A 67,235-nucleotide genomic window follows, 5' to 3' on the forward strand; every position below is an offset into this window, starting at 1 on the left:
AATTGGCCCAAAACCATCAATAGTTTTCCTATTTTTTTTTTTTTGTTGTTGTTCCCTCTCCCCAATTTCCAACTCAGGACCAACCAGAGAAAGCCAAATATGCTCCCCAAACTAATCTCATAAGATGCCCTGCTTCTAGTTTGTCTACCTCCAGCTTCTCTGTGCCAAAGATCTCCAGTCAAAGCACACCTTAAGCCTTCTATTTTTTTCACCATAAGGCTTTCCTACTCCCCAGACAGACTTTGGATCTCTGCCAAAAGCATGTGATGCTGGTGACTCCTTTGCTCAGTAAGCTCTGAGTCCTCATTTGAATAGGTCTTTATTTCCACACTGCATGTATTGCAAATTCTTTTCACATTTGGTTGTTTACCTTTAATTTTTTAATGATGTTATGATTTTAAGATCCTTTTAACATATATGATTTAAATTTTTATGTAATCGGGTCTGTTCAACTCTTCAGCGGTGAGACTTTCCATTGCTCTTTTGCTTGGCAAATTCCACGCAGACGAGGGACCCATTGTTTCCTTGGCTTCTTGTAGAACCTGCAGCCTACTAGCAGTGGGGGTGAGGGCAATCAGAGTCCCAGTATTCTTAGCTTGCTGCCCTGAGTTAGAGCCTCCAACCCTGTGAGTAGGGGCTGGGTGTAAGAAGAGAATCCCCAACCTTTTGTCCACGCTCCTCTGCCCAGAGTTTATCCTTTTCAGCACATTGCTGGGAAGGATAAGAAATGCTGATGACCTGCCCTTCCTGGGGAAATGCTGTAGTTCTTGCCTAGGAGCTGGAAGGGAGAGGAGCTTCCATCCCTCTGAGCTGGTCAGGGGAAGGAGTGGGTTGTGACTCAAGTACCACACACTTGCTGATCTTACCAACATTTAGTAGGTGTTCTTGGATAAATGTTTCTTCATTTGCTGTATGGTCTTAGGATGATTTTCAGAGAATTTAAATGTGTTTGTTTGTTTTTGCTAGTTTTTACCAGTTATGATTGTTTCGTAGGGAGTAGGTCCTCAGAGGTCCTCAAGCTGCCATTCTAAAAGTGTTTCTCAATAAATGCTCCTTTGCATTTTGCTTATTTCATTTAATGAAATATCCTGGAAATCACTTCATATCAGTTCTTCCTCATTCCTTTTTCTTTCTATCTTTCTTTTTTTTGTGTGTGGTACGCAGGCGTCTCACTGTTGTGGCCTCTCCCGTTGCAGAGCACAGGCTCCGGACGCGCAGGCTCAGCGGCCATGGCTCACGGGCCCAGCCGCTCTGTGGCATGTGGGATCTTCCCGGACTGGGGCACGAACCCGTGTCCCCTGCATCGGCAGGCGGACTCTCAACCACTGCGCCACCAGGGAAGCCCATTCCTCATTCTTTTTACAATGGTAAAGTACTTCACTGTGTGGATGTATCATAGTTTATTCAAACACTCATACATAGGGGAATTTAGGTTGTTTCCAATATCTTGCAATTACAAACAATACTGCAGCAAACAACCTTAACCACATATTGGTAGAGGCATAAATTCAGGGAGATTCCTAGAGTGGCATTGCTGGGACAAAAGGTAAGCACATATGTATTTTGTCAGATATTGGCAAATTCCCCTATAAAAGGACTGTACTCATTTTGATTTCTATCAGTGATGTATGAGAGTACCAGTTTCCCTGCAGCCTTGCCAAAAGAATGTGCTATCATTTTCTTTTTTTTTCCAATTTTTCCCAATCTAATAGGTGACAAATTGTATATCAGTGTAGCTTCAATTTGCATTTCTCTAATTATAAGTGAGATTGAACATCTTCACATATTTTAAGGCAATTTTTATATCTTTTTGTGAACTGTCTGTCCATATCTTTTTCCATCCATTTTTTTCTATTAGTTTTTGCTCCTTTATTCCTCAATTTTAGAGTTTTAAAAAATATTGGTGATATTAGCCCTTTGTCTGTAATGTATGTTGCAAACATTTTCTCCCAGTTCGTCAGTTATCTTTTTACTTGTTTATGGGTTTTGTTTTTTTAACCATTCAAAAGTTTATTTTTATGTAGTCAAATTTATCAATCTTTTCTTTTATTACTCGAATCTTGAATCAGAGTTTGACAGCTTTCCCATATACTCAGGTTAAAAGGGAATTTAACTATATTTTTTCTAATAGTTAAAGGTTTTCTTTTTCTTTTTTTCATTTAGATCTCTGACCAGGTTGGAGTTTCTTCTTGTGCATCGAATGAGGTATGGATATAATTTTATTTTTCCAAAGGATGCTGGGTTGCCTCAGTATCATTTATTTAACCCAGTGATTTCAGATGCCACTTTTGTTGTATACAAATAAGTTTCCATATCTACTAGAGTCTCTTTCTGGAATTTCTATTCAATTCTGCTGTCAGTCTATTTATGCATCAGTACTAATCGCTTTAATTATAGAGTCTTTATTGCATGTTTTAATATCTGGTAGGTTTAGGTCCCCACTGTATTTCTTTTGCAGGGTTTTTTTGGGGGGTGATATTTTTGTATGCTTGTTTTTCTGTATGAATTTTAGTATCAACTGTTGGTATTTTTATTTGGATTATCTTAACTTTACAAATTAACTTAGGGAGAATTGACATCTTTATGATGAGTTGTCCTATCCAAAAATAGAAGATGCCTTCATCTGATTGAGTCTATTTTGTATCTTTTAAAAATATTTTATAGGGATATATGTATATGTATGGCTTATTCACTTTGTTATAAAGCAGAAACTAACACACCATTGTAAAGCAATTATACTCCAATAAAGATGTTTAGGGCTTCCCTGGTGGCGCAGTGGTTGGGAGTCCGCCTGCCGATGCAGGGGACACGGGTTCGTGCCCCGGTCTGGGAAGATCCCACATGCCGCGGAGCGGCTGGGCCCGTGAGCCATGGCCGCTGAGCCTGCGCGTCCGGAGCCTGTCCTCCGCAGCGGGAGAGGCCACAACAGTGAGAGGCCCGCGTAACGCATAAAAAAAAAAAAAAAAAAAAAAAAAAAAAAAAAAAAAGATGTTTAAAAAATAAAAATATTTTAGAGTTTTACTCATATTTGTTTCTTACATTTCTTGTTAAATTTACCTCTACATACTTAATCTTATTTGTTGCTATTGTCAGTGGGATTTTCTTTACCATTATATCCTCTAACTGGCTATTGTTAATGCATATGAAGGCTAATGATTTCTGAGTGTTAATTTTATATCTTGCTATCTTTCAGAATTCTTTTCTTGTTTAAGTTAGTTTTATCATTGATTCTCAAGGGATTACCCATATACTATCATGTTATCTGCATATATATGTATATAAATATGTACACATATATATATCTTTTCTTTACCAATTCTTATGTCTCTAATTAACGTTTTGGTTAATACCTCTAACACAATGTTGACTGTAGTAGAAATAGTAGGCATTATTGCTTTGTTCCAAATCTTAGTGGAAATGCCTCTGGTGTTTATCCATTAAGTATGATGCTGCCTTTAGGACTATTAAAAGAAATCCATCAGTTCTATTTTCTTGGCTTTCTTTTTATCAGGAATAGATGTTGAAATTTGTCCAGTTTGTAGCATCTATGGAAATAATCATATGACCTTTCTTTCTTAGATTTGTTAATATGGTAAATGATATTAATGGATTTATTGATACTGAGCTTTTCTTTCATTCCAGGAATAAACCCCCATTTGGTCATGATGCATTATTTTCTTAATGTAGTGATGGATTCTGTTTCCTAGTATTTTATTTAGCACTTTTGCGTCAGTATTCATAAGTTATACTTGTCTGTACCTTTCTGTTTTTGTACCTTAAGTATCAGGTTTAGGTATCAGGGTTATACTTACACCATAATAGGAATTAGGAGATTTTCCTTATTTTCTGTGCTCTGAAAAAATTTACAGAATGTTGAGTTTGGTGCGTTCTGTGGGGCTGGTTCCTGAATACTTGCCTCTATTTCTATGGAAATGGATCACTTTAAGCTTTATACTTCTAGAGTCAATTTTTTACTTCTCTAGGAATGTGTACATTTTTTTAAAATTTATTTTTGGCTGTGTTGGGTCTTCGTTGCTGTGCATGGGCTTTCTCTAGTTGTGGCAAGCGGGGACTACTTTTCGTTGCAGTGCAAGGGCTTCTCATTGCGGTGGCTTCTCTTATTACAGAGTACGGGCCCTAGGCTTGCAGGCTCAGTAGTCGTGGCACACGGGCTTAGTTACTCCGCTGCATGTGGGATCTTCCTGGACCAGGGCTTGAACCCGTGTCCCCTGCAATGGCAGGCGGATTCTAAACCACTGCGCCACCAGGGAAGTCCCAGGAAGTGTACATTTAAATCTGTATTTAATCTGTATTTCCTAGGAAAGTGTACATTTAACCTAGGTTTCCAAACTTATTTGCATAGAGTTGTGCAAATTAATCTCTTGATTTATAAAATTTCTTTTGTTTCCATGGTTGTGTCTCTCATCATTTTTTATTTTGTATATTTGTGCTTTCTCCTTTGTTTGGTGAATAATTTATTGAGTGCTTTGTTTTGTTAATTTATTCAGGAAACCAGGATTATGATTTATTAATTAGATTTTCTCCTTTTGTATTTATAATTTTCCACATATCTCTATTATTCCTACCTTCGGCTTTCTTTTTGTTTACTTTGTTGTTCTTTTCCTCTTTTTTTTTCTCTAGCATTTTTGAGCTAGGAATTTAATTAATTTATTTTCATTTTTTTGTTTTTAACTGATAAAAGTATTTTATATTATGAATTTTTCTTTGATTATTGTTTTCGTGTATCCCATTGATTCTGACATGCAGTGTTTTAATCATGTTTTAGAAATTCTGTAATTTAAGTTTGCATTTCTTCTTTTTTAAAATTGAAATATAATTGACATATAACATTGTATTAGTTTTAGGTGTATTTCATAATGAGTTGATATATGTATATACTGCAAAATGATCAGCATAATAAGTTTTGTTAACAACCATCACCACATACAGATACAAACAAATTTTTTTCTTGTTGCATTTCCTCAGAAACTGAAAAGATATTTAATATAAAGTTTCAAAATTTCCAGGTGTAAGAATCCTTTACAATTTTTTCAATTAATAATTTCTAGTTTGATTACATTGTAATCAGAGAGTATTATTTGTAAAATGTCCACCTGATAGAACTTACTAAAGTTTTTCTAAGGACCTAATATATGACCAATTTTTAAGAATGTTTTTGAATGCATGAGAAGGTGTATTCAGGATGGAAAGTTTGGCATATATCTGTAAGAGCATCAGTTTTAATGGCATCCTTTTACCTCCTACCTGTTTCCTATGCAATAAGTCAACTTTTTCTACTTTCCTTTTCTCCTTTCCTTTTTTCTCCCATTTTTTAGTTGCATTATTTCTACTTTGTCACAACATATTGTATTTGTACATTGGTATTCTACTCTCATTCTCAGCTTTGGTTTAGTCTTTGATCTACAATTATCTATATTAAAATACCTATAATCATCCTTTTGCTAATATTTTCCTAGTCATCTCTTGGTTGGATGCAGCTTTACCTCTAAGAGATTCTTTAAGAAAGGCCCTAAGTTCCTATAAGCTGAAAAAATGTTTTTCTTGATACTGAAAAACACTTTGGCTGGTTTGTATCACGCTTTTTTTTCATTCATTTTCTAGAAAATGCTGCTCCATCTTTGCCTTGCTTGGTATGTTGAGAAGTCTGATGCTAATCTCATTCTTATGCTCTTGCAAATTATATGTCCTTTCTTGCCTGGAGGCTTTGAGGACTTTTTTCTTTATCTTTAAAATCTAATAGTTTTTCCAAGATATGTCTCAGAGTTAATCATTCTAGGTTAATTTCCTCAGGTACTTGGTATTTTTCAGTATATAGATTGAGGTCTTCTTTGTTTCTGAAGATTTTTCTTGGATTATAGTTTTTTTTTTTTTTTTTTTTTTTTTTTTTTTTTTTTTTTTTTTTTTTTTTTGCGGTACGCGGGCCTCTCACTGTTGTGGCCTCTCCCGTTGCAGAGCACAGGCTCCGGACGCGCAGGCTCAGCGGCCATGGCTCACAGGCCCAGCCGCTTCGCGGCATGTGGGATCTTCCCGGACCGGGGCACGAACCCGTGTCCCCCGCATCAGCAGGCGGACTATCAACCACTGAGCCACCAGGGAAGCCCTGGATTATAGTTTTAAATGTTAGTTCTGTTCCATCGCTTTGTTTTCTTCGTTGAGACTCCAATTATATAAATGACTGTTCTTTGAACTTCTTCTGTTTCTACCCCTCCCCTTTTTTTTCTTCTTTCTTTATCTTATTTTCATTTTCATAGTTGTTTTCTGGCCTTCCTTTCCAGCTGGGCTCTCATCTCAGGTGTTTACTTTTCTTTCCTTCTTTTCTTAACTGTAGTACCCGACGAACTTTTTATACACATGCACCCATGTAACCATCACCCAGGTCATATTCCAGCATCCCAGGCACTCTATTAGTCAATACTCTCCCTTCAAAGGTAACCACTTTTCTGACTTGTATCCTTGATAATTTTGCCCTTTCTGGGTATTCATATAGATAATGTCACGGAGTATGTGATCTTTTGTATCTGGCTTTCACGCAATATCACGTACATGAGGTTCAATGTATATAGCACTGTATATATAAAATGCTTTATTGCTGACCACAAATATTCCCTGAGTGTGCTGGGCTTTACAACAATAACAACAATCTTGAACAAGGATGGCTGTGGCTAATTGTGTGTTCTATCTGATGCCCAGGGTGAGTGGCATGCTATAAACAGAAAGAAAATGAAACCAGACAATGAGTATTCTTTTAAGCATCATCCCCACAGGCTAGACAGATAGCCTCTAGGATGGTGCCTGGGATGGAGATGAGACTGCCTTTAATAAAGCATTGTGTAAAGCAGTGTTGCAAAACTTTTGTATCAGAATCACCTGAAAGACTTGTTAAAACAGTTTATGGGGGGCCCCAATCCCAAGAGTTTCTCATTCAGCAGGTTTTGGGTAGGGCCTGACAATTTGTAACATTTCTTACAAGTTCTCAGGGGATGCTGACGTTGAAGGTCTAGAGATCACATCTTGGAAAACCCTGCTTCAAGGTTCCAGATTTATAGAACATGATGTGGTTCTCTCACCAGACCCCTCACACCACCATCTTTATCTGTGGCAGCCAATGGCTCCTACATCTCCTCTGTGAAAGCCTGTGGCCAGCTCAGGGAACTTCTGCCTGAGCCCGGCACCTGTGCTCAGGATCTCTCATCAGATGTCTCTGGGTTCTAAAGTGGCACACAGGAAGCTAGGCTCAGGAGAGCAATGTAGTTGTCTATGCTGCTTTCTTGTGTTCTCAACCACGCAGTTGTCTTCAAAATTGTTAAGGATGGACATTTGGCCCGGGTCAATATTTAGCTTCCAGAAGCCCTTGGTGACCACACCTAGCTGAAGGTCCAGGATGACCTGAGGTGAGGCTGGCCTCTGCTATTAGGGGTGGAGGGCAGCAAAACTTCCCAGTGACTTCACATTCTGGAATTTTGCAGACAGGTTGCACAACAGGCTGCTAAAGGACATGCCAGAGAATCTGACTTCAGAGACATGGGAGTGTGTGCCAAGGGGTAGGATGCTCTCTGGTGCATCACAGTGCAGCTTGCCTTCTCCACCAGGTCCCAGATCTACCTTTCCTGCTTCTGCCCAAAGAACCTCCTCTCCAAGAGGTAATTCTCCTGGTGAACAGACGGCCTCCTCAACGTGGTTTCCAGGTCGTGGAACCCAGGTATGCCTGGGGTTCTCAGCTTGTAATTCTGGTCCTCAATTCCCAGATAGGAAGGCTTGTTTTCAGGATGCTACCATTGTCAGTGACAACATTGCCGTGGCCACTCCCACGGAAGTTGGATGGGAGGTGATGGTGCTGATAATCAGCTGGACATGACAGGACTCTGAGCTGAGGGCTGCTTGGCGTCTGGGAGGTTCAGGATTAAGGGGTCAGGGCCTGCTGCTTGATGACTTAGTTGATGTTTCTTACAGTCTCAAAGACTTACCTCTGGTGGGTTATGTCTGGAGATTCTAATTCTTCTGACTGCAGTTCCTTGCTCCATTGCCAAGTTTTTCATGAGAGACAGGTTTAGCAAAGGTTGAGGTGTTTGACATGGTTTGTTCTGGAGGCTTTCATTTTTTCTTAGGTCTCGAAGCATTTCAATGCACTATACACTCTCCATACTTCTTCTGCAGCTCAATTCATAGCTCACCTCTTGCTCGGCTCCTCGAGAAGTCCCCAGAGGCTGGACAAGTTTTACATTAACAAATTAGCAAAGGACTTATTCCAAGAAATATTTAAAGAGGAAGGCGCCTCCACATCACAAACCAAAATTCTTTCTTTTCTGATAAAAATGAGATGGTTATTAAAATTGACTGAGTTTATGTATTTTGAAGAAGAATTATGATTTAGCAGGCCTGAGAAGGACCTGTCCATAGAAACTGAAGCCCTGTCTGGAGCTGGGCTGGGGATAGTTTACCAGAACTAGCCCAGCAGTGCACAGTGCCACCTAGTGGTCAGCCTTCACCAGAAGGGTCTTCCTTCTGCAAGGTCTGTGACCACAGAGAAGGGGCTGGACCACAAGAGGATAAAAACCTCTTTGGAATGATCTAGAACAAAGTCCAGTGGCAACTGCTACACATCTATCTCCTCTCTGTCTTTTGAGGTCTTGCCTCCCTTAGCTTAACACTCTCCTCTTCTATACAACAAGGGCAACCAGGTGAATATAACTGTGTTCCCCTTCTGGACTGCGTTTCTTTATGTGGATCAAAATCCCCTCCTAAAGCTTCCCCTGATATTTCCTCTTTTTCTGCTTGCAAGTAAAGAAGAAAATAAAATGAAATGCTTTATTTTGAAATGAGAATTTTGTTCATGCTATTAGAGAGTGCTTCCGTATAAGATCCATTTGGCAGAAGTGAAAGGTGTACAGATTGCATAATGAGGTTCCAAAACAGCACACTTAGAAAGAATATGAGACCATTATTTTTTTTTCTTGCTAGTATTTGTTCTTGGGTTGTGAAAACCACATTAACAATTTGCAAAGTGGAAGGAGGAGCTTCACTTCTGTCACTCAGCACCGTGAGCAGGCTTCTACGTGCTACAGCTTTTTTTTTTTTTAACATCTTTATTGGAGTATAATTGCTTTACAATGATGTGTTAGCTTCTGCTTTATAACAAAGTGAATCAGCTATACATATACATATATCCCCATATCCCCTCCCTCTTGCGTCTCCCACCCACCCTCACTACCCCACCCCTCTAGGTGGTCACAAAACACTGAGCTGATCTCCCTGTGCTATGCGGCTGCTTCCCACTAGCTATCTATTTTACATTTGGTAGTGTATTTTGATTCATGTTGTTTCACACCTCATTCAGGTGTTACCTGCGGCAGCTGGTGATATAATACCATTTGCTAGGAGATATTGTCAATCAAGCAAAAAAAAAAAAGTAAGGTGTGAAAGTGCAATTGCCTAATTGATTACTTAAAATGGTTTCTTTGTCAGAGTGACCAAGAGTGCCTATTACTCAACAGCATTAGATATTAGCAATATTTTCCATTTTGCTCATCTCACAGGCAATAATAACTAGTGTTTGAGTGTGCCTTTCTTGTACTACCTCTGAGGATGAACATTTCATAAGCTAACTATTTTTTTAATTAATTAATTAATTTACTAATTTATTTATTTTTGGCTGCGTTGGGTCTTCGTTGCTGCGTGTGGTCTTTCTCTAGTTGTGGCAAGCAGGGGCTACTCTTTGTTGCGGTGCATGGACTTCCCATTGCGGTGGCTTCTCTTTGTTGTGAGGCACAGGTTCTAGGTGCACGGGCTTCAGTGGTTGTGGCACGCAGGCTTCAGTAGTTGTGGCACGTGGGCTCTAGAGTGCAGGCTCAGTAGTTGTGGCGTACGGGCTTAGTTGCTCCGCGCATGTGGGATCTTCCTGGACCAGGGATCGAATCCATCTCCCCTGCATTGGCAGGTGGAATCTTAACCACTGAGCCACCAGGGGAGTCCCTAATTGACTATTTATAGTTCTCTTTCTATGAATGTTTGTTCTTATCCTTTGCCAATTTTTCACTTAGCTTGTTTACATATTTTGTTCTTATTAATTTGAAGGAGTTATTTATATGTTAGTAATATTTACACTCTTTCATATCTTGCAAATTTCTCTCCCAGTCTCTTCATTTATCTTTTGGCTTTGTTTATGGTATTTTAAACGTTTATGTGGTTGAATCCATCAATTTTCCTTTTATGGCATCTAAGTTTTCAGTCTTTCTTAAAAGGACCAACTCCATCCTGAGGTTAAACAAATGTTATCTTTTATTTTCTCCTATTTTAATAGTTCTTTTTTGTATCTGTGTCTTTAATTTCTATGGAATTTATTGTTATTTATAGTGTGAGGCAAAGTTCTAACTTAATTTTCTTCCAGATGAAGAACCATCTTATCCCTCACCTTTTCCAGAGAGAGTATAAATTGCCACAACCCTCCTGGAAAACAATCTGGCCAGAGCTACTGAAGTTTAAAATGCACATACCTCTTTAGGAAAAAAAAAAATCAACAAAACTAAGAGGTTGTTTTTTTTTTTTTTTTAAGGGAAATCAAAAATTTCAAACCCTTAGCTAGGCTAAGAAGGAAAGAGAGAAGATTCAAATAAATAAAATAAGAACTGAAAGAGATGTTACAACTGATGCCACAGAAATAAAAGGATCATGACAGACTACTATGAACAATATATACCAATAGAGTGGATCACCTAGAAACAATGGATACATTCCTAGAAACATGCAAGACTGAATCATGAAGAAATAAAAAGTCTGAACAGGTCTATAACAAGTATGGAGATTGAGTTAGTAATCAAAATTCTCCTGAAACAAAGAAAAGTCCAGTACCAGGTGACTTTACTGATGAATCCTACCAAATGTTTAAAGAAGAATTAACTCCAGTTCTTCTCAATCTCTTCCAGAAAATAGAAGAGGAGGGAACACTTCTAAACTCATTTTATGAAGCCAGCTTTACCCTGATACCAAAGCCGTACAAAGATACCAAAAGAAAAGAAAACTATAGGCCAATAGCCCTGATGAATATAGATGTAAAAATCCTCAACAAAATATTAGCAAAGTGAATCTAACATTAAAAGGATCATATACTATGACCAAGTGGGATTTATCCCTGAGATGCAAGGATGGTTCAACATCTGAAAATAAATTAATATGATACACCACATTAATATAATAAAGGATAAAAATCACATGGTCATCTCAATAGATGCAGAAAAAGCATTTGATGAAATTCAATGCTGTTTCATGATAAGAAAAACTCTCAACAAACTAGGAATGTAGGAATGGAAGGAAAGTACTTCAACATAAAGGCTATATTTGAAAAATCCACAGCTAACATCATACTTAACTGTGAAAAATGGGAAACAACAGTTTGCAAGACATCAGGCAATGAAGGACAGTGATCCCTGAAAAACAGAAAACAAATGAGATGAACCTTACCAGTGCCCCAGCTTATAGCTTTGAGAGAATTTCCATATTGTGCACGGGGAGGGGAATACAAGTGGAACAAACCTTCTGAGTTGAGGAGATGATATTGAGAGTCTGGGTAGACCAAGGCAACTAGAGTCCACTGAACAGAGTACTGGGGAGGAAAGAGCTACAAACAGAGGGGACTCTGAGCAAATGCAGGCTCTGGGCCCTTTGAATATTCAGTTGATACTGATCAGTGCATACAGTTGAGGAAACTACCTTCCTCTCTGAGACAGGAAAAGAACAACCTGAAACAGAGTTATGAGTGCCAGCTGATCTCACAGGCCAGGAATAGTGCCTGTTCCTACCAGACAGTCTGGAAAACATCAAGATTTACAGTGCCTTGGGTAGTGTACATAGAAGTCTTACCTCAGTAGTGGGGATACTACTGTGCTCTAGACTGAGCACTGTTCCAGACATGCCTAACAGATATTAAAAGCAAAATTGGAAAGGACCGAAGTATTTCCAGGTAGCTCAGGTGTGCCTAAGAACAAAACTCAAGATTGTTTACAGGAATAGAAAAATACTCAGCCCCCAACAAGGTAAAATATACAATGTCTGGCATCCAGAAACGTTGCCAGGCATGCAAAAAACATGGAAAATACAACCTATAATGAGGAGATAAATCAATCAGTCAAAACTGACCCAAACTGAAACAGATGTTAGAATTAATAGGAAGGACATAAAGGCAGTTACTATAACTGTATTCAATATGTTCACAAAATTAAATGTATATATATGTACATATGTACATATAGGCCAATAGCCCTGATGAATATAGATGTAAAAATCCTCAACAAAATATTAGCAAAGTGAATCTAACATTAAAAGGATCATATACTATGACCAAGTGGGATTTATATATGTACATATATATATTTTTCCCAGATACTAGACCATTATCAGTTGTATGATTTGCAAATGTTTTTTCTCATTATGTGGGTTGTCTTTTTACTTTCATGATGATTTCCTTTGAAGCACAAACCTTTTCAATTTTGATGATGAATTTATTTTTTCTTTGATTGCTTATGCTTTTGGTATCATATCTAAGAAATCATCACCTAATCCAAAGTCATGAAAATTTATATTTTCTTCTAAGAGTTTTATAACTTTACATTTACATCTTTGATCCACCTTGAGTTAATTTTTGTATATGGTGTGAGGTAGGGATCTAACTGTGTTCTTTTGCTGATGGATGTCCAGTTGTCTCAGCACCATTTGTTGAAAAGACTGTTCTCCTCAGTTGGGTTTCCCTAGTGGCGCAGTGGTTCAGAGTCCACCTGCTGATGCAGGGGACGTGGGTTCGTGCCCCGGTCCGGGAGGATCCCACATGCCGCGTAGCGGCTGGGCCCGTGAGCCATGACCGCTGAGCCTGCACATCCAGAGCCTGTGCTCCGCAATGGGAGAGGCCACAACAGTGAGAGGCCTGCATACCGCAAAAAAAAAAAAAAAAAAAAGACTGTTCTCCTCAGTGAATGGTCTTGGCACCCTTGTTGAAAATCAGCTGTTCCTAGATGTGAGGGTCCTTTTTCTGGGCTCCCAATTTTATTCCCTTGATTTATATGTCTATCCTTATGCCTGTACCACACTGTCTTGATTATTGTAGCTTTGTAGTAAGGTTTGAAATTAGGAAGTATGAGTCTGCCCAGTTTGTTCTTTGGTTTTTCAATACTGAAAAAAAAAGAGGGGGGAACTCTTGAAATTTCATAAGGATTTTAGGATCAGCTTCTTAATTTCTGCAAAGAAGCCATTTGGGACTTGGATAGGGAGTGTGTTAGATCTACAGATCAATTTGGAGATTATTGCCATCTTCACAATATTAAGTGTTCTAACTGATCCATGAGCATGTGATTCCTTTCCATTTATTTAGGTCTTTAATTTCTTTCAGCAATATTTTGTAGTTTTCATAGTAAGTTTTATACTTCTTTTGTTAATTTTTTTCCTAAGTATCTATTCTTTATCTGTGGCTTATTTTTCCATTCAATCTTTTAATTTAAGTAGTCATAAATATTTTTATGGATTTTTTGATATCCTGCCTTAAGACAATTTCCATCTTACTCCAATGTTATACAAATGGTCTCCTAAATTTTCTTCTAATAGTTTATTTTTTTGAACTTTTGCATCTTTGGTACATTTGGAATTCATTTTTGTACAGAGCATGAAGTAAGGAGTCTCCCTTTGTTTTCTTCCAGATGAAGAGCCAATTATGCCAGCCATGTAAACCATACTTTCTCTACTTCATTAAATTACCAACTTTTCATCAATTTTAGAATATATGCTTATATTTGTTTTTCATGTTGCTGAACCATTCATTCCTTGCTTTGGGGGGATATACTAGAGGGATCTAGATTAAATCATTCAGAAATCTGTATGGAAGAAACAAAGTCTGAGAAATCAGAGAATAGCCAATAAATTTATGAAAAAAAATTGTAAATGGAGCTATACTAGATGCTAAAAATTTCTGTGAAGCTGTTCTAATCAACAGAGTGTGGTATGGTCCCAGGAACAGATGAATAAATAGATACAACTTGAATTTGAAAGCTCTTTTCAGTCATGTTCCACTCCTCTATCATAGCAGCTATTTTATTTTCTTTATTATCTTCTAGCCTTTACCTGTTTAACACAAAAGTCAGCCTTCTGGAAATACCAAATTTACCAATTTTCTGGGCACAGTTTTGTTTTGTTTTGTTTTTCCTTTCTTGTCTTTGCCTAGCTCCCTCCTGCACTTCTGCCTCATGGTTGTTCCTAGAACATTTTCATGGGCCATTTCTTCTCCTGAAGTCTCCACCCTCCCATCGTTTTCCCTGTCTTTCTTTCTCTGATCTCAGTCTTCATCTCCATCAGCTTCTCCCCAATCCTCCCCTTCCCCCTTCACTTGACCCAGAAATTTAAAAATTCATATTTCTTTATTTTGAAGAGCAATACTGTTATTACTTTTCTCACTCTAACCCAGGCCACCCCTAAGTTCTAGACGGACACAACCACGAGGGCCTGTTAAAGTATTCGGCAAAGCAAAGAGAGCTCACATTCTGAGGATTTCTGTCTTCAGCTTGTTAAAGGAACAGCTTTTTTCTCCCTGCTCCTTATGCATGGTTCTCACAGAGCTGTAATCACAGTTTATGTGCATACAAATTTGTATTCTACTTTCGTTTGACGTTATTTCGTCAAATGTTTATACATATAAATTTGTGTTCTACTTTTTATTTGATGTTTCATAAGTAGTTTTGTCATTCAGTCTTATCTTTAAAAACTGTATAATTTCATCATGCAGAGATGACATAATTGACACTCATTCTCTAGTGTTGAACACTGAAGACATTTCTACTTTTTTGCTGAGTAGAATTTGTTATAAACCAGTTTTAGACAATTAAAGTTCTTTTTCTACCAAATTATTTTCTGAAAGTAAACCCCTGGGAAGAGGCAGAATGGGGGAAGAGGAGTTTACATTTTTATCACTCTTGATATTACCCTTTTTTCCATTTTGGCTGGGGAAAAGTTAAAATAAATACAGTTATTTTTCTTGCAAATTATTTTCCTGAAAATAAACTCCCCAAAATGTGCAGAATGGGGGGAGGAGGAGTTTACATTTTTATTGCCCTTGATATTGTTAAATTTTATACAATGTGATTCTAGTAACACTATCTGATTTTAAGACTTACTATCAAGTTACAGTAATAAAGACAATGTGACATTGGCTTAAAGATAGACAAATAAATGGAACAGAATAGAAAATATAGAAATAGACTTCCACATATATGAATAACTGACAAAGGTGCAAAAGCAATTCACTGGAGAAAGGATAGGCTTTTCAACAAACGATGCTGGGACAACTTGGATATCTACATTAAAAAAAAAATGAACTTCAAATTATATTTCATACCATATAAAAATTAACTCAAAATGTATCACAGATCAACATGTAAAACCTAAAGCTATTAAACTTCTAAAAAAAATAGGAGAAATATTCGGGTTTTTAATTTTTTTTATTTTTAAAATTTATATTATTTAAAAAAATTTTTTAAGGAGAAATATTTGTAATATTGGGAATGGGCAAAGATTCCTTAGACGTGACACCAAAAGAACAAGTCATAAAAGAACAAATTGATAAGTCCAAATTTATACTTTGGACTTCATCAAAGTATAAAACCTCTGCTCTTAGTAAGAGATAGCAAATGAAAACATAATCCACAGATTAGGGAGAAATATTTTCAAGTAAATATCTGATAAAGGGCTTTCGCTCAGAATATATAAAGAACTCTCTAAACTCAATAGTAAGAAAATAAACTCAGTTTTAAGAAAGAGTGAAAGACATTTCACCAAAGAAGATATACAAATGACAAATAAATACATGAAAAGATGAACAGCATCATTAGTCATCAGGGAAATGCAAGTTACAATCACAGGAAGTACTACTGTACTCCCATTAGAATGGCCAAAATTAAAAAGGCTGAGCAGACCAAGTTTTGATGAGGATGTGGAGCAACTTAGAATGCCCTTGTACTATTAGTAGTTACTAGGTGTTTTCCCAAGCAAATGAACGCATATGTCCATACAGACTTGCATGTGATTGTTTATACAGCTTTATTTAAAATAACCAAGATCTGGAAACAACTCAAATGTCTATCAATAGGTAAATATGTAAAGAAACTGTGACATATCCATGCAATGGAATACTACTTAGTAAGAAAAAAGAATGAACGATTAATACATGCTATTACGTGGATGAATCTCAAAATAATTATGCTGACTTAATCTAGACAAAAGAGTACATACATTTAATTTACATAAAACTGTAGGAAATGCATACTAATACATAGTGACAGAAAGCAGACCAGTGGTTGTCTGGGGTTTGGGGTAGTTTCATAATTAGAGGGACAGGATGGAGGGAGTAAAAAGGGGCACAAATAAACTCTTAGGGGTGCTGATTATGTTCATTATCTTGATTGTGGTGATGATTTCACGGATATATCTATATGTCAAAGCTTTTCAAACCCTATAGATAACCTTGGGTTGTTTTCCAGGCCAGAACTAAATTTTGAGCCACTTTTTTCCCTGAATAAAATAGAATTTACGTTAATTTTATAGTTAGCCTAACAGCCAGTATTTTCACATCTCTGTGATACAGTCAGAGCGTGTGCCCCAGGAGTCTCAGCATCAACTGGGAAATGCTAAGTTCTCTTATCCCATCCTAGACCTACTGAATCCAGAACTCTGAGGATAGGGTCCATCATTTTGTGGTTTCATGATTCCTCCAGGTGACTCTGAGACAGGCTTTAGTTTGAGAACCACTGCTATCATATATACTGTTAAATCCTATACAATCAATGTCAGTTTACTAGTTAGTGGCAAATTAAACAGTTTTTAAGTGATGGCCTTTTCTGAAACATGGCCAGAAATATTTTCTAGAATGCAAGAAGATCGATTTGCACTAAATTCTACCGCTGGAGTGGGTTACTGGACACACACGGCATCGAATTTTGCCATTGGATCGTGCGAACATTTGGGGAGTTACTTTGACTTTTGGTATAGTGGAGTGCCATGTGAACAATCAAAGCGGTAATTTACAAAATAATATCCTAATCTTAAGAATTGGAAGAATTCAAAAAAGCCTCCAGAGTCACCTTCCTTACACTTAGGAGAATGGTTTGCCTATTTTTTTGCAAATTTGCACAATAAACTTGCAGTACAAAGGAACCATTGTGTTAAGACAAATAAGACAATCTCCATGCTAATTAAAGCTAAGCACCAATTTTCAAATTCAATGTTGCCCTTTTCACCTGTTTTCTATTACCTAGGGCATCATTTGTTCATTTACTAAACTGAGTAAACCAGACTGAAGAATATAACTTCCATCTGGAATCTTCTGTTTGGTTTCCGCAGGAGCCGAGTTTTCAGCATCTGCCCCGGTGTCTCACCAGAAGTGGCTCCTCCATTCTGAGGGCTGAATCCACAAACAGGGATGGACTCTCACAGCTTTAACCCTCAACTGTGCTTTGGGTTTCAGTAAAACTCTCTGTGGGGTAAACACTAGCTTTGTGAATCTCAGCTTTTCCCTCCTTGTCACATTCAAGATGAGCTCGGAAGGGCAGATGTGAGATCACTGTTGAGGCTTGTGCTTTCCCCGGGACATTCCCTACTTAGACTTTGACTCGTGTGTGTACACATGCACATCTGATCTTGTCTTTGAGTTCTCTGCATGCTTTGTATCCTAAAATCTAGGTCATTTAGACTCAGACTTTGGATTTCACAGAATAGTAAATTAAAAGAAACACATATTTTTACGTATCGCCCTTTGTTAGGTAGACATGAACTTTTCCTGCATGAAGCCTTGCTTGTAGAGGATGCCCAATAAGGCAAGGAAAAGCCTGGTAACTTGTGATCTGAGAGCTCACTATTTTTATCTTATCAGTACAGAAGAAATATTTCTGTGTAACTTGATCTTCTATCTAGTACTTGTCTTATTGGTAACCAACACTGAAAACTTTGTAGTGATGACTACCAAAGAAGTACATAGTAAAACAACCTTTTATTCCCAAATTATAGCAGCCATTGATGCTGCTATGTGAGTTCCATCCTCAAGAGACATTGTAAGAGATTAAGGGGTTTTTAGGTTTTGGGTTTTTTGGTTTTGGTTTGTTCTTTTTAGTTTTCTTTCTTTTTTCCTTTTCCTCTTTGCTTTTTTTTTTTGAAAAAACATACACACACAGCTGTTAGCAAAAAATTATGGGGAGCATGCTTCAGAATGCTCAGCAGTTGTGGTTAACTGCCAAACCTTGGTTGCCTCTTGCTAGACAATGGAAAGAATCCTATGTTTATGACAGCGTGGGTGCTGTGGGTATGCACATGTGTGTGCATGTGTGTGTGGGGGATGTGTGTGTGTGTGTGTGTGCCTTATGCCTTAACTTGGGTTACTGCTCAACTTTAGTTCTTGACTTAGTCTGGATCGTCATCTAGGTTGTATTGTACATCTCAATCTGAACTTCATCCTGGCAAAAACAAATTTGTAGGCACAACAGTTTAAGAATGCATTCCTCCAGAAGAGTATTTGATCAGGTTGACCCTGAGCCTTCTTTGGACTTTATTTGGAGCTAGGTATGGAAAGCAGAAGTAGACTGTCCAATGGAAAGACATCAACAAGGAAGAGAGGAGAGCCAAGTGCTAGCATGTCTTTGGCCTCTGCATATCTGTGTGCACTGTATATTGTTCATGATAGCTTGTCTACAACTTGACTAGGTTGAAGTTCCAGTAATGGTGGCAATTTTGACATTCCTGCTCAGAGTTTAGCGAGATGTAAGACTTCCAATTAATGTCTTATTTACTTCTTTGGGTTGATTAGTCTTTGATACATGTGCTGAATCAGAAACCTAAATAAATATAATTTATTTATTTTTATATTTTATTTATTTATTTTTTTGGCCGTGCCCTGGCTTGCAGGATCTTAGATCCCCAAACAGGGATCCAACTCGGGCCCCTGGCAGTGGAAGCACCCAGTCCTAACCACTGGACTAGCGGGGAATTCCCAAGATACTTTTTTTTTAATGGAAAAAAAAGAAACATATTTTTTAAATTGAGAATCTGTTATAAATTTAGTCATTTCAAGTTTGCCAACTAGGGATTAATAAGAAATTAACCTTTACTATCACGATCACTTTACTTTTAACAACAATTTAAAAAAGTATAAAGGACATAATCTTAGGATAATGGGCTGTCCTCTTATAAAAGAAAGACATCATATCTCTGACTTTATTTCCATCTATTTCTACTCCCTCTCCCACCTGTACCCATACTCTCCCCCAACCCTGATTTCTCAAACATTTCAAGCACGCTACCTCCTCACAGTCTTTGCATTCATTCTTCCCCTGCTTCCAAAAGCTTTTCCCTAAGATATCCACAAGGTTCACACCCTCATTTCCTTCAGGTTTTCTGCTCAAATGTCACCTTATCAGGAATAGATTACCTGGTAGAGTAGAAAGAACACAGGCCTGGAGCTGGGCTGATCTGTGTTGAATCTTGGCTTTTGGGTGTGTGGCCTTGGGTAGGTTACTTGACTTGAATATCCATCATGTAAATGGAAGTTACAGCTCCTACCTCTTAGGTTTTTGGGGAGAATTAAATGAAACAACATCCACAGGTGCCTGTCTCAAAGCTGGCATCCCTTTTCCTCTGGGTGAGCACTTACTCCAGCTCATGCTAAGTCTTCTATAAAAGGGGAAGTTCCAGAAGAGGCCCAGCGAAAGCAGTACTAAAGACTAGAGCATACATTCTGTATCATTCTTTGGGATAACTTCTGTTTCTCAGTCCTTCATTCTGGGAATTTCTTCTGACCCATCCTCCATTCACAGCTGGATGCAGCTGCATCTAATAAGCTGTTAAACCCATCCAGTGAATTTTAAGTTTTTGTTATTATACTTTTTTATTGTGGTAAAATATCTGTAACATAAAATTTACCATTTTAATCATTCTTAAGTGTACAGTTCAGTGACATTAAGTATGACCACATTGTTGTGCGGCCATCACCTCCATCCATCTCCAGAGCACTTCATCTTCCCATACTGAAATTTTGTACCCATTAAACACCAACTCCCCGTTCCCTGCTCCCCCCAGCCCCTGCCATGCACCATTCTACTTTCTGTCTCTATGAAGGTGACTACTCTAGGTCCCTCATATAAGTGGAATCATGTGATATTTGTCTTTTTGTATCTGGCTTGTTTCATTTAGCATAATATCTTCAAGTTTCATCCATGTTGCAGCATGTGTCACATTTAATTTCCTTTTTAAAGCTGAGTAATATACCGTTTTATGTCCATATAGCACTTTATCTACTTCTCTGTCAGTGGACACAAGTTGTTTCCACCTTTTGCCTGCTATGAATAATGCTTCTATGAAGCATTATTGTACTGATGCACAGATATCTTTTTGGATTCCTGTGTTCAATTGTGTATACCCAGAAGTAGAATTGCTAGGTCATACAGAAATTCTGCTTAATTTTTGAGAAATCATTGTACTGTTTTCCACAGTGGCAACACCATTTTATATTCCCACCAGCAACGCACAAGGGGTCAAATTTCTCTACATTCTTGCCAACGTTGCTATTTTTAATGTTTTTGATAATGGCCATCCTAACAGGTGTAAAGTGGTATCTCATTTTAGCTGTTGTTATACTTTCGCAGTATACATTTTCCATTGGTTCTTTCTTCATAGTTTACAGTATTCAGCCAAAATTGTTTTGTCTTTTATTTCTTTAACTATATTAGGCATATCAACCATGTTAAGTGTTTAACCATATTAACAATGTTCATAAATGAATCTGATGACTCCGTTATCTAGATTCCCTATATGTCCATTTCTATGTCTGCTTTTTTTTTCTTTAGTTTTCTAGTTTGACTTTTCTTTTTGATTTTTATTTTATTTACTTTTTTATACAACAGGTTTTTATTAGTTATCCATTTTATACATATTAGTGTATACATGTCAATCCCAATCTCCCAATTCATCCCACCACCACCCCCACCCCCCCGCCACTTTCACCCCTTGGTGTCCATACGTTTGTTCTCTACATCTATGTCTCTATTTCTGCCCTGCAAACTGGTTCATCTGTACCATTTTTCTAGGTTCACATATATGTGTTAATATACGATATTTGTTTTTCTCTTTCTCACTTAACTTCACTCTGTATGACAGTCTGTAGATCCATCCACGTCTCTAAAAATGACCCAATTTCATTCCTTTTTATGGCTGAGTAATATTCCATTGTATATATGTACTACATCTTCTTTATCCATTTGTCTGTCAGTGGGCATTGAGGTTGCTTCCATGACCTGGAAGTCATGGAATAGTGCTGCAATGAATATTGGGGTGCATGTGTCTTTTTGAATTATGGTTTTCTCTGGGTATATGCCCAGTAGTGGGATTGCTGGGTCATACGGTAATTCTATTTTTAGTTTTTTAAGGAACCTCCATACTGTTGTTCTCCATAGTGGCTGTATCAGTTTACATTCCCACCAACAGTGCAAGAGGGTTCCCTTTTCTCCACACCCTCTCCAGCATTTGTTGTTTGTAGATTTTCTGATGATGCCCATTCTAACTGGTGTGAGGTGATACCCTCATTGTAGTTTTGATTTGCATTTCGCTAATAATTAGTGATGTTGAGCAGCTTTTCATGTGCTTCTTGGCCATCCGTATGTCTTCTTTGGAGAAATGTCTATTTAGGTCTTCTGCCCATTTTTGAATTGGGTGGTTTGTTTTTTTAATATTGAGCTGCATGAGCTGTTTATATATTTTGGAGATTAATCCTTTGTCCATTGGTTCGTTTGCAAATATTCTCTCCTATTCTGAGGGTTGTCTTTTTCTCTTGTTTGTAGTTTCCTTTGCTTTGCAAAAGCTTTTAAGTTTCATTAGGTCCCATTTGTTTATTTTTGTTTTTATTTCCATTCCTCTAGGAGGTGGATCATAAAAGATCTTGCTGTGATTTATGTCAAAGAGTGTTCTTCCTATATTTTCCTCTAAGAGTTTTATAGTGTCCAGTCTTACATTCAGGTCTCTAATCCATTTTGAGTTTATTTTTGTGCATGGTGTAAGGGAGTGTTCTAATTTCATTCTTTTACATGTAGCTGTCCAGTTTTCCCAGAACCACTTATTGAAGAAACTGTCTTTTCTCCATTATATATCCTTGCCTCCTTTGTCATAGATTAGTTGACCATAGGTGCATGGGTTTATCTCTGGGCTTTCTATCTTGTTCCATTGATCTATGTTTCTGTTTTTGTGCCAGTACTATATTGTCTTGATTACTGTAGATTTGTAGTATAGTCTGAAGTCAGGGAGTCTGATTCCTCCAGCTCCGTTTTTTTCCCCTCAAGACTGCTTTGGCTATTTGGGGTCTTTTGTGTCTCCATACAAGTTTTAAGATTTTTTGTTCTAGTTCTGTAAAAAATGCCATTGGTAATTTGATAGGAATTACATTGATCTGTGGATTGCTTTGGGTAGTATAGTCATTTTCACAATATTGATTCTTCCATTCCAAGAACATGATATATCTCTCCATCTGCTGGTATCATCTTTAATTTCTTTCATCAGTGTCTTATAGTTTTCTGCATACAGGTCTTTTGTCTCCCTAGGTAGGTTTATCCCTAGATATTTTATTCTTTTTGTTGCAATGGTAAATGGGAGTGTTTCCTTAATTTCTCTTTCAGATTTTTCATCATTAGTGTATAGGAATGCAAGAGATTTCTGTGCATTAATTTTGTATCCTGCAACTTTATCACATTCATTGGTTAGCTCTAGTAGTTTTCTGGTGGCATCTTTAGGATTCTCTATGTATAATATCATGTCATCTGCAAACAATGACAGTTTTACTTCTTCTTTTCCAATTTGTATTCCTTTTATTTCTTTTTCTTCTCTGATTGCTGTGGCTAGGACCTCCAAAACTATATTGAATAATAATGGCAAGAGTGGACGTCCTTGTCTTGTTCCTGATCTTAGAGGAAATGGTTTCAGTTTTTCACCATTGAGAATGATGTTTGCTGTGGGTTTGTTGTATATGGGCTTTTTTATGTGGAGGTAGGTTCCCTCTCTGCCCACTTTCTAGAGAATTTTTATCATAAATGGGTGTTGAATTTTGTCCAAAGCTTTTTCTGCATCTATTGAGATGATCAAATGGTTTTTCTTCTTCAATTTGTTAATATGGTTGGTCACATTGATTGGTGTATCTTGAAGAATTCTTGCATCCCTGGGTTAAATCCCACTTGATCATGGTGTATGATCCCTTTAATGTGTTGTTGAATTCTGTTTGCTAGTATTTTATTGAGGATTTTTGCAACTATATTCATCAGTGATATTAGTCTGTAATTTTCTTTCTTTATAGTATCTTTGTCTGGTTTTGGTATCAGGGTGGCCTCATAGAATGCATTTGGGAGTATTCCTTCCTCTGCAATTTTTTGGGAGAATTCGAGAAGGATAGGTGTTAGCTCCTCTCTAAATGTTTGATAGAATTCACCTGTGAAGCCATCTGGTCTTGGACTTTTGTTTGTTGAAAAATTTTTAATCACAGTTTCAATTTTGTTACTTGGAATTGGTCTGTTCATATTTTCTGTTTCTTCCTGGTTCAGTCTTGGAAGGTTATACCTTTCTAAGAATTTGTCCATTTCTTCCAGGTTGTCCATTTTATTGGCATAGAGTTTCTTGTAGTAGTCTCTCAGGATGCTTTATATTTCTGCCCTGTGTGTTGTAACTTCTCCTTTTTCATTTCTAATTTTATTGATTTGAGTCCTCTCCCTCTTTTTCTTGATGAGTCTGGCTAATGGTTTATCAATTTTGTTTATCTTCTCAAAGAACCACCTTTTAGTTTTATTGATATTTGCTCTTGTTTTCTTTGTTTCTATTTCATTTATTTCTGCTCTGATCTTTATGATTTCTTTCCCTCTACTAACTTTGGGTTTTGTTTGATCTTCTTTCTCTAGTTCCTTTAGGTGTAAGGTTTGATTGTTTATTTGAGATTTTTCTTGTTTCTTGAGGTAGGCTTGTATTGCTATAAACTTTCCTCTTAGAACTTCTTTTGCTGCATCCCATACGTTTTGGATCGTCATGTTTTCATTGTCATTTGCCTCTAGGTATTTTTTGATTTCCTCTTTGATTTCTTCAGTGATCTCTTGGTTATTTAGTAACGTATTGTTTAGCCTCCATGTGTTTGTGTTTTTTAAGTTTATTTCCCTGTGATTCATTTCTAATCTCATAGCATTGTGGTCAGAAAAGATGCTTGATATGATTTCAATTTTCTTCAATTTACTGAGGCTTGATTTGTGACCCAGAATGTGTTCTATCCTGGAGAATGTTCCATGAGCACTTGAGAAGAAAGTGTAACCTGCTGTTTTTGGATGGAATGTCCAATAAATATCAATTAAATCTATCTGGTGTATTGTGTCATTTAAAGCTTGTGTTTCATTATTAATTTTCTGCCTGGATGATCTGTCCATTGGTGTAAGTGAGGTGTTAAAGTCCCCCACTATTATTGTGTTACTGTCAATTTCCTCTTTTATAGCTGCTAGCAGTTGCCTTATGTATTGAGGTGCTCCTATGTTGGGTGCATATATATTTATAATTGTTATATCTTCTTCTTGGATCGATCCCTTGATGATTATGTAGTGTCCTTCCTTGTCTCTTATAACATCCTTTATTTTAAAGTCTATTTTATCTGATATGAGTATTGCTACTCCAGCTTTCTTTTGATTTCCATTTGCATGGATGTCTTTTTCCATCCCCTCACTTTCAGTCTGTATGTGTCCCTAGGTCTGAAGTGGGTCTCTTGTAGACAGCATATATATGGATCTTGTTTTTGTATCCATTCAGTGATCCTGTATCTTTTAGTTGGAACATTTAATCCATTCATGTTTAAGGTAATTATCAATGTGTTCTCCTATTACCATTTTCTTAATTGTTATAGGTGTTTTTTTTTTTTTTTTTCTTTTTTTACTTTGCAGTGAAAATTGATTTGTATATTTTTTGCCTCTGAGTCCTTGTGGGATTTTTTTTTTATTCAAACAGAAAGTCACAAAAATTATAATCATCCTCATCAGTTCACTCAGTCCCATAATTAATTTTTTTTCATCTTGATCTTTTGTTAACACTTTTATGAATTCATCAGTTTTCCATTAGAGTTCTGAAAATGCTTATGCATTCAGTTCAGTAGTATAGCCAGTTACCAGAAACCTGTACTTGTCAGAGTCTTTTCCATGAATTCCTTGAAGATGAAACCATTTTACAGAAACATTTTTGCAAAAGCATCAGAGAACACCCAGAACTGTCTGTAAATGACAAAAGACTTAAAAATGACCACAGTTAAAGATTTGATGAAAGTTCATAATAATGCAATTGACAAGGAAATTTAGTTATTTCTGAGATATACATTTTAAAATAATAACTAGAATTATGACTTATAACATTATGCCAGAACGTATAAGATTTTTAGGGTTTGTTTTTGTAGGACCTTTTCTTCTCTTGTGTTTCCCACTTAGAGAAGGTCCTGTACCATTTGTTGTAGAGCTGGTTTGGTGGTGCTGAATTCTCTTAGCTTTTGCTTGTCTGTAAAGCTTTCGATTTCTCTGTCAAATCTGAATGAGATTCTTGCTGGGTAGAGTAATCTTGGTTGTAGTTTCTTCCCTTTCATCACTTTAAATATATCATGCCACTCCCTTCTGGCTTGTAGAGTTTCTGCTGAGAAATCAGCTGTTAACCTTACGGGAGTTCCCTTGTATGTTATTTGTCATTTTTCCCTTGTTGCTTTCAGTAATTTTTCTTTGTCTTTAATGTTTGTCAATTTGATTACTATGTGTCTTGGCATGTTTCTCCTTGGGTTTATCCTGCCTGGGACTCTCTGTGCTTCCTGGACTTGGGTGGCTATTTTCTTTCCCATGTTAGGGAATTCTCAACTATAATCTCTTCAAATATTTTCTCTGGTCCTTTCTCTCTCTCTTCTCCTTCTGGGACCCCTATAATGCTATTTTTGTTGCATTTAATGTTGTCCCAGTGGTCTCTTAGGCTGTCTTCATTTCTTTTCATTCTTTCTTTTTTATTCTGTTCCATGGTAGTGAATTCCACCATTCTGTCTTCCAGGTCACTTATCCATTCTCCTGCCTCAGTTATTCTGCTGTTGATTCCTTCTTGTGTATTTTTCATTTCAGTTATTGTATTGTTCATCTTTGTTTGTTTGTTCTTTAATTCTTCTAGATCTTTGTTAAATATTTCTTGCATCTTCTCGATCTTTGCCTCCATTCTTTTCCAAGGTCCTAGATCTTCACTAGCATTATTCTGAATTCTTTTTCTGGAAGGTTGCCTATCTCCACTTCATTTAGTTGTTTTTCTGGGGTTTTATCTTGTTCCTTCATCTGGTACATAGACCTCTGCATTTTCATCTCGTCTATCTTCCTATGAGTGTGGTTTTTGTTCCCCAGGCTGCAGGACTCTAGTTCTTCTTGCTTCTGCTGTCTGCCCTCTGGTGGATGACACTATCTAAGAGGCTTGTGCCAGTTTCCTGATGGGAGGAACTGGTGGTAGGTAGAGCTGGGTGTTGCTCTGGTGGGCAGAGCTCTGTAAAACTTTAATCCGCTTGTCTGCTGATGCGTGGGGCTGGGTTCCCTCCTTGTTGATTGTTTGGCCTGAGGTGACCCAACACTGGAGCTTACCCGGGGTCTTTGGTGGGGCTAATGGCGGACTCTGGAAGGGCTCATGCCAAGGAGTACTTCCCAGAACTTTTGCTGCCAGTGTCCTTGTCCTTGCGGTGAGCCACAGCCACACCCTGCCTCTGCAGGAGACCCTCCAACACCAGCAGGTAGGTCTGATTCAGTTTCCTATGGGGTCACTGCTCTTTCTCCTGGGTCCCGATGCGCACACTACTTTGTGTGTGCCCTCAAGACTGGAGTCTCTTTTTCCCCAGTCCTGTCGAAGTCCTGCAGTCAAATCCCACTAGGCTTCAAAGTCTGATTCTCTAGGAATTCCTCCTCCTGTTGCCGGACCCCCAGGTTGGGAAGCCTGACGTGGGGCTCAGAACCTTCACTCCAGTGGGTGGACTTCTGTGGTATAAGTGTTCTCCTGTTTGTGAGTCAGCCACCCAGCAGTTATGGGATTTGATTTTACTGTGATTGTGCCCCTCCTACCATCTCACTGTGGCTTCTCCTTTGTCTTTGGATGTGGGGTATCTTTTTTGGTGAGTTCCAGTGTCTTCCTGTCAATGATTGTTCAGCAGTTAGTTTTGACTCCGGTGTTCTCACAAGAGGGAGTGAGCACATGTCCTTCTACTCTGCCATCTTGAACCAATCTCCTTCCTGTGTCTGCTTTTTATTTTAGTTTTTGTTCATGTTGTCTTGTCGGGTGTCTGGTTATTTTATAATTAAATACTGGATATTGTACCTGAAATTATATAGAAATATTTTGAGGCTTAAGATAATGTTATTTTCCTCCAGAGAGGCAGGGCTAGGGGCACTGCCAGTCCAGAATTGCCCTAATCCAATTTCAGTGACTGAAATGATTCAAAGCTGGGTTTCTGCTCCTTCAAGGTCTGTTATATACCTTTTTAGTTCTTATTCCTCAGTAACGTTTTGGGGTCCCAACCCCATCACAAGGGAGGGAGGGAGTAACTGGGATGCCCCAGTATGTTGCATGCATTTGACTCTAATTTTCATCCTCCACATTCCAAGACTGTCCAAAAGCACAGCTTCATTTTTCAGCCTCTTAAGACACCTCCTTTTTTTGTTTTATCTTTTAAGACTTTTTTTTTAAAAGTTAAGGTATAAATGACATACAAATTATATTAGTTTCAGGTGTACAACTTAATGATTCAATATTTGTATGTATTGCAAAGTGATCACCACAATAAGGCTAGTTGACATCTGTCACCATGCATAGTTACAATTTTTTTCTTGTGATGAGAACTTTTAAGATCTACTCTCTTAGCAACTTTCAAATATGTAATAGAGTATTATTAACTATAGTCTACTATAATACTACATATTATGTCCCCATGACTTATTTATTTTATAACTGGAAGCTTTTACCTCTTAACTCCTTCACCCCATCCCCACCTCTGGCAATCACCAATCTGTTCTCTGTATCTATGAGCTTGTTTTTTTGTTTTTGTTTCAGATTCCACATATAAGTGAGATCATACGGCATTTATCTTTCTATAAGATGCTACTTTCTTAATTGACAGTTTCCTCCAAGGGAAATATGACCCTTTCTTCTTCTCTGGATTTCCATCTTCTCTCAGTTATTGGCTTCATAATTTTTTACTTTCTTGCTAGACTTCTTATTACATTTAATATTTTACCCAAATGTTCCTGGTCATCCTTAGTGGACATGTAGTCCAAATTACCTAGTGTTCTAACCTTGCCTTTATAAGTAGTCCCCACTACATTGGAGTGTGCCACAGTCAAAAGGAACATAGGGATGGGATTTCCCTGGTGGTGCACTGGTTAAGAATCCGCCTGCTAGTGCAGGGGACACGGGTTCAAGCCCTGGTCTGGGAAGATCCCACATGCCATGGAACAACTAAGCCACAACTACTGAGCCTGCACTCTAGAGTGCAGTGTCAGGCACTGACACTGTCCCTAACTTCAGTGCCACAACTACCGAAGCCTGTGTGCCTAGAGCCCATGCTCCACAACAAAGAGAAGCCACCACAATGAGAAGCCCACGCACCACAACAAAGAGTAGCTTCTGCTCGCCACCACTAGAGAAAGCCCACACGCAGCAACAAAGACCCAACGTGGCCAAAAAAATAAAAATAAAGTAAAAAATAAAATTAAAAAATAAAAAACAAAATTAAGCTATAAACAAAACAAAACAAAGAAACAAAAAAGGAGCATAGGGACTTGACTGGAATTCATCTATACCCACATCTCACTGGCAGGGTGATTCTAAAATATTCAACAGTGGTTTGGCAGATGTACTGATCAGTCAGAACAGATGCTGTTTCGGCGCTGGAGTGGAGTGCTGGCAGCCCCCTGCTCTGCCCGACATTACTCCTTTAGGTGGAACATCATGGAAAGGTCCAGGGGGCTCCTGAGGAAGGGATGACAAGGGCCCCTGAAAGGACTGGGCAGCGATTACTGACTAACTGTAAGCAAGGTGTTTTGACTTGAATGCAGCATGTGCTGTCTTAGTTCCCCTAGAAAGAAAAGCCTAAGACAAGGACATGTGTGTAAGTGGTTTATTGTGGAAGGTGATTCCAGAGAGCAAGAGTGAGGGACTAGTGAGACTGGCTGGGAAAGGAGGGAAAGCCAAGCCAGTTGCATTGGTCACTGCTCTTGGCAACTGGGTTTTAATCCCAACAGAAATTTCTGAGGGGCGGTACAGAATATGCCTCAAACTGACCAGCAAGGGAGAAGTGTTTGTAAGTCTTCATCCATCAACTCCCATCCAGCATTGGCAGAGGTTGCCCTAAAGGGTTGTAATGGCTTTGCTCCTCTGGGTTGCACGTGAGTGCCAAGTGTGCTCATTCAGGCATCCCACATCAACACATCAGAGGAGCCCTGTGGGGGTCATGGGGAGATGGGCAGTGCATGCTTGGGCTAAGCCATGACCACAAGAGGTAGGCTGAAATCTGGGGTCGAAGGTATGACCAAGGGGATATGAGGCCACGCACACTGGGGCCCAATAATTGTGCATTCCTGAAAAGCCTTGTTTTCTGCAAAACTGAGCAGTACGAATAATGGGGCTTATGGGCAAAATAGAGTTAGAGACAGATCCCTCCAGATGTTTAATTGGAATGCTAATAAAAATAGTAGTTTGCACGTAAGTAGATAATTTGGATGCCTTGACATGAATCTCAGTGTGGCTGGAGGCTGTCACAATGGATATTTCAAGTGCACAATATGATAGAGTGGGAAAATGCTGGCAATACTTTAATTAGAGCTGGCCAAGCGGCTGCTGAGATAGTGCAGGTGGCAGTGGGCTCTGAGTGCTGTTCAGGTGAGTCCAGGAGGCAGTGCAACCTGGCCTGCTGCTGGGGAAAAGGGCTCCGGGTGTGAGTACTCATTTTTAATTTTCCTAACTAAAAATTAACTCATTTTTAATTTTCCCGATATAGCTGAAAGGCTCATGCAGTCTGTAGCAGCCGAGCTGAGGGCCTGCTGCCTTCCTGATGATGGTTGTAATTTTCCTCCTTCACTGAGCTGATCCCCTTCCAGAAGTATGCATTCTGGCAGAACGAACGTGTTTCAGTGTGTCGCTGTATGGCCACTGTGGTGCATACCGGCTAAATGCTGGCCCGTTTCACTGTGCCTATAGGTGTCAGCTTCCTCCTGTTGATGCTGCACTTCCTCATTTTGTCCCTCAGATGCTGAGCCATTGTGCATTTAGGTTTATAGGTGCGTTACCATCTGTGGCTCCTCACCTGCCATTTTGGCTCCTGTTTATTGGCAGGTGTTAATTTGGACAACCTATTTATTAACTAATCTCTCTAGCTTAACATATAAGCTCTCTTCTCCCATGGGAATGTCCCCCATTCCCTTTGTGACTGCCCCCATTAGAATCCCTGATGGATGTGGCCTGGTGCTTGGATTATAGCTCTCTCTCTTGCTTCATACTCACCCATTATATATATTGGGTATGTATATTTCCATAAGATGTTATGGAAAAACCAGAATGAACTTTTTGGCCAACCCAATACATCAAAATAGGCTACATATGAATTATTGAGATTAAAAATAAAAGTGAGTTGGTCATTTATCACAACTATGGTAAAACAACCATTTTCCTAGTTATTGAAGGAACAAGAGAATGACAATAATAACAACAGCGATGAACTACTTTTATCAATTGCTATGCACCAGATACATTTTTTGCCTTATCTCATTTGATCCTCATAAGGCTCTGTGAGTTCAGTGCCATTGCCAGTGATATCAGGTCATTGCAGATGGGAAGAGGACCTTGAGGGACTAACTAATCTGTTCAGTCACTCAGAGTGACAGAGCAAGAATAGGAATGGTAGAATTTGAATTCATACACTCTTAACTATATTTTTCTACCTTCTAACATAAATAAATAATACGGAAAAAGTTGAAATATTAGGACATAGTGAAAGTTAAGAATATCTACAGACAAAATCTATAAAGAAGGAAAAGAAGAGTTTGGAGGAAATAGTTATAGCTGTTATACAGTATTAACATCTGTCCTCTATGAAGTATGTGAATAAGAGCATCAAGAAGTCAATTACAGGGGCTTCCCTAGTGGCGCAGTGGTTGAGAATCCGCCTGCCAATGCAGGGGACACGGGTTCAAGCCCTGGTCTGGGAAGATCCCACATGCCACGGAGCAACTAAGCCTGTGCACCACAGCTACTGAGCCTGCACTCTAGAGCCCGCGAGCTACGACTACTGAGCCCATGTGCCACAACTACTGAAGCCTGCGTACCTAGAGCCCATGCTCTGCAACAAGAGAAGCCACTGCAATGAGAAGCCCGTGCACCACAAGGAAGAGTAGACCCTGCTTGCCTCAACTACAGAAAGCCCGCATGCAGCATTGAAGACTTGATGCAGCCAAAAATAAAATAAAATAATAAACAAATTTTTTTAAAAAGACGCAAAAAAAAAAAGTCAATTACAACTGGACGAGGACACAGACAATATACGGAAGAGAAAATACAAATTTTAAATAAGTGGTAAAGTTTTCAACAGTGCCGGTAATCATGGACATGAATATAGAAATAATAACTAAGTATAATTTGCATCAATAAAGTTGGAACAATTTTTTGAAAACAAAATCCAACATAACTGAGGCTATGGAGAAATTTTCATTACTGGTGACATTGTAAATTGGTAGGCTTGTATTGTGTAAAATTTAACAACATATATTGAGGGTGATAAAGATGTAAACTCCTCTTTCCACTTCTCACATATTCCCAGGGGTTTACTTTCAGAAAACAATTTGATAGGAAAAGAACTTTAATTGTTTTAATATGTTTTATAACAAATTTTACCTAGCAAAAAAGTGGAAATGTCTTCAGTGTTCAACACTAGAGAAATGAGTGTTAATTATGTCATCTCTGCATGATGGAAATATACAGTTGTTAAAGATAAGGCTCATGATGAGAAAACTACTTATGAAACAACATCAGATGAAAAAGTAGAACACAAATTTGTATGTATATACATTTGATGAAATAACATCAAATGAAAGTAGAACACAAATTTGTATGTATATACATTTGATGAAATAACATCAAATGAAAGTAGAACACAAATTTGTATGTATATACATTTGATGAAATAACATCAAATGAAAGTAGAACACAAATTTGTATGCACATAAACTGTGATTACAGCTCTGTGAGAAGCATGCGTAAAGAGCAGGGAGAAAAAGTTGTTCCTTTAAAAACTGAAGATGGAAATCCTCAGAATGTGGGCTATCTTTCCTTTGCCAAATACTTTAATAGACCCTCATGGTTGTAGCCATCTAGAACTTAGGGGTGGCCTGGGTTAGAGTGAGATAATACATTACTGCTCTTCAAAATAAAGAAATACGAATTTTTAATTTCCTGGGGCAGGTGAAGGGGGAAGGGGAGGAGTGGGGAGAAGCTGGTGGAGGTGAAGACTGAGATCAGAGAAAGACAGGGAAAAGGGTGGGAGGTGGAGACTTCAGGAGAAAAATGGCCCAAGAAAATGTTCTAGGAACAACCATGAGACATCAGTGCAAAAGGGAGTTAGGGAGGGACAGAAAAAAAAAAAGAAGAAGAAAATTGTCTCCAGAAAGCAAATAAATTTGAGATAATCAGGAGGTTGACCTTTGGGTTACACAGATGAAGTGTGGAACATAAGGTAAGGAACTAAAAATAGCTGCTATATTAGAGTAGTAGAATATAACTGTAAGTTTTCAAATTGTTTTAATGTATTCATCTGGGAAAATACCACACTCTTTTTTTTGTTGTTTTTTTTTTTACATAGGGCTTTATTGTTGAAACTACCATCCCATTCTTCGCTTTTTCTTCAATTTCTTCCAAATAACCAAGTGTGTATTTTTTTTTCTATTTGTACTTGAGGCAGTTAATTGGACAGCGTGACAATTATTCATATTCATATTGTGCCTTGCTTCCAAGAAAAAAAGGAATCTTACTGTGTCTTTTCAGTTTCATTTCCTCTTCTACTCCTAAATAAGCTTCCAGGCTCACCAGCTCCTAGGCAACTCTGGCTCAAAGTCTCTCACGAGGCTGCGTCAAGCTGTTGGCTGAGGCTGTGGTCTCATCTGAATGCCTGACCAGGAGTGAGGTGGGAATCTTCTTTTAAGCTCACTCATGTGGTTTTTGGCAGGCCTCAGTCCTTTGCTGCATGGACCTCTCAGCAAGGTTGCCTCAGGACACGGCAGTCCGCTTTCCCAAGGGTGAGTGATAGAAGTGTTCAGTGCTTCACAAAAGTGCGAGCAGGGGCACCAGAGCCTGTGGGTCCAGAAACCGCCCCCTGCAGGATCTGAAATTTCAGCCACAGCGTGAAGGATGAGCAGCAGTCAGCTGGGTGGCGTGGCTGAGTGCGCAGCAGCGAGAGGATGAGCATCCTGGTCAGAAAGGATGGGCACAGTTCTCAGTGAGGAGAAGGGCACGGCAAGCCCTGCTAGTGTTGGAGGGTCTCCTGCAGAGGTAGGGGTGGCTGTGGCCCACCATGGGGACAAGGGCACTGGCAGCAGAAGCCCTGGGAAATACTCCCCGGTGCGAGCCCTCCCAGAGTCTGCCACCAGCCCCACCAAAGAGCCCAGGCAGGCTCCAGTGCTGGGTTGCCTCAGGCCAAACAAACAACAGGGAGGATCAATACCACACTCTTTTGAAAAGAACAGCGTTATAGAAAATTTTAGCATCTAGTATGTCAAGTCTACTCAAAAGTTTTTTTTCATGAATTTCTTAGCCATTCTCTTACTTCACAATCCTTGATTCTTCTTTATATGTTCTTAAATGCTTTTATTCCTTACTCCCCAGCACACCACCCACTCAGACCAGTGGAGTGGTACAGCAGGCTCAAGTATATATTCCAAGCTTATAAGACAAAGTTGTTATTTTATATCAGTGGAGAAAGCGTGATTATGGCTGGCATAATTGGCTCTTAATCTGGAAGAAAACAAAGCTAGAATCTCTACTTCACGCTCTATACAAAAATAAATTCAAAGGGACTAAAGATGCAAAAGTGAGAAAAAGAGAACTTTTGAAGATAATGTAGGAGACGATTTATCAAACCTTACAGGTGATGGTGGGGGTTGTCTTAAACAAAATAGAAACCAAAACCATGAGAATGGTTTATATGAAAAAATAAACTGTAGACAAGAGTCAGTAGATGGCGATGCGCTGGGGAAATCATTTGCACACGCATTATAGACAAAGGATTAAGATCCCTAGTGTTTGACAAGTGGTCATCAATTGATAGGGAGAAGATACACACCCAGTAGAAAAAGGGGTAAAGGACACTATGCTGGTTTTTCTGTTTGGAACTCAGATCTGTTCTCCACCCTCTGCCAATGGGCAGAACCAGCAGGAGATTTAAGGGCTGAAGGAGAGAAAAGTTGGGATGTTTCCCTTTTCTGGTGATATGTTTCTGGCAGAAGTGACGTGCTTCCACCTCAGCAGTTCCTACAGGACAGCTTTTTCTCCATGGTTCAGTACTCACTGGGCTTACTGGGTAACACTAGTTCTCTGTATTATCCTTTCAGCTTTGGGAAGATGCAACAGCTTCCTGCTGTTTCATTTCTGGGTGCCTCACCAGCTCTTCGTCTTTTATTTACTCCCTTAGTCCTGCCCCCAGATCTGTAAGTAGTGCCTTCATTACAACCCCTTCATTTGAATCATTTGGGATGAATTCTGTTTCCTGCTGGGATCGTAACACATACAGATATAAACCAGCAATACACAGAAGAGGAAATGAAAATCATCAGTAAAGATAGGACAATACCCTCAACCTCACTTGTACTCAGAGAAATTCAAATTTAAGTAACATGGGCAAAAAATAAGATCATTAACGATAACATGAGGGAATGAAGACTCTCATTAATTGCTGGTGAATGTATGACTTAGCATTCAGCCTTTCAGGGGAATGATTTGGCAATACATATAAAGATTAAAATCTCACATATCCATTGACTAATTTTGGGCAATTCATCCTACAGAAACAAAAGCTGTTGGAAGCAAGAATCTATGAACAATCATGTTTATTAAAGAAACTTTCTGGGTACAAAAAATGGACTTAACTTGAAGGCCCACCAATATAGGAGTAGTTGAACATGGTACCTTATAACTGTACAATGAGATATTAAATTGGCAGCTATTAAAGCAAGTTGGCTCTATATTTATTGACTTGGAGGGACATTATGAAATAAACAAGTTGCAGAGCGCTGTCTATATTGTGTGTGGCAGGGACTGCTAAATGTTCCCCAAGATCCATTCTCCCCCTTCCTTTTCCTTTGGTAACAATATCTACATTTTAACCAGGCACATGTCTGACCAGCTAAAGACTCTATTTCTAAGCCTACTTTGCAGTTAGTTGTGTGCATGGTTTTAAATTATGGCCAAAGGGAAATGATTAAAAGCGATCCTTGCATCTCTTTTTGTTTGTTTGTTTGGTTTTTTTTGCGGTACGCGGGCCTCTCACTGTTGTGGTCTCTCCTGCTGCGGAGCACAGGCTCCGGACGCGCAGGCTCAGCGGCCATGGCTCAAGGGCCCAGCCGCTCCGCGGCATGTGGGATCTTCCCGTACCGGGACACGAACCCGTATCCCCTGCATCAGCAGGCGGACTCTCAACCACTGCGCCACCAGGGAAGCCCAATCCTTGCGTTTTTGAGAATCTGTCCTTAAAGGAAAGGAATACCCTCTGCCCCCACCTTTCCCCTTCCTATTGTATGGAATACAGACATGGTGTGAACCATCCTGGAAAATGTGGGTGAAGCAACTCCCAAGTATGGTGAAGCCGCAAGATGGAAGAAGCTTGGATTCCAAGATGACCTCAGAGAACAGAACCGCCTTGCCAGTTTTGGACCACCCACCTTGGGACTGTTATGCCATAGAGCAGTAAACTTCCATCTTGTTTAAGCCACAGGTATGTTGGTCTATTATAGGAGCAGAATCTGAATTCTAACTCAGAACAATTTTATTTTTGTAAAACAAATAGTAAAATCCTTGCATATATGTGTATATGGAGCTTAGAAAAAGATGTGGAAAGATACATGCCAACCTGTTACCTTGGTAACCCAGGGTGTGGGTTGGAATGGAGTTGGGGTTAATGCACATTGTCTCTATTGGAGGACACAATATTCTTTCAGCTGTGTTCTAGGCAAGCTTTTTACATTGCAAGGAGACTCACTCCAGCCAAATGAAGGGGATTTTAGTATAAGGATTACAGAAAATCCAGTAGAATCTAAAATGAGGAACTCAAGTACAGCTGGGCTCATGGGAACTGGAAAGTAGTCAGGAACCACGGCTGATCTCTGCTTCCCTTTTTGGTCTTCTCCATCCTTCTCCCTTCAGCACATATGTTTGCCCGTGGTCCAGAAATAGTTGCACCTTGGCAGTGTCTTCATCAATGGTCCTCAGAAGTGTGGTCCTTGATCCAACAGTATCAGAACTGCTTGGAGCTTGTTAGAAATGAAAATTCTTGGGCCGCACTCCAGACCTAGCCAATCAGAAGCTCCTCAATCTTAACAAGCCCTTCCGGTGATTCTCAGGCACGTTAAAGTTAGAGAACCACTGGTCTAGATGATAGTCCACCTCTAATACCTACACTCAATGGGCAATAGGTGTTGCTTAATTTAAAAGAGAGAGACTCTAATAGGCTCAGTTTATTATTTTTTTTAACCACGTCACACAGATGATATCTCACTGGCTCATTAATAGATTGTGTCAGGTGTCTGTCCTTATTCCAATCAGTCTTTGAAAGGGGACAGGCTCACAGTGTAACTCTTACCCTGTTGCTGTATATTTGAAAAGTACCATTTTTTTTTGCCATTATAAATGTTACTATAATGAATATCTTCACACATACACACATGTTCACAGAATAAAATAATGCATAATTTTATGGCTTTGGATCATTTTCTGCTTCCATTAGTAGTATGCAATTGTACCAGAGTGCTAGCATCAAATATTATAATTAAATTATTTTTGCTTTTTGGTTAACAGTATGATTAAAAAAACAAAACAATGAATGCCATTTTTGTTTTTTTTGCAAGACAAGGGTTGGGAGCCACCTAATAGCCCTGACAAAGCAGGTCTGAAGGGATCATGAGACATATGGTAGCTCATAGGTTAAAAAAGTTCACTATGTATGCTTTGTGGGTTAATAACTTTATACTTAAATAGAAAGAGAAAAAGAATGAGAAGGGGAAGGGAAAGGGAAAGGAGAGGAGGAGGAGGTGGGGGAGGAGAATTAGAGTCAGTGTGTTTTTGCACATGTTCAATAACTTTTTTTTTCCAGAAAAGAATATGGGGCGCAAAGGTGGGGGAAAAGAGGAAACGACGGGAGATAATTTTAACCTTGTGTAGACCATGAGGTTATTGTATTTGAGCACGAATTTAGCTCTGCAAAAATGAGAGAAGGGGAAAGAAGGTCTATTTGCTGAAGCAAGGGTCCAGAATCCAAGTCAACCACATAGGTTGGTACAGTAGCGCCAGCATTCAGAATGCAGTTGCTTTAATTTGCATTTCTTTGATTACTAGCAATTATGAATCTCGTTCTGTATGTCTATTTACTATTAATTCCCCTAATGCAAATTATCTCTTCATTTCCTTTATCTATTTACCAACTGGTTTCTTTTTTCTTTTTTTAAATAGCTAGAGTGAGACCTTTCTATTACTCCTTTTCCATATTTGTAATAAATATTTTTTACTTATGTAAGTGTATCAATAAATCTAATGGCCTTTTAATCTTAATTTTGTTTAATTGTCAAGGTTTAAAAATGAAAAAAAATTATGTATTTGAATACCTGGCTTCAGTGTTACCTTTTTATTGCATTTAGAGTTGAGAAAGTTACCAATCCTCCACAGATCTAATGAATACTCCATTCTCATTTCTTTTTTGTTTTGTTTAATATGATTTTTATATTTAACATTTCAGTTGATCTGGAGTACCTTTTTACAGTATGTTTTAAGGTATAGATCTGATTTAATTTCCTCCCCAAATTATTAATTATTCCAGCACCATTCATTAAAGATAGTGTCCTCACCCCAGAGTTTTAAAAAGCTTACAATATTATATCCAGTAATGGCTTTATATTTAGCTAAGTCTATTTCTGGATTCTCCTTTTTGTTCACTGCTGTATGTTGATTTTCTTTTTCTTTTCTTTTTGTCAGTACTATTGGGTGGGCCAAAAGATTTGTTCATTTTTTTCCGTAAGATGGCTCTAGTAGCACTTAGTTGTCTTTAACTTCATTCGAAACAATTTTGTTAGATTGTATGTGACAGCTGTCATATCAGCGTGCATTTAAAATAAGACTTCTCAAAATTGGTGAATTTTTGTGTAGCCATTTTAATATTGAAGATGGAAGAAAAAAAGCAACATTTTCAACATATTATGCTTTATTATTTCAAGAAAGGTAAAAGTGCAACTGAAATGCATAAAAAGATTTGTGCAGTGTATGGGGAAGGTGCTGTGACTGATCGAACGTGTCAAAAGTGGTTTGCGAAGTTCTGCGTTGGCGATTTCTCGCTGGACAATGCTCCATGGTTGGGTAGATCAGTTGAAGTTGATAGCGATCAAATAGAAACAATAATTGAGAACAATCAATGTTATACCACGCAGAAGATAGCCGACATACTCAAAATATCCAAATCAAGCGTTGAAAATCATTTGCACAGCATGGTTATGTGAATTGCTTTGATGTTTGGGTTCCACGTAAGTTAAGCGAAAATTAAAAACTCCTTGACAATATGTCTGCATTCGATTCTCTACTGAAACGTAATGAAAACGTTCCGTTTTTAAAACAAATTGTGACGGGCAATGAAAAGTGGATACTGTACAACAATGTGGAACAGAAGAGATCGTGGGACAAGAGAAATGAACCACCGCCAACCACACCAAAGGCCGGTCTTCATCCAAAGAAGGTGATGTTGTGTACATGGTGGGATTGGAAGGGAGTCCTCTATTATGAGCTCCTTCCGGAAAACCAAACGGTTAATTCCAACAAGTACTGCTCCCAAGTAGACCAACTGAAAACGGCACTCGACAAAACGCGTCCAGAATTAGTCAACAGAAAACGCATAATCTTCCATCAGGATAGCACAAGAACGCATGTTTCTTTGATGACCAGGCAAAAACTGTTACAGCTTGGCTGGGGAGTTCTGATCTATCCGCCGTATTCACCAGACAGTGCACCTTCGGATTTCCATTTATTTCGGTCTTTACAAATTCTCTTAATGGAAAAATTGTCAATTCCCAATGCTGTAAAAGACACCTGGAATAGTTAGTTCTTTGCTCAAAAAGATAAAAAGTTTTGGGAAGATGGAATTATGAAGTTGCCCGAAACATGGCAGAAGGTAGTGGAACAAAAGGGTGAACACATTGTTCAATAAAGTTCTTGGTGAAAATGAAAAATGTGTCTTTTATTTTTACTTAAAAAACTGAAGGCACCTTTTGGCTCACGCAATATACTGTATTCCCTCCTGCTTTTGTTAGATAACCTACCCATTTATGAAAGCAATTATCCAGGGGACTCAAGGCAGAGTCCTATTATAATATTTTGGATATTTTGAGGGTGAATATTTAATATATAACAAATCTATATGATGATATGTACATTTAATAGTTAAAATCACTAATTTTTTATTATTATAAAATAGTACATGTTTTTTGTAAAGTTTTTATTAAAAATTTATTGAGATATAATTCGGATATCATATAGTTGACCTGTTTAATGGTTTTTAGTATATTCACAGATGCGTACATCCATCACCACAATCAGTTCTAGAACATTTTCATTATCCCCAAAAGAAACTTCATATCCCTTAGCTGTCACTTCCCACCCTGCTCTCCATTTCCCCCAACCGAGGCAACTACTAATCTACTTTCTTTCATATTCTGAACTATTCATATAAATGGAATCATATAATATGTGACTGACTTCTTTCATTTAGCATAATGTTTTCAAAGATCATCTGTATTGAAGCACATATCAATATTTCGTTTATTTTTATTGACTAATAGTATTCCACCATATGGGATATAACACATTTATTCACTCATCAGTTGATGGGCATTTGGTTTATTTCTACTTTTTGGCTATTTTTAAAAGTTTTTATTGGAGTATAGTTGATTTACAGTGTTGTGCTAGTTTCTGCTGTGCAGCAAGGTGAATCAGTCATACATATACAAATATCCACTCTTTTTTAGGTTCTATTCCCACATAGGTCATTATAGAGTACTGAGCAGAGTTCCCTGTGCTATATAGTAGGTTCTTATTAGTTATCTATTTTATATATAGTAGTGCGTATATGTCAATCCCAATCTATCCTCCCCCACTCCCGTTTCCCCCTTGGTAACCATAAGTTTGTTTTCTGTATCTATGACTATATTTCTGTTTTGTAAATAGGTTCATTTGCACCATTTTTTTTAGATTCCACATATAAGCTATATCATATATGTTTTTCTCTGTCTGACTTTCTTCTTGGCTATTATAAATAATGCTGCTATGAACATTTGTGGATTTTTTTTTGTGTGGACATATGTTTTCATTTGTCTTGGGAAGATACCTAAGAGTAGAGTTTCTGGATCATATTGTAAAATTTTTAGAATATAGAATTGTATAAAGTGAAAGTCATCTGTGATGCCCCCCAACCTCTTCCACCTTTCAAGTGAGCCAAGTACTTTAACATTTGGTATAATATCCTTTTTTCTAAGCATATATACTCCTTTTTCTTCTTTGTTTTACTGTCCTTCTTGGGCTTCCCTGGTGGCACAGTGGTTGAGAGTCTGCCTGCTGAGGCAGGGGACATGGGTTCGTGCCCTGGTCCGGGAAGATCCCACATGCCGCAGAGCAGCTGGGCCCGTGAGCCATGGCTGCTGAGCCTGCGCTTCCGGAGCCTGTGCTTCACAACGGGAGAGGCCACAACAGTGAGAGGCCCGCGTACCGCAAAAAAAAAAAATTCTTCTTCTACTTTGTTTTAAAAATTTTCCTCCTTTCCTTTCTCTCCCCCTCCTTTTCTTTAACAAGAATGGGAAAGGATTCAACAGAGAATAACTAGGACCAGGGGCAAAGCCCTCCCTGCAGGCCATCCGATATTGTGGGCTAGTCCTCTTTTGCTGAGAGCTTTGGTTTAAGGAACAGGGAGGGGAGAGGGGGAGAGGGAGAACTTAAGCCTCGCTCTCCCCCACTCACCAGCTCCTCTCTGCACCTCTGTAGGAAATAACCACCACTGGGTGTGAAATCATTGTGTGTAGCAGAAGAGACATTCATGGGCAATGCTTAGTCTTCATCACCACCCTCCACCCTTTCCCTGCTAGTGTCGGGTTAGGGTGGGGAGTGGGGCTTGCAAAGAATAGGTGATATTTATCAAGAAAAACAAAACCATTGCATACTTATTATATCACAGTCAATCAGACCTTTTACAGTCATAGGATAAAAGCTACCATAGTAATTTCTCTTACCAATTCTAATAGATTTTAGTTGACTCTCTTAAGTTTTCTAAGAATACAATTACATCTCTGACAAACAGCTTCTGTTTTTCTTTTCCTATATTTTCCTTCAGTTACTTTGCTTGTTGCACTAGAACTATGGTTCCCAATTCCATCGTACTTATAATAAAAATTATGTAACAGCATCTTGACTAATCTGAAATGAAATCCATAAGTAATATAAACTACTTAATCTCATGATTTCTAAACATCAGTATTATGCCATAATGTAAGGAGAAATAAAGAAAAAGTATTTTATGATAAGATAGTATTATTTCAATATGTAAATGTTTGGCACACAAATTCACCAACAGTCATAACAAAGTTGCAGATGCCTCTATCTATGAACATTATCACTGGGAATGTGACAACTCTACATTTAGACTAATACAGATGTGTCATATTCAAATATCTACAGTGGTGCCACAGGTGACAAGATTTTTCTAAATAGTCAACAACTCGGTAAAATTTGGAAAAAGCAAAGTACAATACTCCATCGAATTATGTCGTAGTTTTATTCCTGGAAATTTTTCATTATATGTTATGTCCTTGCAGAACATGCCTTGTGTTTATACAGAGTAGTAAGACATTAGAAAGTTGTGTGTATTGTGGGGCAGTTCTTTGATCTATATAAGTGTTCTTGTATTGCAAATATCTAGTATCTTTGGCCACTACCCAATGTTTACCATTATCATACCCGCATCATTATGTTAACCAAATATGCTTTCCCATTCTTCCTGAACGTTTCCTAGGAGGTATGTACCTCCTTTGTTGAGTCTCAGTGATCCTCTTTGGAGGATCATCCTTTAGAATGATCCTCTAATACAATGGCACTTGTAATTGAAATACTTGCTTCACCATTACATCTTAGTTCCTGATGGATAATCTTTATCAAGTCAAGGAATTTCTATTACTAGTTTCTACTCATTTTTCTTTTGTTTCTGGAATGTGAGTTTTAACTTTTATTAAATACTTTCCTAGTGCCTTTTGAGATGATCTTGGGATTATACTTCTTTATAAATAGAATGATTTATATTAATAGCTTTTCTATTATTTATCCAATAGTTTGGTTTCATTTAGTTTTTATATTTTTCTTTAATATACTTGCCTACATAATTTGTTTTTAAATCAACTTTTTGAGGAATAATTTGCATACAATGAAATCCATTTATTTAAAGTATACAGTTCAATGAATTTTGACAAATTTATATTCCCATGTAATCACCACCATAATTTAGATATAAAAGATTTCCCTTCTGTCCTTTTATAGTCAATTTACCTCTATCTTTAGCCCCAGGCGACGATGGATCTGCTTTCTGACAGTACAGATTAAACTGATTTCTTAGAGTTTCACGTAAATGGAATCATACAATATACACCCCTATGTCTGACTTCTTGCATTCAGCATGTTTCTGTGGTTCACTCATGTTTCGTGTGTATCAATAGTTTATTCCTTTTTACTGGTGATTAGTATTCCACAGTTATTCATCTGATGGACATTCGGGTTGTCTCCAGCTTGAGCTATTATGAATAAAACTGCTGTAAACATTCATGTACAAATCACAATGTGAATATGGGTTTTCATTTATCTAGGACTGGAATGGCTGGCTCTTGTGGTGTTTAACTTTATAAGAAACCTCCAAACTGTTTTTCAAAATGGTTTGAAATGGTATATTCCCATCAGTAATATTAATTAAAGCCTAATTCTTGCTTTCAAGCAGGTCTCCGTCCCCAGGATGGAGCCTGGTCTACCCTCTCCCAATCTTTACCTTTCTATGGGTGAGTGGATGCCTAAATTTGAGAGAGGAAGGCGGAGGGGAGGGAGGGGAAGGTGTGGGACCACCATTTGGGTATGATGAGTTACGTAGCAGCCCATCTGTGGGCAGAGCCTGGGCATCTATCTTCTCAGACAATGTGGCAGTGGCTCCAGATTCTCACCTTGGGACTTGATTCAGCAAGTGCTGAACAAAGATAAGTACTAAAAGGACATGGAAAGGGAAAGTCGATAGAAGGGGCCCACTGTCATGTACATGAATGACCCTTTGTGCCTGTCTTTTATAGGATGGGAGTCCTCAGCCACTTTCTTTTTCACTGTCAGAGAAGTGTGTCTTGAGACTTAATAGCATCCCCTCCCCCAGCCCTTCACCATATTCCCAGCCAAAGAGGAACCAAAAGTTCTGCTGTCAAAAGGGGAAGACAAGGTGAGGTGACTATCCTCAGACAGTAAACACTCACATAAAACTAATTTCATGCTAACACAGCCCCATGTAGCTAAAGTCGCTGGGTCTACAGGATGTGGGTCTTCCAGTTCTTAGACTAATAGGCCAGGGCAGTTGTATACCCTTATTTCATCAGAGTTTTCCTGTGGCATTGTGGGCAGCTGCAGGCTCTGTCTTGCTAAGTCATCTCAATGTTACTGAAGTGGACACCAGAATGTGCTGATAGGTACCCCTTCAGAAGGACTTGTCCAGCTGCAGGGAGTGCTGTCAGCAACAGCTTCAGCTGTCATCCCCCTCACAGATGGCTTCAACTGCAAAGAGCTGCCTTGCCCAAGGGTGTGCCTACCCAGGCTGGCCCACTGATAGTGGGGGTAAGGGAGGGGGTGCTGAAGCCCAGGCCTTTGGGACCAACATGGCATGGGACAATTCTGATGGTCTAGTTAACTCTGGAGCTCCAGTGAGGTTGGCTGAAGCTGTCCAATATCTTGACTTCTTCTGTCCACTCTTGTTCCTGCCTTCCTTCCCTTCCACAGATGTTACTTCCAAGAGTGCTTCCTAGTAAGCATTCTGCACACTAAAGTCTGTCTCAGAGTCTGCTTCCTGGAGAACACATCTGGGACAATGACTTAGTAAAAAGTAAGCTGTGAACTTGTATGAACCTATTTCTGCAATGAATGAATATATACTTCCAAATGAAGAGAAGATTTGTGGAAGCATACCAACGATACTGTTAAAAATAGCTACCTCTAGGGACAAGGACTGGGATATTTGGGGAGTGGCGAGGTGTTACTTTACTCTTTACTATAAACATGAATTACTTTTTCTTTTGTAATTAAAAAAAACTTTAATTTTAAAGAGACATTGGATTGCAATATACAGAGTTGTCATAGCTACCACTTGAGGAGCACCTCCGCACCCTGTGCTTTAGCATGCATCTAATCCTTGCAACAGTGCAGAGAGGTGGGTCTCATTATCATGCCATTTTACAGAAGAGGAAGTTGAGCTTCAAAGGTGCCCAATGACTGGTCCAGGAGCACCTGTCACCAAGCAGTGAAGACAGAATAGACTCAGGCTCCGACACCAAAGTTCAGGCACTTTCTGAGCTCAGTCAGGGTGCGTGTCCTTCTGTCAGCTCAAATGACACCCTCTATTCTGAGTGGACAGTGTGGTGTGATGGAAAGGACAGTGAACCGGCAGATGAGACCCAGCTTCTGGTCTTGCTGCCGTCATTAGTGACCTCTGAGTCACTTACTGTCTCCGTGCTGCACATACCCATAAAAATCCGAAAGGCAGTTTGGTGTAGAGAGATCGAAGGGCTATTTGGTTTGAAAGAGCTGAGTCCTGCTAGTTACTATGTGATTTCTAACAAGTTCCTTAACCTTTCTAAGCCTCAGTTTTCTGTTCTCTAAAGCAGAGAAAATGGACTGTAAGACTCAGGGTTGTTATGAGAGTGAAACAAGGTAATATAACAGCACTTGATATATTGTAGGCACTCAGGAAATAATTTCCTCCTCCTTGGGATGTAACCTCTGGGCCTTAGGGTAAAGAAAAAGTGTCCATAGTTTTAGCATAAGTAACAACACTTAATTTGTTAAAGAAACTATATTTAATGAATGTGAAAGGATGGGTTTGGGATTCTTTTGTGGATCAGCAGAAGAAAGGAACCATTTTTCAACCCCCATGAGCTCCACATGAATGAAAGATCTCCGAGGGCGATGGGCTACCCTGGATGGGAACTGGGAGAGCAAGAGATCTCACCTGTGTGAAGTGTGAAGTGTGGAGGGAAAAAATTAATCCCTAGATTTGGGAAGAGTGGTGCTGTAGTGGATCCAATGGTGCCCCCCAAAAGATATGCCCACGTCTTGACCCCTGGAACCTGTGAATGTGACATAATTTGGGAAAAGGGTCTTTGCAGATGGAATGTCAAGATGCGATCATCCTGGATTATCCAGTGAGCCCTAAATCCAATCTCAAGTGCCCTCACAGGAGACATGGAAAAGAGACACGGGGACAGAAACTCCATGTGAAGACGGAGACGTGTATTTGGGTTATGCAGCCAACACGCAACTCCTGGAACCACCAGGAGATGGTAAAGGGAGGATTCTCCCCCAGCCCTTCAGGGGGAGCATAGCTCTGCCAAAACCTAGGTTTCAGAGCCTGCCCACAGCTTAATTTCGTACTTCTGGCCTCCTGAACTGTGAGAATAAATTTGTGTTGTTTTAAGCTCCTCACTTTGGGGTGATTTGCCCCAGGAAATAAACCCAAGTGCATGAGAAGATTTCAGTACCAGCTCTGGGAAAAGAAGTAAGATTAAAAGACACTGGAAAATGACTCATTTGACTAAATATTTAGCGTTAGGCAATAGGATTCAGACCTCATGTAGATGACATGTTGACCTTCTGAAACAAAGTCACAGGAAGAGGGAAATAGGTCAAGTGGAATTGCCAGGAGTTAAGGGCAGGAAACAGAAGAGGCCGTGTTTCGTGAAGTGAGAGACACACCATTTCAGATCCTGCCCCAATAATGGCAGAATGGATTTTCCAAACACCAGGAAATCAGACAGGGGCATACAGAGATGTGAGCACATTTCTGTTAGAATAACAAAAAATAAAAAATATAAGAGGAGTTGGTCAAGAGGCAGGAAGGGCTTCCTTTCGAAGAGCCAATGAGTACAGACATGTGCTTTCCTCAAAGTCAAAGGTTTGAGAGGAACAACTAGCTGGTCTCTACTGAAGCATCTCACAGAGAAATGAATCCAAGAGAAAGAGTGTGAAAACAACCTAAATGTCCAACACCAGAAGACTGGCTAAGTGACAGCACAGTCACACAACGGGACACAATGCAGTCACTAAAGATAAGGCTGCAGACTAATATTCGCTGAAGTGAAAAATGTTCAAGACATATTATTACGTGCAGAAAGCAAGCGATAAAACAGTAGGTACAATATAATCCCTTTTCTCACGTGTAACATAGAGATGAAGATAACAGTACCCCCCTTATGGGGGTGTTATAAGAATTTAATTAATTAATACATGCAAAGTGCTTAGCAGTACCTGGAGCATGGAAATGTCATACAGCATGATGATTATTACTATCATCACTTCTTTTAAGTATTCAGGTCAAAATTCTGACCCCTGGGGTGTTTTGTCATTCAGAAAATTTCAGATTTTACAAAGGTGCCTACTTACGGAACACATTCAGTGTGTCTGAGGCAGCAGCGATTCACAGCCAAACCCATTAAAATTTCTGCAGTGAACCATGACTATTCACACTAAGTGGGATAACTAAAGACTATAAGTAGCATCACATCAGTTAGGATCAGGTTGTACAACCAAAGAAATTTGCTGCAGACTTAGAAAACAAAAGAAAAACCAAAACACAGCTTCCTGTTTCCTGAGGTTTTTACTTTCTGGAATTATAGATGAGGGATTGTCGGTCTGTGTTCTATGTAGGCACCAGGAAAGCCTGAAAGCACTGCCTTGAAGGCTGTTGCTGGTTGATGGAGTTGCAGCCCGTTATTATTTTTGCCTTTTGACTTTGTTATGTTTTAGTTTTTCTGCAATGAGTATTCATTATTATTATTTTGCCTATAGTTTCCTGAATTTTAATCTATTCAGGTAAATTTAACACAGGAGGAATAATGCATTGCTCCATGGACTTCAAAGGATCTTAGTCAGCACCACGTTCACAATTCTCATTTTCGCCCTTAAGAAAATATTTTTCTAGTGAACATGGAACACTTAAGGAGATGGAGTGGATTTTTCAAATCCTTTTCTTGGGTCTTTAAGCCAGTCCCAGACAATAGTCAATATCCAGGAAGATGAAGAACCCCAGAACCTTAACTTAACTAGGGCTTACCTACTATCTCCTGCTAAGTATGTACTGGTTTTAAGTTAAAAAGTAAAACAACAATAACAGCAACAACAAACTAGAAAAGAAATCGTGAGAATGTGGGGGGAGAGAGGGGGAAGTCTGCATGGACAGAGTCAATGGAATGAAGGAAAAAGGAACAGGTGAGGCAGAGTGCTCTTTCCTGCCTGGTGAGGAAGGGAGTGGGAGGGGGTCCAGCGGGGCAAGGAAACAGGTAGGAGGACAGCAAGTGAGCAGCAGAGAAGAGTGAACTGTTTCAAGAGCCAGGAAGGAGATGTAGGTAGTTGAGCAAGCTGAGGTCAAGTACAGTGGAGAGGCAGCTGCTGGAGGCTGACTTTGCAGCTGAGGAGAGGGCAGGGCCCCAAGGGGAAGTGTCCACGTCAAAAAGCCTGTGGAGGCCCTGCTGAGCCCTAGAGGCAGCAGAACTGGGGCCCTTTTCTGCTCAGCTACTCGGTCGGGCACTTGAACAATTTGAGGAGGGATATTACACAATCAGGAGGAAATTTCAGTGAATGTATGTAGAGTTTTCTAGTGGCTGAGAATTTCTTAGAATGAAAAACTAGGAATGTGAAAAAAGGTATATGTATATGATTTAAAATAATATGTATTATTTCTATATAATATATAATGTTATATGATAAGATTAGATTGCTGATTGTAGAGGGACTTCTGCCAGAAGGTTGGCCAGACTTGGAAAGGGAAGTGGCCTTAAGCCAATGGAAATCACAGAAGAACAGGGATGCAAAGGACTTGCAGAAAGTCTAAACAGAAATGGAGCTTTTGATCAGGCCAGTCATGGCGCACACTTCAAAGACATCAAAAGGTAGAAAGTGCCAGGTGAGGAGGAGATCATGTACCCACAAAGCTAATGGTCCCAAGCTACTTGACCTGAGCCCTGCTCTGAGGACCCAAGTCCAGCTGCTGGTGGGGGGAGGCTGAGGAGTGCCAGTCTCAGAGGAAGAAGACTCTCCCTCCAGAGAAAGCTCCGGGAGGCAATAGCCTGCTCACAGCTCTCAGAGGACCTGCACCCCAACCCTACTGTCAGTCCACAGGCTGCCTAGGACAGCACGCTCAGATTTCTTACCCAGTTACCAAGCAACTCACATGGGAATCTGGGCCTGCTGGGACGGCTAGCCCTTTATGGCCTCGTACTACCTGGGGCAAGCCTGAGTGAGGAGTGTCGGAGCAGCAGTGGTTCTTAAACTAGGCCGTGAGAAACCCTGGGCCAAGGTGGTCTACAGTTCAAACAGAAGTCTTATGCATTTGCAGATAGAATGAGCTCTCTTTTAAAAAATATTACTTATTTCTCATGATAAAATTAATATATATTTTTTCATTAGAAAAATTAAAAGAAGAAAAGTAATTCATAATCTTAATTCCACATATTTATGTATATTTCCTTCCAGGCTCTTTTTCTGCGATAGACTGATCAATAATATATTTACAAGTATAATTAGATATACTTATGAATAATAACAGTTAATTGCAATATATTATATTAATAATATGGCATACATTACATAATGTATAATATAATATATATTATATTAATAATAGTTCACAACATTATTAATATATTAATAAATATAAACAACATTTAGCTATCATTATTGTTTAATTAATATTTCTTGAATGGTTACCAGGGCCAACTACTGTTCTAAACCCTTTAGAAAGCCTACAATTTTCATAATAACCCTATGAGACAGAAGTTTTATTATTCCTATTTAACAGTGAAAGAAACTGAGGAACAGAGAAGTAAAGAAATTTGTCCAAGACCACACAGTAGTAAGTAAGAAGCTGGGATTCAAACCTAAATCTGACTGTGGAGCCTGCATTTTTAGCTAAGATATACACTATATCATATATAGTTTTTTGGTTTTTTTTTTTTACTTTTATTTGCATTTATTTTTTGCAGCATTTATTCCCAGGCCATAAGTTTTTATTTCTTCAATTTCTTCTGGGATATCTTTTTCTTCTGGGCAACCTCCTCTTCTGGTTTAGGAACAGTCTGTTCTTTTTCAGTAAGGATCATCTCAATGTGGCAGGGAGAGCTCATGTATGGGTTGATCCGACCATGAGCTCTATAAGTCCTGCGCTGCATCTTGGGGGCTCTGTTCACCTGGATATGCTCAAGGACCAGAGAATCTACATCTAAGCCCTTAAGTTCAGCATTATTCTCTGCATTTTTGAGCATGTGCAGTAAAAATTCAGCACTCTTTTTGGGCCACCGACCCTGCGTCCAGCCCCACTGTTTGGCCTGGGCACACCTACCAACTCCACCATTGTAACGACGGAATGGCACACGTTGCTTCTTTAAAGTGACATCCTTCAGATACTTGGTGGCTTTTCGGATATGCATACCCTTAATGGCCTGGGCTGTTTCACGAGTGTTCTTAAAGTGAACACGACGATTTGAACCTCTCGACTTGCATGATTTTGTGGGGTTTTCTGGGTCAAGTGAATAGCGAACCATATTTAGAGGTCACCGCGAAGACACCGGACCTCCGGAGTCGGGAACCACCATAGCCTGCCTGTACCCCCAGCCAGCCCCATTCCCAACCATCGCGCCCCGCTGAGGCCCGAGAGCACCGGGGCACCAAGCGTGGGACTCCGACACGTCTCCCCGCACAGAACGCCGCTCCCAGGGAGAAATCAGTAGCCGCGAGAGTCCTCCTCCCGAGGGTCTCAGAATCGGCACCGCCAAGGCCAGGATGGCAGCGATCACCAGAGGATTCACCACTTGGAAGAGCCATATATAGTTCTGAGTTGAGGTTTTTCATTAAATATTATATTGCATGTGTTTCCCACATCATAAAATGAATTTACTTAATGTTAAGTTTTTGCCTTATAGCTTTTCGTAATTTTTTGGTCCCTGCCACCACTTGTTTATCCTAGAATCAAGTAGAAGAAAATGACTGATTTAGTTTAAACCTACATGTTTATTTAATATAGCTGTACATAGACTATGTATTTATTTAGTATATCAACATTTGAGTGTTAAAAAGGAAATTGTGCTGCCCAGGAGCTCCACCCCATGACTAAAAGCAAACAAACACTCCTGTCATTTTCTCAAATTCTGCCTCTTCTGTCCCTCTGTTCCTGACCTGTAAGCATCTCTTCACTTATTTGGCCAATATTTTCTGAGCAGCTGTGATGTGCCAGTTAGTTGGGTCCAATGGTCCGTAGGCGCAGTCTGGGCCCTCAGGAGCTCTTTGTTCCATGGAGGAGACGGATGATTGAATCCATCATGGAGTGATGCAAGCTGGAGTAGCAAGAGGTGGGGGAGGGGAAATGGGAGGGAGCTATGCTAAAGTGCCCAGGGAGAGGCTCTCTGACTGGAGTCCTGAACGAAGGGAGGGAGGGCAGTGCCAGCATAGGGAGCAAAAGGTGCAGAAGTGTGGAGGCTAAATGAAACAGCAAGACCCATTCATGGGAACTATAAATATGCTTTAAGGTGAGGGTGGTTGTTTGGGGGGTGGAGAGGAGCAGAGAGAGAGGATGGTGAGGAAGGGAAGGCAAATACCACAAGGTAATTAGGGATTAAAACCTACTATGAAGATTCATTGAGGGGGTTGAAACAGGCAAAGAACATGCTTATTTTGCTTTGGAAAGTCATTCTGGTGGAGAACATATTGGAGGGACAGACTCCAGGCAGGAAGACCAGTTAGGAGGCTTGAGTTAGGAGAAGAAGAGAAGAAGTGATGGGGGCTTGAATTAGGATGTAACGCAGTGGGGATGGAGAGAAGGGAATGCAATCAAAGCAGCAAGAAAGTCATATCTCTTGGATGTGGGAACTGGATCTGGTTGATGAAGGAGAGGGAGGAGGGGAGGATGACCCAGGCTTTTGGCTTAGGCCATTTGGTGGTTGGTGGGTAGGCGGTGGTGCCTACACCAAGATGGGGACTATCAGAAGCAGTTTATAAATTTCAGTTTTGGAAACACTGAGTTTTAAGTATCTAGCCAGAAGTTGGAGATATGTCTCTGAATGCATGAGAGAAAACTGGACTGGGATTATAGATTTTGGAGCCAGCAGGATTTGGATGGTAATTGAACTTAGACTGCCTGGAAGAGATCATCCAATGACGGTGTATAGACTGAAAGAGAAACAGATCTGAGACCCTGGGAAACACCAATGTATATGGAGCCGGAGGAGGACACCTGTCCACAGAGGAGACAGAATGAGAGATCAGAGGGATTGGAGGAAAACCAGGAGAGATGGTGGCCCAGAAGCCAGAGACAGAGAAAGACACAAGGAGTCAACAATCAGTAGAGTCAAATATGACTAAACCGTGAAGTGGAAGAGTGGAGAATTCCCTGGCGGTCCAGTGGTTAGGACTTTGTGTTTTGACTGACGAGGGTGCAGGTTCAATCCCTGGTTGGGGAACTAAGATCCCACAAGCTGAGCTGCGAGGCCAAAAAAAAAAAAAAATTAAAGAAAAAAATAATAATGGGACAGAGTGTCTGGAGAGGAAGAATTTGAAGATGGAGGAGACACAAAGACCCACAACTGTCTTGTTTGATGATGACAGTGATGATGATGGTTTATCCCTTACTATGTGTCAGAAACTCTGTTATGGTTTTCAAGTAATTTTTACAAAGCTTTCTATGATGGAATTTTCACATATGCACAGATCTAACAAATATCAACATTTTGCCAATCTTGTTTCATCTAAAAAAAATAAACTGGACAAAGGGATTGGAAAGTTCATATAAAAATAAATGTTGGGCTTCCCTGGTGGCGCAGTGGTTGAGAGTTCGCCTGCCGATCCAGGGGACACGGGTTCGTGCCCCGGTCTGGGAAGATCCCACATGCCGCGGAGCGGCTAGGCCTGTGAGCCATGGCCACTGAGCCTGTGCACAACGGGAGAGGCCACAACAGTGAGAGGCCCACGTATCGCAAAAAAAAAAAAAAAAAAAAAAAAAAAGAAATCCTATAGAAGTATGCTCTCAGACCACAATGGGCTTAAACTAGAAATGAATAACAGAAAGATAGTTGGAAAATTCCAAAATATTTGGAGATTTAATAGCATACTTCTAAACAATACATGGGTCAAAGAAGAAATCTCAAGAGAAATTTAAAAAACATTTTGAACTAAATGAAAACGAAAATACAGCTTATCAAAATTTGTGAAATGTAGCAAAAAGAGTGCTTGGAGGGAAATTTATAGCATTGTATGTATATATTAGAAAAGAACAAGGATCTATCAATAATCTAAGCTTCCACTTTATGAAACTAGAGAAAGTTAAGAAATAACTAGTCTAAAGCAACCAGAAAAAAAGAAATAGGAAAATTAAAGCAAATATCAATGAAATGAAGACAGAAAAACAAGCGAGAAAAAACAATGAAACAAAAATCTGGTTCTTTGAAAAAAGTCAACAAAAACGATAAACCTCTTGCCAGGTTAAATTTTTTTAAAAAGAGAGAGGACACAAATAACCAATATCAGAAATGGAAGAGGAGTCATCTCTACTAGACATCAAAAGGACAATAAAAGAATATTATGAACAAACTTCATGCCCACAAATTTGATACCTTAGATGAAAAGGACTAATTCGTTGAAAGACAGAAACTACTAAAACTCATACAAGGAGAAAAAGATAATCTAAATAGGCCTGTACCTATTAAAGAAATCAAATCAATAATTAGTAACTTTCCAAAACAGAAAGTACCAGACCCACATGGGTTCACTAGTGAATTCTACCAAACATTTAAAAAATAAAATTATACCCATTCTATATAATCTCTTCCAGAAAACAGAAGCAGAGGGGACACTTCTTAACTCATTGTAAAATTCCAGTATAACCCTAATACCAAAACCAGATAAATATATTACAAGAAAAGAAAACTATGGACCAAGGTCTCTTATGAATATAGATGGAAAAGTCCTCAACAAAATATTAGCAAATCGAACCCAACAATGTATAAAAAATTATACATCACAACCCAGTGGGATTTATTCCAAGTATACCAGGCTGGTTCAACATTCAAAAATCAATTAATGTAATACATCACATCAACAGGCTAAAGAAGAAAAACTGTATGACCACAACAATAAATGAAGAAACAGCATTTGACAAAATCTATTTTTCATTCATTATAAAAACTCTCAGCAAACTAAGACTAGAGAACTTCTTCAACTTAATAAAGAACATCTAGAAAAACTTACTGCCAGCATTGTTTTTTTTTTTCACATCTTTATTGGAGTATAATTGTTTTACAACGGTGTGTTAGTTTCTGCTGTATAACAAAGTGAATCACTATGCATATATGTTTATCCCCATTTCTTCTCCCTCTTGCGTCTCCCTCCCACCCTCCCTATCCCACCCCTCTAGGTGGACACAAAGCACCGAGCTTATCTCCCTGTGCCATGTGGCTGCTTCCCACTGCCAGCATTGTTCTTAATGATGAGAAAATAGATGCTTTCCCCCTATGACCAGGAACAAGGCAAGGATGTCCCCTCTACTACTCCTATTCAATATTTTACTGGAAGTCCTAGATAATACAAAAAGATAAAAAAGGAAATAAAAGGTATACAGATTGGTAAGGAAGAAATAAAACTGTGTTTGCTCACAGATGACATGATTGTCTAGGTAGAGAGTCCCAAAGAATCGACACAAAAACTCCTAGAACTAATAAGCTATGATAGCAAGATTGTAAGATAAAAGGTCAACTGCTTTCCTGTATGTCAACAGTGAACAATTGGAATTTGAAATTCAAAACACAATACCATTTACCTTAGCACTGAAAAAAAGAGAAATGCTTAGGTATAAATCTAACAAAAAATATACAGAATCTATATGAGGAAAACTATAAAACTCTGATGAAAGAAATCATAGAAGAGCTAAATAAATGGAGAAATATTCCATGTTCCTGAATAGGAACACTTAATATTGTTAAGATATCAATTCTTCCCAACTTGATCTATAGATTCAATTTAGTCCCAATCAAAATCCCAGCAAGTTTTGTTTGTGTGTGTGGATATCAACAAATTTATTTTCAAGTTTATATAGAAAGGCAAAAGACTGAGAATAGCCAACTCAATGCTAAAAAAGAACAAATTTGGAGAACTGACAAGACTTTAATGCTACAGAAATCAAGATGGTGTGGTATTGACAAAAGAACAGACAAATAGATCAATGGAACAGAATAGAGAGTCCAAACATAGACCCATACAAAAAGACTCTTAAAACTCAACCATAAGAAAACAAACAACCTGATTGAAAAAAGGGGCAAGAGATTTGAACAGACACTTCACCAAAGGATTTATACAGATGGCCAATAAGCATATGAAGAGATACTCAACAGCATATGTCATTAGGGAACTGCAAATTAAAACAATAATGAAATACCAACACAAAACTATGAGAATGGCTAGAATACAAAACACTGACAATACCAAATGCCAGAGAGGATGCAGGGCAACAGGAACTCTCATTCATTGTGGATAGGAATGCAAAATGGTACAGCCACTTTGCAAGACAGTTTGGCAGTTTCTCACAAAGCTACACATAATCTGGCCATACAATCCAACAATTGTGCTCCTAGGTATTTCCCCAATTGAGATGAAATTATGTCCACAAAAGAACCTGCACACAAACATTTCTGATAGATTTAATCATAACTGTTAAAGACTAGAGGCAACCAAGATGTGCTTAAATATGTGAATGGATAAACAAACTGATATATCCATACAATACAATATAATATTATTTGGTGATGAAAAGAAATGAACTCTCAACCACAAAAAGACATGATGGAAAGTTAAATGCATATTGCTGTTAAAGAAGCCAGTCTGAAAAGGCTATATACTGTATGACTTTGGGAAAAGGCAATCTATAGAGATTCTAGAAAGATAAGTGATTGCCAGGAGTTCAGGGTGTTAGGGGTGGGATGAATAAGCGGAGCACAGTGGATTTTTAATATAGTAAAATGATTCTGTGTGATACTGTAATGGTGGACACACGTCATTACACATTTGCCAAAGCTCATAGAAATGCACAACACAGAGAACCTTAATATAAACTATGGGCTTCAGTTAATAGTAATGTTATCCTATTGGTTCATTAATTGTAACAAATGTACCATATTAATGCAAGATGTTAATAATAGAAATTCTGTGTGTGTGTGTGTGTGTGTGTGTGTGTGTGTGTGTGTGTGTGTGTGTGGTGGGAGAGTATTTGGGAAGAGGGTATATGCAAACTCTCTGTACCATCTCCCCAATTTTTCTGTGAATCTAAAACCATTGTAAAAAATAAAGTCTATTTACTAAAAAACATAAATGTTTGAGAATAATTTTTAAAAATTTAAAAAGGATACGGGAAGAGGGAGGACTGAGACTAACTAGGTTTACACTCAATATCCAGCTACTGAAAGTCTTCATTTCTGTGCTTCCCTTTCAGATAGGGGTATAAATAAACTTGTTAGGTGGGACTTCCAGAAAAGCTCCTTAAAAGGAGGTCAGACAGCTGCATGTGCTGTTTTTGCTCTTCCCCACTCTGCTTGCTTCCTGACTGGAATAAGGAATATATGGCTGGAGCTTCAGCAGCCATCTTGGAGCATGAGACAATCTTTTTTTTTTTTAATTTTTGAATTTTATTTAATTTATTCTTTTATACAGCAGGTTCTTATTAGTCATCAATTTTATACACATCAGTGTATACATGTCAATCCCAATCGCCCAATTCAGCACACCACCATCCCCACCCCTGGAGCATGAAGCAATCTTGAGGGTGGCAGCCACTGCTAAGGATGCCTGAGGAGAGTAATAGAGGGAGTCTGGATTCTTGATGAACATGGTGCTACCATGCCAACCCTGGCCTACTATGCCAGACTTCTTTTACATGAAAGAAATAAACTTATTTCTTGTTTAAGCTTCTGTTATTTGTATCTACATTACTAGCTAAACACAGTTCCTACCTTATATACAAGATAATAAAACTTATTGTAATGCTATTATAATAAAACCATACATAGCATAGGAATAAATAATACAAGTGGAACCTAAGAAAGATTCCAGAAACAAATTCAAGTGGGTACTTAATATAAATAAAAAAAAATTTTATTTAGAGGGAGAAAGATGGCTTACTTAGTATATGGTGCTGGCAGAACTGACTATCCATCTGGAAGAAAACATGGTTACACTTCTACCCCACATTTTATGCAAAAATAAACTCCAGATGGATTAGAAGTCTAAATGTGAAATATAAAAATATTAGATACAAATGTGAGGAATTATTTATAAGACCATAAAGTAAAAAAGACCTTCTGAAGGAAAAGATAAAATCCAGAAACTCTAAGGGTCACTACCTGAAAGTAATAGTCATACATTACCTCTTAAAAGTGGACATATTTTTGTGTAGCAAAAGAAACTATAAACAAAATCAAATGACAGACTAAATATTTAAAATACAGATAACAGAGGACAAATGTTGCTAATGTACCTTAGCTCCTACAAACCAAATGAAAGAAGACAATCAGTCCAATTAAAATTTGACAAAGCATTCAACAGGCAATTCCAGAAAAAAAGGCAAATCATCAGCAATATGAAAAGATCCTCAGCCTCAATGGTGTTCAAGAAAATTCAAATTAGTACAATAAAGAACACAGCATTTTGATCCATTAGATTGTCAAAAATAAAAAATACTGGTGAGACTATCAATATGGGTTGTAATGCCAATTTCTACAGCCTTTCTGGAAAGTATTATAACAATATGTATTTTAAAATTCACATAGCCCTCAACCCAGCAATCCTATTTTTTGTAATCTCTCCTACAGAAAGATAACACCAGTACATAAAGAAATATGTTCAAGGAAATTTATTTATTTATTTAAAAATATGGAATGCTACATGAATTTGCGTGTCATCCTTGTGTTGGGGCCATGCTAATCTTTTCTGTATGGTTCCAGTTTTAGTATGTGTGCTGCTGAAGCGAGCACTCAAGGAAATTTATTGTGGCCTGGCTTTGTAGAGGCAAAAAGATGCACCTTACCTGAAGAAAAATAAGAATTTACCATGAGCTTTATCAGTAGAAGACAGTTGATACATTATGGTACCATGGAGTATTATGCAACTTTTGAAAGAACGAGTTAGGTATGTCTGAATCAATGGACTTTTCAAGTTCTTAAATGTCTACTTGAGGACTGTGTTTACTTAGGCAACAGAAGAAACAATTTGTATTTCATCTATTACATAAGGAGTAACCTGTGGAAACTTGAGTTAATTGGCACCATATTTCTTTTTTTTTCAGTTTTTTTAAATTGAAGGATAGTTAATTTACAATGTTGTATTAGTTTCAAGTGTACAGAAAAGTGATTCAGTTATATATATATATATATATATATATATATATATATATATATTCTTTTTCAGATTCTTTTCCATTATAGGTTATTACAAGATATTGAGTTTAGTTCCCTGTGCTATACAGTAGGTCCTTGTTGTTTACCTATTTTATATATAGTTGTAAGTGTATGTTAATCTCAAGCTCCTAATTTATCCCTCCTCACCCCCTTTCCCCTTTGGTAACCATGAGTTTGTTTTCTATGTCTGTGAGTCTATTTCTGTTTTGTGAATAAGTTCATTTGTATCATTTTTTTAGATTCCACATATAAGTGATATCATATGATATTTGTCTTTCTCTGGCTTACTTCACTTAATATGATAATCTCGAGGTCCATCCATGTTGCTACAAATGGCATTATTTCATTCTTTTACCATACTTCTGATATATTCCTGTGATGTTTTAGCATTCCTTACAGAGTGGCACCTCAGGCAACTGTCCAGCTGATCTATCTCTTTACTGGGCCCAAGATGCTAGTGATTTTAGATCTGACAATAGAGAAGTAGATCTATTGGAACAATCCTACCACAGGTAGCGTGATAAACCCTGGAAAGAACAAACAGAAACAGCAAGTACCTAAATGCTCTAGAGAGTAACAGGAAGCAGGCAGACACTGAGGGGAGTCAACATTTAGAAGGGAACAGCACTGGGTTTCTCAGTTTTATGGCTTTTTGCCAGAGAGCCGGCCCCAGTCTGTGCCCTGTGAGGTAGCTAAAATTCAGGTAGATTATACACAATCGAACTGGTTTTTTTTTTAATGAAATAAAGTTTAAAAAAAATTTATAATAGATAGGGTTACAAGGAGGCTTAGACAGGCTTAATTTAATAGGCATAAATGACGGTTTAATTTCCCCCCAAATCAACAGGCTCAGCTAATATGTTTGCAGCATTTCACTCTTGCTCTGTATCCACAAGTTTATTTCATCTATCAGCTTCTTTTTGGTGGAGGCAAGCATGCATTGATTTATCTGTTATGCAGCAGTTGTTTATGAGAAGCCCTTATAGGAGCCGTGAGTAGTTATAGACTTTACTATTAGTAGAATCAAATAGATAGCAAATATTTTGCTCTCTGCCACTGATCAAGAATAAAAAATCAGGGAACAGAAATGTCATGCTATAATTTCTGATAGACTATTAAATATTTAGAAAAGTGTATTAAAAATAGAGTTTACATATTTAAGGATAGAGTCACAAATCGTGCATGTACGTGAAATGGATTAAACTACTGGCAGATTGCTGTTAAATAAGAGCTCAGATTCTTAGATCAAGTGCAGTATATACCAACTGCCTATTAATAAACAATATCCACATAACAGAGTTCATCGATATTTGGTAGTAGAGGTACAGTCAAACTGTTCTGAAGACTCAAAGGATACAGCAGCTGGAAAGGAAGGGGCATTGTCTCAGAAAGGAGAGAGCAAGAGAGGGGAGCTCCAAACCCTACCCAAACCTCTGCTGACTTTTTTTTTTCTTAATTTAGCCAATGCTCCAAATTACTATGTGATGACACCTTTGACTCTATAGACCATCTACCAAGACAATATTAGTTGGCAAAAGAGATGATTTTAGATGGTACATGGACAGTGCATTAAATGACATTTAATTACATAATGAGAAAATTATTCCCTTCAATTCTCTTTTCGTCCTTGAAGTTAAATCAAACAGAAAGTTTCATTCTGGTGCGGGTGTGACTTGAACCCCTAATATCTGCTAATCTCCCTTTTCAACAGGGAGTTGGCTACAGGCTAAGGACCTTCCAGCATTTGTGTTTTCTTGATTTTATGGCAAGGGATATTGTTTTTCCATTTATGGTATTCATATAGGCTTTCATTTGAAAATAAACTTAAGTAAACAAATGACTCAAATAAAGTATTAAAAGTAAACAAAGCAGGTGAAATGCAGCCATGACAATATTTGTGATGGTGTTTTCACACGATTGAAGTTTGGGAAACACTGTACTGATTCTTCTATTTTGAAACTTACTTTAAAACAATGGTTTTGGCAAACATTGAGATACTTTGTGCTCTTATCACAAAAATTCTCAACTTCCCTTCCTAGGCTGGGGACTCACCTGGGATGGAGTTTTCATCAAGTCATACAGAAGGGAGAAAAATAATATAATGTGGTGAATTTTTAACAACACCGCATATATTCAATTAAAATTTTTTTTTCTGAAATCATACTGTTTCTACTTTTTTGGTGTTAAAATCTCCTTCCTTCCTTGTGAAATGATGGTGATAATATTGATAGATTTTGTTTTGCTTTTTAATGTCCTTACCTAAAAAAATTTTTAAGATTGGAAACAAAAAAATTGTACTGATCCAGAAAACACAACGTTTGGGTGCATTGCTCATGTCTCTCTTTTCACGGTATGATTCTTCTCAGTCACCTAGCAGACTTGAATATTTCAGGAAGGGTGATAGGGTCTGCTAACGCTTGAACTGTACCTATATGTGGCAGACTCTGTGCAGCCCAGCTGAGGGTAAAAGAACTGGACAGAGAGTTCTGCTGCTGCTCACCACAGTGGAGAAGACAGAGCTGGCCGTTTGAGTCCAGCCAAAATAACTCCCTACTTTAGAAAAACACTTTTCAGAGGCAGAATAGAACTCAGAGTCTCTACAAGTATCTTTTACAATGTCTAGGGTACCATCCAGTATTACTACGCACATGAAGAAATAGGAAAATGGGATCCCCATCAGGAGAAAAGGCAGTCAGTGAAAACTGACCCCAAGATGTAGTACATGTTGAAATTAGCAGAAAAGAGTTTTCAAACAGCTATTATAACTATATTCAAGGATGTAAAGAAAGGCACACTCAAAGTGATTGAACAAAGAGAAACTATCAGCAGAAAATTGGAAATTTTAATAAAGAACCAAATTGAAATGCAAGCATTTTGGAGACAACAGCAGAAAGAATAAACGCAAGTAGTTGCATTTCCCCCTTTCCTGATTACTTGCATTTATTAGCATTAAACGCATTTTGGAGACAACAGCAGAAAGAGTCAGTGAACTGACTATAGATCAATAGGAATTATTCAATCTGAAGAAAAAAGACTGAAAAATAAAGTGAACAAACACTTAAGTGCCTATGGGATAATACCAACAGGTCTAACACATGTGTTAATGGAATCCCAGAAGAGAAGAAAAAAAAAAAATGAGGCAGAAAAAATATTTAAAGAAATAATGGATGAAATTTCCCCAAATTTGGTGAGACACATAAAATTACAGGCTCAGGAAGCTTAGTTGACCTCAAGCAGAATAAATACAAAGAAGACCACACCTGAGCTTATTATAGTCAAGCTGCTGAAAACCAAAGATAAAGAGAAAATATGTAATTTAAGGTAATTATTAATATGATGTAATGTAATTATTACATTTAATGTACTTAATATTAATGTAATTATTAATATGTAGTTCTACCATTTTGTTATTTATTTACTGTTTGTCCCCTCTGTATTTTGCTCTTCTGTTCCTCCTTTCCTGACTACTTGCATTTATTAGCTATACTTAAGGATTCCTTTCCAATTTATTTATTGACTATTTAGCCATACATTTAAAAATTAACTTTTAGGGGCTGTTCTAGGGATGAAAACATACTGTGCATTCTTAATTTTTTACAGTCTGCTTAGAGTTGATATTTTACTGCATCTCATAAAATTTAAGAAATTTGCCACTATTTAGAACCATTTACTCTCCCCTCAGCCCCTTACTTTATGTTATAGTTGTCATAAAGATAGCATCTACATGTTTGTAATATGTATATCCATCCACAAGCAGAATCTGCTTTCTGACCATAATGGATCTAAATTAGAAATCAACAACAATAAGATAGCTTAAAAACACCCAAATATTTGGAGAAGAACTCACTTTTAAATTACCCATGGCTCAAAGAAGAAATTACAGGAGACATTAGAAAATACTTTGTACTGGGGCTTCCCTGGTGGTGCAGTGGTTGAGCGGCTGCCTGCCGACGCAGGGGACACGGGTTCTTGCCCCGGTCCAGGAAGATCCCACATGCCGCGGAGTGGCTGGGCCCGTGAGCCATGGCTGATGAGCCTGCGCGTCCGGAGCCTGTGCTCTGCAACTGGAGAGGCCACAGCAGTGAGAGGCCTGCGTACCGCAAAAAAAAAAAAAAAGAAAAAGAAAATACTTTGTACTAAATTATAATGAAAATAGAACATATAAACATCTGGGAGATGCAGCTAAAGTACTGAATGGGGGAAATTTATAGCTTTAAATGTTTATATTATACAAGATGAATGGCCTAAACTCATACTAAATCCACAGACACCCCAAAACACACCACTGGACATGGCCCTGCCCACCAGAGGGACAAGATCCAGCCCCACCAACCAGAATACAGTCTCCAGTGCCCTCCCACCAGAAAGCTTACACAAGCCACCAAACCAACCTCACCCACTGGGGGCAGACACCAGAAGTAGGAACTACAAAACTGGAGCCTGAGTAAAGAAGAACCCAAACACAGTAAGTTAAACAAAGTGGGAAGACAGAGAAAGATGCAGCAGATGAAGGAGCAAAGCAAAAACCCACCAGACCAAACAGCTAAGGAGGAAATAGGCAGTCTTCCTGAAAATGAATTCAGAGTAATGATAGTAAATATGATCCAAAATCTTGGAAATAGAATGGAGAAAATACAAGAAATGTTTAACAAGGACCTAGAAGAACTGAAGAGCTAACAAACAATGATGAACAACACAATAAATGAAATTAAAAATACTCTTGAAGGAATCAATAGCAGAATAAGTGAGGCAGAAGAACGGACAAGTGACCTGGAAGATAGAGTAGTGGAAATAACTGCTGCAGAGCAGAATAAAGAAAAAAGAATGAAAAGAATTGAAGACAGTCTCAGAGACCTCTGGGACAATATTAAAAGAACCAACATTCGAATTATAGGGGTCCCAGAAGAAGAGAAAAAGAAAGGGTCTGAGAAAATATTTGCAGAGATTATAGTCGAAAACTTCCCTAACGTGGGAAAGGAAATAGTCAATCAAGTGCAGGAAGTGCAGAGTCCCATACAGGGTAAATCCAAGGAGAAACATGCAAAGACACACATTAATCAAACTATCAAAAATTAAATACAAAGAAGCATATTAAAAGCATCAAGGGAAAAGCAACAAATAACATACAGGGAATCCCCGTAAGGTTATCAGATGATTTTTCAGCAGAATCTCTGCAGGGCAGAAGGGAGTAGCAAGGCTTATTTAAAGTGATGAAAGGGAAAAACCTACAACAAAGATCACTCTACCCAGCAAGGATATCATTCAGATTCGACAGAGAAATTAAAATCTTTACAGACAAGCAAAAGTTAAGAGAATTCAGCAACACCAAACCAGCTTTAAAACAAATGCTAAAGGAACTTCTCTAGGCAGAAACACAAGAGAAGGAAAAGACTTACAATAACAAACCCAAAACAATTAAGAAAATGGTAATAGGAACATACATATCGATAATTACCTTAAATGTAAATGGATTAAGTGCTCCAACCAAAAGAGATAGACTGGCTGAATGGATACAAAAACAAGACCTATATATACATGCTGTCTACAAGAGACCCACATCAGACCTAAGGACACATACAAACTGAAAGTGAGGGGATGGAAAAAGATATTCCATGTAAATGGAAATCAAAAGAAAGCTGGAGTAGCAATGCTCATACCAGATAAAATAGACTTTAAAACAAAGACTATTACAAGAGACAAAGAAGGACACTACATAATGATCAAGGGATCAATCCAAGAAGAAGATATAATAATTGTAAATATTTATGCACCCAACATAGGAGCACCTCAATATATAAGGCAAATGCTAACAGCCATAAAAGGGGAAATTGACAGTAACACAATCATAGTAGGGGACTTTAACACTCCACTTTCACCATTGGACAGATCATCCAAAATTAAAATAAATAAGGAAACCGAAGCTTTAAATGACACATTAAACAAGATGGACTTAATTGATATTTATAGGACATTCCATCCAAAAACAACAGAATACACTTTCTTTTCAAGTGCTCATGGAACATTCTCAAGGATAGATCATATCTTGGGTCACAAATCAAGCCTTGGTAAATTTAAGAAAATTGAAATCGTATCAAGTATCTTTTCCAACCACAACGCTATGAGAATAGATACCAACTACAGGCAAAAAACTGTAAAAAATACAAACACATGGAGGCTAAATAGTATGCTACTCAATAACCAAGAGATCACTGAAGAAATCAAACAGGAAATAAAAAAATACCTAGAAACAGGGCTTCCCTGGTGGCGCAGTGGTTGAGAGTCTGCCTGCCAATGCAGGGGAAGCGGGTTTGGGCCTCGGTCTGGGAGGATTCCACAGGGCGGCTAGGCCCATGAGCCGTGGCCACTGAGCCTGTGTGTCCGGAGCCTGTGCTCCACAGTGGGAGAGGCCACAACAGTGAGAGGCCCGTGTACCACAAAAAAAAAAAAAAAAAAAAAAAACCCTAGAAACAAATGACAATGAAAGCACAATGACCCAAAACCTATGGGATGCAGCAAAAGCAGTTCTAAGAGGGAAGTTTATAGCTATACAATACTACCTCAAGAAACAAGAAAAATCTCAAATAAACAACCTAACCTTACACCTAAAGCAATTAGAGATAGAAGAACAAAAAAACCCCAAAGTTAGCAGAAGGAAAGAAATCATAAAGATCAGATCAGAAATAAATGAAGAAGAAAAGATGAAACAATAGCAAAGATCAATAAAACTAAAAGCTGGTTCTTTCAAATTTGGGTTATTTCTTGAGACGTGGATGGACCTAGAGTCTGTCATACAGAGTGAAGTAAGTCAGAAAGAGAAAAACAAATATCGTACATTAACGCATATATGTGGAACCTAGAAAAATGGTACAGATGAACTGGTTTGCAGGGCAGAAATTGAGACACAGATGTAGAGAACAAACGTATGGACACCAAGGGGGGAAAGTGGAGGGGGGGCCGGTGGTGGTGGTGGTGGTGTGATGAATTGGGCGATTGGGATTGACATGTATACACTGATGTGTATAAAACTGATGACTAATAAGAACATGCTATATAAAAATAAATAAATAAAAGCTGGTTCTTTGAGAAGATAAACAAAATTGATAAACCATTAGCCAGACTCATCAAGAAAAAAGGGAGAAGAGTCAAATCAACAGAATTAGAAATGAAAAAGGAGAAGTAACAACTGACATTGCAGAAATAGAAAGGATCATGAGAGATTACTGCAAGCAACTATATGCCAATAAAATGGACAACCTGGAAGAAATGGACAAATTCCTACAGAAGCACAACCTTCTGAGACTGAACCAGGAAGAAACAGAAAATATGAACAGACCAATCACAAGCACTGAAATTGAAACTGTGATTAAAAATCTTCCAACAAACAAAAGCCCAGGACCAGATGGCTTCACAGGCGAATTCTATCAAACATTTAGAGAAGAGCTAACACCTATCCTTCTCAAACTCTTCCAAAATATAGCAGAGGGAGGAACACTCCCAAACTCATTCTACAAGGCAGCCATCACCCTGATACCAAAACCATACAAAGATGTCACAAAAAAAGAAAACTACAGGCCAATATCACTGATGAACACAGATGCAAAAATCCTCAACAAAATACTAGCAAACAGAATCCAACAGCACATTAAAATGATCATACACCATGATCAAGTGGGGTTTATCCCAGAAATGCAAGGATTCTTCAATATATGCAAATCAATCAGCATGATACACCATATTAACGAATTGAAGGATAAAAACCATATGATCATCTCAATAGATGCAGAAAAAGCTTTCAACAAAATTCAACACCCATTTATGATAAAAACCCTGCAGAAAGTGGTCATAGAGGGAACTTACCTCATCATAATAAAGGCCATATATGACAAACCCATAGCCAACATCATTCTCAATGGTGAAAAACTGAAACCATTTCCTCTAAGATCAGGAACAAGAGAAGGGTGCCCACTCTCACCACTATTATTCAACATAGATATGGAAGTTTTAGCCACGGCAATCAGAGAAGAAAAGGAAATAAAAGGAATCCAAATCAGAAAAAAAGAAGTAAAATTATCAGTGTTTGCAGATGACATGGTACTATATGTAGAGAATCCTTAAGATGTTACTAGAAAGCTACTAGAGCTAATCAATGAATTTGGTAATGTAGCAGGATACAAAATTAATGCACAGAAATCTCTTGCATTCCCATACACTAAAAATGAAAAATCTGAAAGAGAAATTAAGGAAACACTCCCATTTACCATTCCAGGCAAAAGAATAAAATATCTAGGAATAAACTTACCTAAGGAGACAAAAGACCTGAATGCAGAAAACTATGAGACCCTGATGAAAGAAATCAAAGACGATACAAACCGAGGAGAGATATACCATGTTCTTGGATTGGAAGAATCAACATTGTGAAAATGGCTGTACTATCCAAAACAATGTACAGATTCGATGCAATCCCTATCAAACTACCAATGGCATTTTCCCCAGAACTAGAACAAAAAATTTTACAATTTGTATGGAAACACAAAAAACCCTGAATAGCCAAAGCTATCTTGAGAAAGAAAAACGGAGTTGGAGTCGTCAGGCTCCTTGACTTCAGACTGTACTACAAAGCTACAGCAATCAAGACAGTATGGTACTGGCACAAAAACAGACATATAGATCAATGGAACAGGATAGAAAGTCCAGAGATAAACCCATGCACATATGGTAACCTTATCTTTGATAAAGGAGCCAAGAATATACAATGGAGAAAAGACAGCCTCTTCAATAAGTGGTGCTGGGAAAACTGGACAACTACATGTAAAAGAATGAAATTAGAACACCTCCTAACAAAAATAAACTCAAACTGGATTAAAGACCTAAATGTAAGGCCAGACAGCATAAAACTCTTAGAGGAAAACATAGGCAGAACACTCTATGACATAAATCACAGCAAGATCCTTTTTGGTCCACCTCCTAGAGTAATGGAAATAAAAACAAAAATAAACAAATGGGACCTAATGAAACTTAAAAGCTTTTGCATAGCAAAGGAAACCATAAAGACGACAAAAAGACAGCCCTCAAAATGGGAGAAAATATTTGCAAATGAAGCAACTGACAAGGGATTAATCTCCAAAATATACAAGTAGCTCACGCAGCCCAATATCAAAATAACAA

At 38.4% G+C, this 67,235-nt stretch overlaps 1 protein-coding gene and 1 non-coding gene across 2 annotated transcripts; both read right to left on the reverse strand.

Moving 5' to 3' along the window:
* Positions 1-49,649: 49,649 nt before the first annotated feature.
* Positions 49,650-50,183, reverse strand: LOC136136380 (large ribosomal subunit protein uL22-like). The gene has a single exon (XM_065894527.1). It carries the CDS (start codon positions 50,181-50,183, stop codon positions 49,650-49,652), a length of 534 nt encoding a protein of 177 aa, XP_065750599.1.
* A 7,357-nt stretch (positions 50,184-57,540) lies between these two features.
* On the reverse strand, positions 57,541-57,647 carry LOC136136760 (U6 spliceosomal RNA). The gene has a single exon (XR_010656694.1). It is a non-coding gene; the product is annotated as a U6 spliceosomal RNA (small nuclear RNA).
* Between the last annotated feature and the right edge of the window lie 9,588 nt (positions 57,648-67,235).

The sequence above is a fragment of the Phocoena phocoena genome, chromosome 16 (genome assembly GCF_963924675.1).
Source record: "Phocoena phocoena chromosome 16, mPhoPho1.1, whole genome shotgun sequence".
NCBI lineage: Eukaryota > Metazoa > Chordata > Mammalia > Artiodactyla > Phocoenidae > Phocoena > Phocoena phocoena.

Excerpts from the sequence above, each read along its gene's own strand:
- LOC136136380 (XM_065894527.1), bottom strand. The coding sequence starts at position 50,183 with ATGGTTCGCTATTCACTTGACCCAGAAAACCCCACAAAATCATGCAAG.